At 31.1% G+C, this 72089-nt stretch overlaps 2 protein-coding genes, 2 long non-coding RNA genes and 2 other non-coding genes across 7 annotated transcripts; 3 read left to right on the forward strand and 3 right to left on the reverse strand.

The window, feature by feature from the left end:
• Positions 1-20265: 20265 nt before the first annotated feature.
• Positions 20266-20372, forward strand: LOC131172263 (small nucleolar RNA R71). The gene has a single exon (XR_009142746.1). It is a non-coding gene; the product is annotated as a small nucleolar RNA R71 (small nucleolar RNA).
• Positions 20373-25597: 5225 nt separating this feature from the next.
• On the reverse strand, positions 25598-25704 carry LOC131172364 (small nucleolar RNA R71). The gene has a single exon (XR_009142844.1). It is a non-coding gene; the product is annotated as a small nucleolar RNA R71 (small nucleolar RNA).
• An 865-nt stretch (positions 25705-26569) lies between these two features.
• Positions 26570-27451, forward strand: LOC131171997 (uncharacterized). Its single transcript, XM_058132941.1, has 2 exons — positions 26570-26814; positions 26902-27451. The coding sequence occupies exons 1-2, from the start codon at positions 26570-26572 to the stop codon at positions 27449-27451; spliced, it is 795 nt and encodes a 264-aa protein (XP_057988924.1).
• Positions 27452-28962: 1511 nt separating this feature from the next.
• Positions 28963-30784, forward strand: LOC131171998 (proline-rich receptor-like protein kinase PERK2). The gene is made up of 2 exons (XM_058132942.1): positions 28963-29457; positions 30734-30784. Exons 1-2 carry the CDS (start codon positions 28963-28965, stop codon positions 30782-30784), a joined length of 546 nt encoding a protein of 181 aa, XP_057988925.1.
• A 6934-nt stretch (positions 30785-37718) lies between these two features.
• LOC110649959 (uncharacterized) lies at positions 37719-44205 on the reverse strand. The gene is made up of 4 exons (XR_009142700.1): positions 44109-44205; positions 43249-43316; positions 42841-42924; positions 37719-38585 (listed from the first exon to the last, which is right to left on the reverse strand). It is a non-coding gene; the product is annotated as an uncharacterized LOC110649959 (long non-coding RNA).
• Positions 44206-53358: 9153 nt separating this feature from the next.
• On the reverse strand, positions 53359-55627 carry LOC131171760 (uncharacterized). 2 transcript variants are annotated; one of them, XR_009142401.1, is made up of 3 exons: positions 55473-55627; positions 55185-55343; positions 53359-54712 (listed from the first exon to the last, which is right to left on the reverse strand). It is a non-coding gene; the product is annotated as an uncharacterized LOC131171760 (long non-coding RNA). The 2 variants fall into 2 exon arrangements; XR_009142400.1 differs by having other exon boundaries at positions 55185-55627.
• Positions 55628-72089: the final 16462 nt, after the last annotated feature.

Consider the following 72089-nt stretch of genomic DNA (forward strand, 5'->3'; position numbering starts at 1 on the left):
ATTTCAGCTACTTAATTTTAATTTGTTAAAATAAAATCATTCAACTTTAATTTTATTTAAAAAAAGTCTTACTTGTAATAGTAGATTTCCAAGTAAAAAATCACAATTTTACTCTCTTTTTGAAAATAAATAAATAAATAAATATTTTACTCCTTTAATTCCTTTTTTTTCTCCCTTTCTCTCACATTTTTATTTTTTATGGTCAAATTAATTGATACATATTTATTAATATTTTTTTATTTTTAATAATTTTAATATTTTAAAATTTATTAATAAATTTTTTATTAATTTATATTTTCTATTTATTATTAATTTAAATTTAATTAAATTAAACTTTAATTGAGTTCATCAGTAGCTAATTCTATTTGCACCTTTAATTTTAAAAACACTATTTTCTAAAATTTTATTCCAATCAAATAATTTGATTCATGTACCAATTAATTTACTTAGCCCATTCAATTTTAAAAAATAATTTTTTAAAAGATAATTTAATTAAATAATTAAATTCAAGTTTCAATTTAATTAGGACTATGAATTGCAAATTTAATTTGTTTCAAAAATTAAAAAAAAAGGTTTTAAACATTATTTATGGATTTTATTTTATGATTTAATTACATAAATGCCATTAATTTTTGAAAATTAATTTATTTTGTTTAAAATAAACTAAAATTGTAATTATAAACCTAGTCATATTAGTATTTAAATTTAATTGTTTAATTATAATTTTTATTTTAAAAATTTATTTTTAATTTTTTAAAATTAAAAAGGTAATAAATTAATTTACGCTTGAATTAAATTATTTAATTGAAATAAAATCTTAAAAAATAGTGTTTTAAAATTCAAGGGGCAAATAAATTTATTTATTAATGAATTCAATTAAAGTGTAATAAAATTTAAATTAATAATAAATAAGTAATAAACAGAAAAATATAAATTATTAGATAATTTTATTAATAAATTTAATAAATAACAATTTTATGAAAAATAAAATAATTTTATTGATAAATAAGTATCAATTAATTTGACAAGGAGGAATTAAGAATATGAAAGAGAATCTTTTTACGAAATAGAGATAACATAGTAATTAAAGTTGATAAATTTTATTTTAATATTTTGAAATTAAATGAATAAAATAAATGATTTTGAGCTACTTAGTTTTCATATAGTAATTTTTCTCTTTTTTGAATTCATTGACTAATAAAAAATTTTATTTAAACAGAAAAAAAAGGTTTAAAGAGTAGATGAGGCAAAAGCTTGGCTAAAATATAATGATTAATTAATATATTTATAAAAAAAACATTTTTATTAAGAGAAAAAAAATTAAACAACAATTTTCTTAATATTTTTTTAATCAGCCCATCTATTACAAGCCAAAGCCTAGCAAGGATTCGGTAAGGCTATAACTCCGGCCCAATTCCAATATTTTCAAGATAATTTCTGATGGCAACCCTTTTTTTTTTTTTAAGCTAGACCCAGTCCATTGAAAGAGCTCAAGTAACTTTGATCCCAGTTTGATATGCAAGCCCTATATTATAAAAAATATATTATTAAGTCTTTTTATTTATTTTTTAAAATTATTTAATCTCTTCATTAAATTTTTTATTTTTTATTATATTCAAATTACTATTTAGTCATTCTACTTTAAAGAAATTAATTAATTAATCTCTTAAAAATACTACTATTTAATTATTTTATATTAATAAAATTAATTAGTTGATCTATGTATTTTAAAAAATATAATACTTTAAAAAATATATATATTTTTCAATAAAAATATAAATTTTGCTAGATAAAATTTTAATTTCTTTTAAAAACTATGAATTCCTTGGACATCATTTTTGTATTTCCTCCATCAGAAAATAATTTTTCTTGATTACTTAGAAATTTAAAGAAAATGATTAGCTTTTTTGTATAGACAACTTGTAATTTTTATTAAAAATTAAATATAAATATATATAATTTATTTTTAAATATAAATATATATAATTATTAAAAATTAAATTCTAAATTTTTTTTATCTTTTTAAATTCTAAATATTTTATATTTTTAAATAAAATTATTATTTAAACATTATCTAATAGTATTAATTATAATTATAATTATAATTAGAAAAAAATGAATTAAAGTAAAATTTAAAATTATTATTAAAATTGAATAAAAAATTAAAAAATATCTATATAAATACATTAAAAAAGAGTCTAGGATATAGTTTTTATTTATTAAATAAGAGACTTTTTTTTATTTATAATTCTGTTCTTAATTATCTGATGCCATATATTTTTATAATTGCTGTCTCTTTTTAGCTTTTCCAAACAGCATAAAATTAAAAAAAAAAAAAAAAAAAGTAAAATGTAAAACATGTCCCAATCTTTCTTCTTCCTTTTCCAAACAACTATAGCTCTAAAACTTGCAATCCAATTAAGTATGTAATACGTGTTCTCCATAAGTAACTGTTGGGTTTCCTGATTTTTTATCTGGATGGTGAAATGTCACTTATTTAAAAGTTCACTCATCTAAAGTGAGTGATTTTGGTATTAATTAATATAATTAATATAATTATTTAAATTATTTTAAAACCATTTTAAATTTTTTAAACTTAATTTAATTATTTAATTATTAGATTTATGATAATAATTATTTTTTTAAAAATAATTTATGATGACTTTATTATGTAACAATGTAAACATTTTTATTAAAAATGTAAACTACAATTAACAATAAAAACTTGTTGACTACAAATATATTTGGTCATTTAAAGTGAAAAAACTTTCAAATTACTTAAAATAGAGAATTTATTTGATTAGTTGTTAAATTTTTACCTTGTTATTTTAAATTTAGTTCTTTAATTTTTTTTTTCTTTTTGAAAAAATTATATTACTGTTAAATATGCCAAATGATTTAAAAATTATATGAGAATATATTATACAATTTTTTTTTTTTAAAAGTAAGTTTAGATTGAATTATGAAATTAAGGAAAGATTATATAGATTTCATATGCATGGAATTTATTTGAAAATAAATACACATACATTATATTTTATTTCCCAATATAAAATTATAAAATTATTAAAATATTTTTTATGAATAATTTTTCATACAAGCGATATATTTGATTCAAATTTAATTAAATTAAACTTTAATTGAGTTCATCAGTAGCTAATTCTATTTGCACCTTTAATTTTAAAAACACTATTTTCTAAAATTTTATTCCAATCAAATAATTTGATTCATGTACCAATTAATTTACTTAGCCCATTCAATTTTAAAAAATAATTTTTTAAAAGATAATTTAATGAAATAATGAAATTCAAGTTTCAATTTAATTAGGACAGTGAATTGCAATTTTAATTTGTTTCAAAAATTAAAAAAAAAAGGTTTTAAACATTAATGGCAGATATTTAGTTAAACATTATTTATGGATTTTCTTTTATGATTTAATTACATAAATGCCATTAATTTTTAAAAATTAATTTATTTTGTTTAAAATAAACTAAAATTGTAATTATAAACCCAGTCATATTAGTATATAAATTTAATTGTTTAATTATAATTTTTATTTTAAAAATTTATTTTTAAAATTAAAAAGATAATAAATTAATTTACGCTTGAATTAAATTATTTAATTGAAATAAAATCTTAAAAAATAGTGTTTAACATTCAAGGGGCAAATAAATTTATTTATTAAAGAATTCAATTAAAGTGTAATAAAATTTAAATTAATAATAAATAAGTAACAAATAGAAAAATATAAATTATTAGATAATCTTATTAATAAATTTAATAAATAACAATTTTATGAAAAATAAAATAATTTTATTGATAAATAAGTATCAATTAATTTGACAATGAGGAGTTAAGAATATGAAAGAGAATCTTTTTAGGAAATAGAGATAACATAGTCATTAAAGTTGATAAATTTTATTTTAATATTTTGAAATTAAATGAATAAAATAAAACAATCACTTAAATTATGAGATGATTTTGAGCTACTTAGTTCCCATATAATAATTTTTCTCTTTTTTGAATTCATTGGCTAATAAAAAATTTTATTTAAACTGAAAAAAAGGTTTAAAGAGTAGGTGAGACAAAAGCTTGACTAAAATATAATGATTAACTAATATATTTAAAAAAAAACACTTTTATTAAGATAGAAAAATTAAACAATAATTTTCCTAATATTTTTTAATCAGCCCATCTATTATAAGCCAAAGCCCAACAAGGATTCAGTAAGGCTATAACTCCGGCCCCAATTCCCATATTTTCAAGACAATTTCTGATGGCAACCTTTTTTTTATTAAGCTAGACCCAGTCCATTGAAAGAGCTCAAGTAACTTTGATCCTGATTAGATATGCAAGTCCTATATTTTAAAAAATACATTATTAAATCTTTATATTTATTTTTTAAAATTATTTAATTTTTTATTAAATTTTTTATTTTTCATAATATTTAAATTACTATTTAGTCTTATTTTAAAGAAATTAATTAGTTGATATCTTAAAAAATACTACTATTTAATCTTTTTATATTAGTAAAATTAATTAGCTGGTCTATGTATTTTAAAAAATATAATATTTTAAAAAATATATATATTTTTCAATAAAAATATAAATTTTGCTAGATAAAATTTTAATTTTTTTTAAAACTATGAATTCCTTGGACATCATTTTTGTATTTCCTTCATCAGAAAATAATTTTTCTTGATTACTTAGAAATTTAAAGAAAATGATTAGTTTTTTTGTATTGACAACTTGTAATTTTTATTAAAAATTAAATATAAAAATATATAATTATTAAAAATTAAATTCTAAATTTTTTTATCTTTGTAAATTCTAAATATTTTATATTTTTAAATAAAATTATTATTTAAACATTAGCTAATAGTATTAATTATAATTAGAAAAAAATGAATTAAAGTAAAATTTAAAATTAGTATTAAAATTGAATAAAAAATTAAAAAATATCTATATAAATACATTAAAAAAGAGTCTAGGATATAGTACCCAATTAAAATAAGAGACTTTTTTTTATTATTTATAATTCTGTTCTTAATTATCTGATGCCATATATTTTTATAATTGCTGTCTCTTTTTAGCTTTTCCAAACAGCATAAAATAAAAAAAGTAAAATGTAAAACATGTCCCAATCTTTCTTCTTCCTTTTCCAAACAACTATGTCTTTATAATAAATTTTTAAAAGTAAAATATATTTGGTCTTTTAAAGTGAAAAAACTTTCAAATTACTTAAAATAGAGAATTTATTTGATTAGTTGTTAAAATTTTACCTTGTTATTTTAAATTTAGTTCTTTAATTTTTTTTTCTTTTTGAAAAAATTATATTACTGTTAAATATGCCAAATGATTTAAAAATTATATGAGAATATATTATACAAATTTTTTTTTTTAAAAGTAAGTTTAGATTGAATTATGAAATTAAAGAAAGATTATATAGATTTCATATGCATGTAAATAAATATACATACAAGATATTTTATTTCTCAATATAAAATTATAAAATTATTAAAATATTTGTTATGAATAATTATTCATACAACCGATATATTTAATTCAAAATTATTATTTCATTCAAATGAATAGTTTATAATATTTTGATATTTTACTATTACACATAAATAGATAATATGTTTGTCTCTAATATTGAATTACTTATTTAAACCATTAGGAATGCTAAACTATTTCATTTCAAATAATATACATGTAATTTATAATGAAATGTGCAATTAGTAAATATATTTATTTATCAGAAATTTAAATTCATACTTTATGTCTTTATAATATTAATTACTTTATTTCTATAATTAATTAGTTAAATTTGAAAAATTAAATAATAGTAATAATAATAAAAATTCGATTTCACTATTATAGTGAATAATGCTTTTTTTTTTGCTAATTATTTATTTCATTTATAATATATTAAAAAAGATAGTTATATTTGCCGTCTTTTTCTTTATTTTTATTTATAAAAATTATTTTTTTAATAGATTTTTTTATACTTTTGCAAGAATTATCCAATACTCCATCGCCTTCATGACTCTACCATGCACTTAAACACTCTTTTTTTTAAGTGCTATTCTTTTTCAAAATTTTGAAAATTTTTTATTTTTAATTTATTTATTTTTTTATATATATTTCATTCTTCCTATGAATAGTATTCTTTTACCTTTTAAATTTTTTTAAATTATTTACTATTTTTATACAATGTATTAAAAAAATATTTGTATTCATAGTTCACATAAACAATCTTTTTTTAGTGTTTTATCTTTTAAAGTTGATTTTTTTTTTTACTATTTTAGCTGAAACCATATTAATTATTTAGCAAAGTTAGATTCAAGTCTTTACGCTAATTTCTCTAATAAAAAAAAAGTTATATTACCTATTTAAAAAGATTTTATTATATAAGTATGGCGATATTGCAAATTTTAGCTACACCTAATCTGATTAAATAATCAACACAAAATTAAGGATGGTAAAACTCAATTACATCTAACAGGGAATTTGTAGTGTGATGGGATTAAGCCTCCAGCCTTATTTTCAACTCAATTTTTGTTTTGATATAAAAATATTTATATATTATACTTTTAAGTTATATAAATATAAAAAAATATTATTTTTTTTAAAAACACACCATTTATTTATTTTTTATAACTTAATAATAAATAAAATTTGATATAAATGTAAATATTATTTTATGATAATATATAAAAAAATATATTTTTTAATTATTATAAAATAAAAATTTAAAATGCAAAACAAGTCCCGATGATTATTATTATTATTATTATTATTATTATTATTATTATTATTATTATTATTATTATTATTATTTGTAATAATTATTTTATAATAATTTGAATTAACTTGTAACTTAAAATGATTTGATTTAAACATACCTACTTGAATAAGGTGGACTCAAAATGATTCATAATTCAAAATAGTCTGACCAGACTTATTTACTAAATATGAGTGGTTACACGGAAAGTATTTGAAAAAATTACTAGTTAGTCATTGTATTTAACGTAACTAACTACTTTATCTCTATATTTTGAAAAATATAAGATTAAGTCTTTGTATTTATTTTCATTAAACTATTTAGTTCCTTCATCAAATATATTTGCAAAATTATAATAATTAAAATTATATTTTATAATGACTAAAGCTTTTAATTTTTTACTAATTAATTTTTTTTTCATAATTTCAAAATGAAACTATATTTGTATATTTATTATTTATAAACTGTATAGAATCACTTGTGTTGCATATGAAAAATAACATATTTAAATAAATAGTAATTATTTTTTAAATTAAAATTATTATTTTTAAAAAATTTATTTAAAAATAATAAAAACACACCAGTTAAAAAAAATGAACGGATAAAAAAGAAACTAATTTAAATTAAAATTTTAAACTTTGCCCCACATGCTACAAAAGTGCCAAGGGCTCTAGCTTTGACAACAATACTGGGCCTAAGCCTAGAAGATCAACTCATCAAATGCTTGGAGTAGCAAATGGTAAAGATGCTGATATGAGTTCCATTTAAACATGCAGGTCCTAAACCAGGAAGAAACCGTCTGAAGCTTGGGACTAAGATCAACACAAGTAATTTGATTTGCGAGCTTTGAATATGGATTCAATAGCCAATGCTATTCCATAGAAAAACAGGGCAACCACAAACATTAATTGGCATTATGACCCTGTGTTCCTCAAAATGAGAATGCTTCATAATCTTCCACAAAGTATATTTGTTTTTCATTTGCTTATGATTATCAAGCAAATTTTTTATAAGGAAATTTGATAAAATAAATTATGTAGTAGCATTTAAGTCGTCCTTAAATTATGAGACTTCAAGTTTAAATCTCAACTGGGCATAAATTTTGATAATTGTCTGAACTTATCTAGTTGTAATATTACAGTCCTTCAACTTAAAAATATAACATAAAACTCCATCAACTTTCAAATTTTACACAGTAAAATCCCTCTAATCTCCAATTACCAGTTTTTTAGTTAGACGCTAACCTGAACAGTTCTAGCATGGAGTTTTGTCAGTATTTCTCTTTTCTCTCTCAAACTATGTGTAAATTGAATCTTTTTTCTCTCTATAGACAAAATAATTTTTCATGCGTAAAGAGAATAATTTTATACTTTACATAATAAAAGAGAGAGAAATGTTAACTAAGTGTCATATAGGAGCTATTCACATAAGTTTCTAACTGAAAAATCAATAATTTAAAGTCAAAAGAATTTTACTGTGTAAAATTTAAAAGTTTAGGGAGTTTTATATTACATTTTAAAGTTAAAGGATTATAGTGTTATAACTATATAAGTTCAGGAACAGTTGTTAAATTTTATCCCTCAACTGGAGCATATTGTATTAAAAAAAAAAATTTGTGTCAATGTTTCTTGCGAATTTAACAAGGTGGCTTTTGCTCCCAAAATGGCATACATCTACTTATTGAATTTCCATAATTTTATCGATTGCATTCTCTCCAAATTTTTATTATTTTTTTTATTTTTACTTTGAATATATATAATTTTTCAAATCAAATTCTTTTTTTCATTGAAATTAACAAAATGTTTTAAAACTAGACACAATGCCGTTAAAAAATTTTAAAAAAATAAATTCTCTTCAACTCTTCCTCAGAGATCTCTCTTTGCATCAAAAATTGCAAATGAAAGAGGGAGATTTAACCATGCAATAAACAAATTTTCTAACATGTTCAATCATGAATTGCATAAATAAATTTCAAAATTTCAATCAACACCCTTTCAAAATTCTACAACTCAAATACATTAATATGGTCTAAATTATCACATTTAAACATTTCACCTTATTGCGAAAGTCATTAGACATTTTATAGAAACATCTAAAATTGTAAAGATGAACGTGATTTACTTAAATGATATACTTAATTAGACAATTGATTTGGCGATTCACTCCTGTCATATCTAACTACTGTAGCTAGACATAAGTAATTATACAATGGGTAATCCATGGGTAATCCATAAGTAATTATCTTTTTCTCTTTTGGCACCAATGGGTAATCCATGAACTAACAACACAATATAAGTAATTATAAAACATATTTGTGAACGTAAAATATTTACATAATTAACCAAAGAATGCATTTATATCTAATAAAATAGGTCATGATGCATGAATGCACGTGTATGCATAAAGGAGCATTTATTTTAAAAGAGTCTAGCACATTCTACTCACTCTATGGTGTCAACTCTTACACTTTCACCTATTACCAGATGACTCTTAGATTCCTTGATTTTTGGCCCTTCATGTCCTTACTCTTGTTTACAAGAAAATGTTTGATTTGATAAGACATTTAGTTTTAGATTTAAACAATTTTAATTAAAAACACATTTTCATTGGCAAAGCAAGTTTGGGAGCCAAAATTTGAACGTGTGGCGACTGAACTTTCTATGCACTATTTACATTACTGTTTACATGCTTCGGCAGCCAAACTTCCATGTTTTAACCACTGAACCTGGGATTTTCCAAAATTCATCCAGAATCTAAAACTTATGGTTTAAATACCCAAATATCAACATTTGCTCCTAAAGTTCTCTTCCTAGGTCCATTATCCCATTCTAGGAAATGGACAATCTATACTACTGTCATTAAAGAGAATATATATATATATATACGTGCTGCAAAATATAAGTATTTTTGCTCTTTAAACTAATGTACTGCAGTTTACATAATCATGTATAATATAAATCAAACATAAATAAGATAATAATTCTGATTTTTTTTTCTCTTTCGATCTTTTTCTTGTGTCAATTTCATTTCCATAAGTAAATTAGTCATCATATGAAAGCATAAAAACAATAAATAAGTTAATTCCATTCCATGCCGTGCCTTTTAATGTATTGTAATAGATAATCGAATTGATCCATGGAGCAGAATTGAACAAAAGCAAAATTGAATGCCACAGTAGCTCCAATGTTTACAAATTCTGGTCTTTTATTAGCCCCACTTACACCAACTCCATTACTTAAAATCATCAACACCAGAGTCCAAAATACTCTCATGGTGACTTTGCCCGATGAACACACTCTTTCTTAAACTTGCTCTTAGAAGAAACACAAAAACGAAAAGTGAACACCTACTTATCATAATAAAAAGGGGAACTAATTGGTGGGAAATTTTATATTTAAACACCGAAAGAATCTAGAGAATGTGCTAGAATTCATTGTTTGGACACAGTGGATTAAATTTTAGCAATAAACGAAAGCAATAAACAAATAATCAGTGTAAAATAACAAAAGGCCGTGAGTGATAAACAATATTCTAACAGACAGATAAATTAAACAATAGATATGAAGTATGAAGTGAAGGTATAATTGTGAGCATTTAGATCTATACTAAATAAATCCAGGCAAAAAACAGAAACGACCATATGTCAGCCTTGGCTCAAAACCTCACACACACACACACACACACACACACACACACACATATATATGCACCTGGTGCTTTGTGCCCAGAAAATTGAACTTTTTGAGACCCATAAAAGATAAAGGATGAACAGAACTGTTAAGCACAAAAAAAGGCAATTGACTGAAAAATGTAGTATGTCCATTTAAAGCATGTTGCAGGTGGTTGAGAGAGCTAGAAGTGGCTATATTTGGCGCCATTCTAAGATGTCCTAACAAAGAATGGGAACTGAAGTGAAGAAGAAATTGGGTCTATAGCTGAATATTATAATAGAGGTAGTCAAAGCTCAATTTCAATAAATTTTAGCACGTGTTGTCACGGAGGACTGAGGGCCAACTATGAGCACAGTATCAGTTTCCATAAACCTTAATGTTGCAATCAGCAATAAAATGGAAGGATAACAATGATTGGTTGAAATTTTTGGCACTTGAAATCAGACTTTATGTGAATCCTAAAATGTTATTATTCTGAGTAAGTATTAAGAAAAGGAAATATAGGAATCATTTAAATATCATATCAAAAACAACATGGATCATTCAGTTTCCAAAGTGCAATAGAATATTACATGAAAGCAAGTATAAAAGATGCAGTTTGGACTTTTAAAGCAGGTACAAATTCCTATTTCTTATTCAGCGAAAGATCATCCCAAATGTCTTAATTAAATAACTGATGCCAACACTGACTAAGTCCAAAAGATCAAAAGTTTGAGAGAGAGAGAGAGAGAGAGAGGAAAGGGGGAGGGGGCATTCTACTTAGTTGTTAGTTCTTTATCCACCACGCTCTATTCACCTAACATTGATAAAACTCAAAGAGAGGAGCACAGGATATGAATGATTAGCAGCACAAGTCACTAATATATCAGACATGAAGAAAGCAATAGTAAAGTAATGTTACCTTGATCCATTATCACCTAAACCATGTAGCCATACAACAGTAGCTTGGCATTTACCTTTGCATAGGTCCTTACAAATTCAAATGCCCTTCTAGCATTTTTACCACTTGAAATGATGTTAAAGTAGAATTTAATGAGGGAGGAGGAGTGTGAGCACATGTGTATATATATGCACAAATTATTTTGGAATGCATTATACTTGTAAATTTGCGTAACTTTTGCATAGCTGCACTTACAAACCAAGAAGCTTCTTTTATTAAGCAACGGTAAATGATGCAAGAGGAAATAAACTAATCAGAACCCATGGAAGGACCAGTGGAACTCATATTGGCTCCACAAAAATAACCCAGCAAAACTGCTAATTCAATGACAGAAATAACACAGAACGTGCAACAAAAGAATAAATTTAACTTCCACAATCTAGTTGAATCCCACGGATTACTAAATTTATTCTCAGATGCAAAACACAGCCTCTCCAGTTTCCACCATTAAATTCCTACACTGGACCTGATCTTATGGTTGAGACAACAAACCCAAAAGTCTATAGCAGTCTCCATGGCTGCCCTATTAATTTGAATATAAGATCAAATTAAGCATAGAAGCGCTATAATTAGAAAAGAAAATTATAGAAACTGGAGTAAGAGAAGCACCATCGAAAATGAACAATACAACTCAACTAATACTTTATTCCAAAAATTTGGGGTCGGCTATATGGATTCTCTTTCTCTACTCTAAACGATTTTGCTAGGTCATGTTGTACTAAAGTCAGTTTAGGTCTACCCCTTCTTTTCTTTCTATCATCTAACCTAATGTGCTCTACTTGTCTAACTGGAGTCTCCGTATGTCTACGCTTCACATGACCAAACTATCTCAATCTCCCCTCTCTCAACTTATCCTCAATTGACACTACTCCTACCTTTTCTCTAATACTCTCATTACGAACTTTATCTAGTCTAGTATGGCTACTCATCCACCTTAACATTCTTATCTCCGCAACTCTTATCTTAGACACATACGACTCCTTCAGTGCCCAATACTCACTCAATACTCACTAACATATAACATGGCCGGTCGTATAGTCAGACAAGAAAATTTTTCTTTCAACTTTTTGGGAATCTTGCGATCACATGAAAATGAACAATAAAATAGAGAACTTAGAGGAAGAGAAGGAAGGGAAGCAACTCACTTTTCAAGAATTTACCATGATAAGGAATTGCACATAAAACTGAGGAACTTCAAAAACTTGTTCTCCTGCATAAACAATAATATATACCCATTAATATGCTAATAAATTTCACCCTCCCAAATCTAACTGCTCATTTTTATTGTTTCTAAATGGTTAGCTTTTTATCAAGATTAGTCCATGATGGTTGTCGATTCCATCAAAAATTAACTGAAATTACTAGTAATGAAATATTTTCTGAATGAATGCAATAAGTGTTAATTCAAGTTGAACCCTAGAGACTTAATTACTAAATTTCATACACTTGTGTAATAGAAAAAGAACAAAGGTTGGGTGGGGGGGAGTTGTAACACTAAATAAGAAGAAATCAAGTTCAGAAATTAAAGAACTAAATTTAGATATGAAACTCTCAATTTAAACAAACTTCAGTCCAAGGTAATTCGTATTCCAATGCATGACTCGATCATTGACAAAAGAAATACAATTATCTCTTATTGAATACTTAACATAGATTTACCAAACAGCGAGGTAAAACTCCTAACTTCCCTATACTCATCAATTTGAGCCCAGCACTCTTGTTGACTCTAATTATTAACTAAATTGGCATTCAGCAATCCTCATCAAATTAATAACTACTTTAAGAACAGGAAGTAGTTAAGCTTGAACAACAATTTATAAAGCATAAATCATTTAATTCACCCTATTGTTTTCTTAGGTTATTATCGAAAACTTGAATCATAATCAATAAAACCTAATTGCTACTCACATTCAATCTTACACAACAATTACGGATTATGAAAATAAACTAGCAATTGATCACATCAAACAATTAACTAATAGGCCTTTTTAGCAAATCATTCAATAGATCAAAAATAATGAAATCAAGAAATAATAGATATTCAAAAAGGCATAATTTAAATTAAGAACTGAGTCTCACAAATCATGCATAAGAACTAAAATCCCTTGAACTGAATTTAGAAACTTAGTAGCTCATGTTCATGGCTTACAAAAGAAAATAAAATGGAAAAAATCTAAAACTATGAACGTAAATGGAGAATGAAGGTGTTGAAGGCGTGTTGAAGGTCTGAATGAATGTCTATCTCTGCTGCTACCAAAGATGTCTTTATAATCAAAAACCTAATCCCAAAGATAAGAACCAAACTTGGAAAATTTTTAAAATTCAAAAAGACAGATTCTTTGCTCTGCAATCATGGCCAATTTTCAGCCACTTACCTTGCGATTCTGTCTCTGACTTCTTCAGGAAAGTTGTAGCCCTACTTCTTAGCTTTCCAACGAGTACTCATTTGCCAAATCGGGGGTCTACAGCCCAAGTTATGGGCCAAAAATCAAAATTGGTTCTAACAGAGTATCCAGCCCATAAATTTGACTTCATTGCCATTTTTAACTACCAAAACGATGTAGTCTTGTCTTCAGCTCTTCATAAAAATTGAAGAGGTGGTTCTTAAGGTTCAATTGGGCCTGGGTTTGCTTCATTTGGATATCTGGAGCTCCAGATATAAAATAATTCCCAAAACTGGTCGTGACACATCAAGTGTGGGCTTTTGTAATAGATCCATAGCTAATTTTTACAACCTTAGAGACTGATTTGGGCTTTAGTCCCTCTTTGTCATTTGTAGTGCTCTGACTTAGCTTTTCAATAAATTAAACAGCATTAGATTTGGAGATCTACAACTTTAGAAATATTTGAAAAATACAGCAAATGTCACATTAATACAAATGCTAAAAATTTCTCCATTTAACACTATTATTCCAACTGAATTATACTTTAATCAACAATTATTCTAAAAATATGTCTGATTGATAATTATACTTTAATCAACTGAATTAGGCATAAAAATACACTAGAAACACTAAATGTGATGGGAGTAAAATTAATAAATTATGCACTTATCAAATTCCCCCACACTTATTCCATGCTTGTCCTCAAGCATGATTAAACTCTCAATCAACTCCAGTTAGAAGTTCACTTAACTTTACCCTATCACAATATTCTCTAACAAAAAATTAAAAGTTTGAAAGAAGAGGTAAGTAAGGTAATAACCATCATAACAAATTCCATCAACACCATACCACTATATCAACAATTCTCCAACACAAAATAAAAGGCTTAAAATCAATTAAGCTCACACAATTAAAGTTCCACAAAATTTTAAATCAATCCACACCAAAACACTAGGCTAATTTATCAAGGCACAACAATTATAGCTCTTTGCAAATCTTAGGGGAGATAGAAATGGCCTTTTTTTAAAAAAAAAAAAAATTTGAAATTGGTACTTCTCTCTTGTCACAGTTGCTTTTTTTTATTATTTTTTTATTTTAACCTTCACCTTTAGAAAAGTACCTTGCTCATATCCTAACTAGCTTTTGGCTTGAGAATCGACATGGGGTTCATGAAGACCCCTGGTTACTTTGCTTAACTAAAATAGCAGAGCAATTTTCAAGTTCAGCCTTTTATTTCCCCTAATTTATGCATCTACATATTATAAAGTGTCCTGATAGATTAAACAAAGTTCTGAAATATGCATGACACTAGTTTAAAGCACACATAACTAATCATTTCACCATTAAATTAAGCCTAAATGATTTATGCAGAAAAAAAATTGCTCTATGATATGGAGAAGAGGGAAAATCCATCATTAAAGTTACTATTACCTTGCATAAAATCTCAAACATTCAACCTAAAATAGAAAAGTCATTTCAAGGATAAAGTACTTTTCTTCGAGAGTTAATATAGAATCATAAATCAAGCTTATGAGAATGATTTTTTTTTAGATGTTAATTAAAAAAAATTGCAGCAACAAATTTCAAACTCCTCCCCCACACTTACTCCTCACATTGTCCCCAATGTAAAGCCCAAATGCAAAAGAAAAGGTAAAAAATGCTAGAAAATAAAATAAGATAAGGGAAAGAAAACAAATCTGATTGTGGCTAACAAGCCACTCATGGGTTGCCTTCTAAGAAGCGCTTTTGTTTATCGTCGTTAGCTCGACATGGCAAAGCTCCTTAATCCACATAAATTGGGTTACTCAATTTGAGCTCCTCCACTGAATGCTCCTGAAACCCCTCATAAAATGGCTTGAGTCTATGACCGTTAACCTTGAATACTTTGTTAGTTCCTAAACTTTGAATTTCAATTGCACCATAAGGAAACACATTAGCAACAACAAAGGGTCCAATCCAACGAGAACGCAACTTACCAGGCATCAGTTTCAATATGGAATTATACAATAAAACTTTTTGCCCAACCACAAACTGCTTCCTTAGAATTAGTTTGTCAAGAAATGCCTTAGTCTTTTCTTTATAGATCCTAGAATTCTCATAAGCTTCAAGTTGAATTTCCTCTAATTCATGCAATTGTAATTTTCTTTCCACACCAGCAGTGTCCAAATCCAAATTACAATGTCTAATAGCCCAATAAGCCTTATGTTCTAACTCCACAGGAAGGTGACATAACTTACCAAATACCAATCTGTAGGGGGATATACCTATGGGTGTCTTATAGGCAGTCCTATATTCCCACAAAGCATCATCTAATCTAAGGCCCCAATCCTTCCTATTCGGCTTCACTGTCTTCTCTAGAATGGACTTTACCTCTCTATTAGACATCTCAACCTGCCCACTTGTTTGAGGATGATAAGCTATAGATACTCTATGGAAAATACCATATCTCCTCAATAATGCTTCAACAGTTCTATTACAAAAATGCGTGCCCTGGCCACTGATTAAAGCTCTAGGAACTCCAAACTTGCTAAAAATGTTTGACTTGATAAAACCTACAACAGCTTTAGAATCATTAGTCCTGGTGACTTTGGCTTCCACCCATTTCAAAACATAATCAATAGCAAGTAATATATAAACAAAGCCAAAAGAAGAAGAAAATGGACCCATAAAATCAATACCCCATAAATCAAAAATCTCACAAATAAGTATTGGATTCTGAATCATCTCATTCCTACGAGATATACTTCCTGTTCTTTGACATTACTCACATTTCTTACAAAAAATATAAGCATCACGAAATATGGTGGGCCAATAAAAACCACTGTCCAATACCTTCCTACCCGTTCTCTTAGGTCCAAAATGACCTCCACAAGCATAGGCATGATAAAAAGCAAGAATAGATTGAATATCATTATCAGGAACACATCTCCTAATAATTTGATCTGAACAAAATTTCCACAAATACGGGTCATCCCACACATAATACTTAGCCTCACTTTTCAATTTCTCTTTCTTAGCTCTACTCAAATTAAAAGGCACAATCTTAGTAACCAAATAATTCACCAAATCAGCATACCAAGGGATCATACATTGCAATTTAAATAACTGCTCATCAGGAAAAAGTTCCCATAAAGGAACTGGCTCTTTTTGTGTCACTAACCTGCTCAAATGATCTGCTACCAGGTTCTCAGCTCCTTTCTTATCTTTGATTTGAAGATCAAATTCTTGCAGCAGAATGATCCATCTAATCAACCTTAGTTTGCTTCCTTCTTTGCCAAGAGATACTTCAATGCTGCATGATCAGAAAAGACAATTACGTTAGAACCAAGCAAATATGACCGAAATTTATCTAAAGTAAAAACTATAGCCAAAAACTCTTTTTCGATCATAGAATAATTGCGCTGAGCTGAATTGAGTGTTCTGGATGCATAATAAATCACATGAAAGAGCTTCTCAACACACTGCCCTAAAACTACTCCCACTGCATAATTACTCGCATCACACATAATTTCAAATGGTATAGTCCAATCAGAAGCCTGGATAATAGGGGGTGATGTCAATGCAGATTTCAACTTGTCAAAAGCCTCTTTGCACTCTTCACTAAATTCAAAAGAAATATCTTTTTGCAAGAGTCTAGACAAAGGCAATGCTATCTTAGAGAAGTCCTGAATGAACCTACGATAGAAACCTGCATGACCAAGAAAAGAGCGTACTTCCCTCACAGTTGTGGGGTAGGGTAAGTTCACAACTAAATCAATTTTAGACTTATCCACCTCAATACCCCTATTAGAGACAACATGACCCAAAACAATCCCCTGTTCCACCATAAAATGACACTTTTCGTAATTCAAAACAAGATTTTTCTCAATGCATCACTTAAGAACAGAAGTCAAATGATGTAAACATGTATCAAATGAATCACCATACACAGTAAAATCATCCATGAACACCTCAATGCAATTATCAATGTAATATGAAAATATGCTCATCATGCATCTCTGAAATGTGGCAGGTGCATTACAAAGCCCGAAGGTCATCCTTCTAAAAGCAAAAATTCCAAAAGGGCAAGTGAAAGTAGTATTCTCTTGATCCTCTGGTGCAATCACAATTTGATTATATCCAAAAAAGCCATCAAGAAAGCAGAAATAAGACTTACCTGCTAACCACTCAAGCATCTGATCAATGAATGGCAGTGGGAAGTGGTCCTTCCTTGTTATTGAATTCAGCATGCGGTAGTCTATGCACATTCACCATCCACTCTGAATCCTTGTTGGAACAAGCTCATTATCTTGATTTGCTACCACAATGACTCCTGATTTTTTTGGCACTACTTGGACTGGACTTATCCATTTACTGTCTGAAATTAGGTAAATAACTCCTGCATCCAGTAGCTTTAAAATCTCCTTCTTCACAACCTCCATCATCTGTGGGTTCAACCTCCTTTGAGCTTCTCTACTTGGTTTAGCATCATCTTCCAGTAAAATCCTATGCATGCACACTGATGGACTTATACCTTTGATGTCAGTTGTTGTCCATCCAATTGCTTCCTTGTGTATTCTCATAACTCTAATCAATCTTTCTTCTTGAAGCTTTGTTAAATTACTTGAGATGATAACTGGAAGTGTTTCATTATCTCCCAAGTAAACATACTTCAAATGCTAAGGTAAAGACTTGAGTTCAAGAAATGTTGCTTACACAATAGAAGGTAATAATTTTGTGTGAGATACAGGTAAGTCAATCTTTGATACTCCATACCTTTTTGGAACAGGAGGTAATGACTGCAATGCCATCACTGCATCTTGAACCTCTACACTTAATGGCTGATTGGTACTGACTTCTTGAATTCCTTGATTAATCACCACTTCTAACTCATCCTCCATGCTTAACTCAAAAACATCCTGCACAAATGTATCAACAACATCAATAGAAAAGACATAATGATCATCAGCAGGATACTTCATGGCATCAAAGATATTAAATTTGACAGTCTCTCCATCAAACTCCATAGTTAAGGTACCATCATCTACATCAATTTTTGTCTTGGTAGTTTTCATGAAAGGTCTTCCAAACAAAATCAAAGCTGACTTTGATGTGGGAGCACTATCCTCCATATCCAGAATGTAAAAAATTGGAGGAAAAATCAATTCTCCAACATGCAACAACACATCCTCAACTACTCCCAATCGGTAAGCATTAGAACAATCAGCTAACTGAATAATGATACTGGTTTCTTTCAAAGGAGCCAAATTCAAAGTCTGGAAAACTGAATATGACATAACATTAATAGATGCTTCTAAATCTGCCATTGCACGTTCAAATCTAGAATCACCTATTTTGTAGGGAATAGAAAACCAACCTGGATCCTTACACTTAGGGGGTATTTTCCTCTGAATTAATGCTGACACATTTTCCCCCACACTGATCTTCTCATTATTCCTCAACTTACACTTTGTAGTGCATAATTCCTTAAAGAATTTAGCATACCTGGGGACTTGTTTGATCGTATAAAGTAAAGGTATATTAACCTCTACCTTTCTGAAAGTCTCCAAAATTTCTTTCTCTTGTTCTTCTTTCTTAGTCTTAGCCAACCTGCAGGGGAATGGAGGAAGAACAGAATTATTAATCTTATTCAGTTTAGGTTCAGTATTTACCTCAACTTCAGGAACTTCAGACTATTTTGCTCCTTGCTTCTTCTTTTTCATTGACTCATGTGGAGTCTAGTTATCAACTTCTTTCCCACTCCGCAATACTATAGCACTTGCATTTTCTCTGGGATTCACAACGGTTTGTGATGGAAGCTTTCCAGAACCTTGAGCTTTAAGCTTACCCACAGATGAAGCTAACTGACCAATCTGCCTCTCTATATTTTGAATGCTATTTCTGGTCTCCTGTTGAAACTATTGTGTATTGCTAGCCAAAGCCTTAACAATTTCATCAAGTGACATACCTTGATTTGAGGGGGCCGAAGGTGATTGATTCACTTGTGATCTCTGCTGTTGATATCAATTTTGTACTGGTTGATTCCCATAACTCTAATTGGGATGATCTCGCCATCCCGGATTATAAGTATTAGAAAAGGGATCATACCTGCATTGTGGTTGTCCATAATTTGCTACTGCATTAGCATGTTGCATTGATTCATCCTCTTGTAATGCAGGACACATGTCAGTAGCATGACTGGAACCCGAACAAATTCCACATACCTTAACTGTTTGTATGTTCCCTACAGCCAATTGCCTCACCAAAGAAGTTAAATCAGAAATCTGTTTCTCAAGGTTAGATGTACTTACCTCTTTAACCTTCTTAGGTGTGTGATCCATTCTCATTCCAAACTGCTGAGAGTTTGCTGCCATGTTAGCAATCAGCCTCCTTGCTTCTTCTGGTGTCTTATCAACCAAAGCTCCTCCACTAGCAGCATCTATCATACTGCAGTCCATTGGTAGAAGTCCCTCTTAGAAATACTAAATTAAAAGTTGCTCACTTATTTGATGATGGGGACAACTTGCACACAGCTTCTTAAATCGCTCCCAATACTCATACAAACTATCTCCATTGTACTGTCGGATGCCACAAATTTCTTTTCTTATGTTAGCGGAAGACGGAAAATAGAAAATACAAAAAAAAATATCCGCTTCATCTTATTCCGTGAGTTGATAGATCCAGAAGGAAGGTAATACAACCAATCCTTAGCTGTGCCTTCCAGTGAGAAAGGGAAAGCTCGAAGCTTAATCTGGTACTTTGAAACTCCTTGAGGTTTCATGCTAGAACACACAACATGAAATTCCTTTAAATGCTTATGTAGATCCTCACCTGAAAGACCATGAAACTTAGGCAACAAATGGATTAGTCCAGACTTTAACTCAAAAGCAACATTTAAAGCAGGGAATTGAATACACAAAGGTTGTTGGTTTAGATCAGGAGTAACCAACTCTTTCAAAGTCCTAGCAGCCATGGTTTCATTTTCGGAATCTGAATCTGAATTTGAACTTAATTCCCTTGGAGATTGGACTCCTTCAGATGTACTCGGAATCTGCCAAGCTTGCTTAGCCAATTTTCTTAACTGTTTAGCTGTTTTTTCTATTTTTGGATCGAAGAGCAACTCACCAGATTGAGAAGTTCTTGTCATAAACAAAAAAAAAGTCAAACTAAAAACAGAAAAATGCCTCAAAACCCTAGAAAATGATGGAATTTGGCCTCAAGAGGGTGGGGCCAAACAATCTTATGAATTGATTGGTCTTGATCAAAACGTCGTTTCCTTCAAAACAAGTATAGAGCCCCCTCTTAATTTAACAAAAAATCTGTCGATGAATAGTAACACCGTAATTTTCACCAAAACCTAAAAACAGCAACACTTCACAAACAGAGTTAATAACAAAATATCCTAACGCTAAAAACACGAAATCTAATGAACTTTCAGTCCCCGGTAACGGCGTCAAAATTTCTAATGGTTATCGATTCCACCAAAAATTAACTGAAATTACCAGTAATGAAATATTTTCAGAATGAATGCAATAAGTGGTAATCCAGGTCGAACCCTGGAGACTGAACTAGTAAATTTCGTGCACTTGTGTAATAGAAAAAGAACAAAGGTTGGGGGGGAGGGGGGGTTGTGACACTAAATCAGAAGAAATCAAGTTCAGAAATTAAAGAGCTAATTTAGATATGAAACTCTCAATTTAAACAAACTTCAGTCCAAGGTAATTCGCATTCCAATGCATGACTCGATCATTAACAAAAGAAATACAATTATCTCTTATTGAATACTTAACGTAGATTTACCAAACAGTGAGGTAAAACCCCTAACTTCCCTATACTCATCAATTCGAGCCCAGCACTCTTATTGACTCTAATTATTAACTGAATTAGTATTAAGCAATCCTCATCAAATTAATAACTGCTTTAAGAACAGGAAGTAGTTAAGCTTGAACAACGATTTATAAAGCATAAATCATTTAATTCACCCTATTATTTCCTTAGGTTATTATCGAAAACTTGGATCATAATCAATAAAACCTAATTGCTACTCACATTCAATCTTACACAATAATTACGGATTATGAAGATGAACTAGCAATTGATCACATCAAACAATTAACTAATAGGCCTTTTTAGCAAGTCATTCAATAGATCAAAAATAATAAAATCAAGAAACAATAGATATTCAGAAAGGCATAATTTAAAATAAGAACTTGGTCTCACAAATCATGCATAAGAACTAGAATCCCTTGAATTGAATTTAGAAACTTAGCTGCTCATGTTCATGGCTTACAAAAGAAAATAAAATGAAAAAATCTAAAACTATGAATGTAAATGGAGAATGAAGGTGTTGAAGGAGTGTTGAAGGTCTGAATTAATGTCTGTCTCCACTGCTGCCAAAGATGTCTTTATAATAAAAAACCTAATCCCAAAGATAAGAACCAAACTTGAAAAATTTTTGAAATTTAAAAAGATAGATTCTTTGCTCTGTAATCATGGCCAATTTTCAGCCACTTTCGTTGCTATTCTGTCTCTAACTTCTTTAGGGAAGTTGTAGCCCTACTTCTTAGCTTTCCAACGAGTACTCATTTGCCCAAATCAGAGGTCTACAACCCAAGTTATGGGCCAAAAACCGAAACTGGTTCTGACATAGTATCCAGCCCATAAATTTGACTTCATTGCTATTTTTAACCACCAAAACGATGTAGTCTTATCTTTAGCCCTTCATAGAAATTGTAGAGGTGGTTCTTAAGATTCAATTGGGCTTAGGTTTGCTTCATTTGGACATCTGGAGCTCCAGATATTAAATAATTTCCAAAACTGGTCGTGACACATCAAGTGTGGGCTTTTGTAATAGATCCATAGCTAATTTTTACAACCTTGGAGACTTATTTGGGCTTTGGTCTCTCTTTGTCATTTGTAGTGCTCTGACTTAACTTTTCAATGAATTAAACAGCTTTGGATTTGGAGACCCACAACTTTAGAAATACCTGAAAAATACAGCAAATGTCACATTAATGCAAATGCTGAAAATTTCTCTATTTAACACAATTATTCCAATAACTCTCTAAAAATATGCCTAATTGATAATTATACTTTAATCAACTAAATTAGGCATAAAAATACACTAGAAACACTAAATGTGATGAGAGTAAAATTAATAAATTATGCACTTATCAGTCTATATAGAAAATGTTTCTCTAATTTATCAAGAACTAACAGAAAGCTCACAGTATAAGATATTAAAAAATTATAGTACTTACCAGCTTCTCTTCAAGTTTGTTCAGGCCAAAAATCTTTAGTCGAACTTCAGCATCTTCAGTTGAAAGTCAGTTCTTACTTCTTAGTTGTTCAAAAACTTCGTCTAGTGGCAAGCGTTCCTGTAAAATGAAGTTGTTGTGACAAAAAATAGGAAGAACAGATACAGAGAATGAAACTCAACAATCAGTCAGATTTCATTAAGAATCAAGAATGAATCCGTATATAGTTGGTTACAACTTTATATCTGATCATATCTAATAACCTCAAAACAACTTCTTCCATTTCCCTCTCTTATAACAAACTACCCTTGCAACTTGTGTTACACTCATTTCATATAGGCATTTTAGGGTAGTTTTGCATCCATTTTGCCCTCATATTTTAGTGTATTTTATGTTTTTAGCTTTATTTTATCTTATTTGTTAATTTTAGATACTTTATATTTGATTTTCGTAATTTTGTTGTTTTTGATAGGATTTTGTGGCAAATCGAAGATCAATGAGTGCAATAGGAAGTGATTTGAAGAGATTTGGAGTTCTTTAAGCATGGAGGAAAGTTGAAGAAATCAAGCCTTGAAAGAGCAAACCAGCCGAAATTTGCTTGAGACTTTGCTTAAGATCATGCTTAGGGTAAAGCGGCAGTGCTTAAGGTGCAGCACAAGTCAAGCATGAGCAGAAAAGTCCATTTTACTCTAAGTCTGCTGAGATTTGCTGAAGGTCTGCTTAACCTTAAGCGACGGTCGACCAGCTGAAATCGCTAAAAGTCGCTTAGGGTTAAGCCAAACCCTAAGCGGCACTTGAAACGTGAAAAATGCTGCTGACTTGGATAATTTTACACCTCATTTCCTATCCACTACTTGGCTCTTATTTACTTTTAGGGCAGCTTTTTGAGACGATATAAATTCATCATTTCCTAAATTTTGCCACAAGAGGAAAGGGAGAAAAAACAAAAAGGAAAGAAAATTTAATAGAAAGAGAGAGAGGAGACGCCAAATTTCTCTTGGGGAGGAGCTGCTGCACCAATTTTGGAGCTCCAGAAACCAGAGACTTTGGTTCTTCTATCTGGGTTTTTCTATTTTAGTCCTCTTATCATGTTTTTCTTTACTTTTCCATCAATCTTTCTTGTAAATACCATTATGAGTGAGTAAACTCTTTAGATTTCAGAGTTGGGAAACATGTTTTAGATTAATTTGTGGATTTGGACTGGGTATTTCCTTATTTTACATAAATATGAGTTTAGATTCCTTCCTTGTGTGCTTGATTTACTTGCCTAATGTTGGTACCCATTGGGTATTGTGTTAATCTTTGATTGAAGGACCGAAAGGTGAAAGTCATTGATAGATAATGAAGGATTGGAACTTAAAATCACCTAGATTTAGAAATAAACTAGGATTTTAAGAGGAATTAATTATTGGTTACAAAACTTAATGGGTTTTAAAGTAATCAAATAACATACGAAAGTAGGTTTGGTTATTTTAGAACACACTTTGGTTTGCTTGAAAAAGATATCAAAGGAATTTAGAATCAATTTCCTTCAAACTCTATTTTTCCCTAAAAATTGGAATGCCCAAGACAAATCCCAATTAATTTATGCATAAACCCCCAACTCTGGAATCACTTTTAGCATAATTAGACTTTGATTTGAATTACCCATTGTTAATTTAGTTTAATTGCAAACTAGATCTAGAATTTATTTGTTTGCCCTTTTACCCATTTCAATTAGATTAATCAATTTACCTTGCTTATTTACATTTACCATTTATTCATTAATCATTAGCCCAAATAATCGCTTCATTCATAGTTTGGTACTTAAACAGCAAATCCTCGTGGGAACGATACTTGATTCATCACTTTATTACTTGAGACGACCCGTATACTTGCGGATAAGTCACATCAAGTTTTTGGCGCCGTTGCCGGGGATTTGATTTTTGTTTGATATTGAACAATTGTTTGTTTGGTTAATTTGGGCATTTAATTTTATTTTTTTTCTACCATTTTACTTTGAGAATTTGTTTTTTTTTTTTCAGGTGCTTTATTTTATGAGAAGGACAAAAAGTGAAGTAATCAATTTATTCTTTGATCCAGAAATAGAAAAGACAGCAAGAGCTTTGAGAGCAGAATCTAAAAGGAGAAAAGCTGAAATTAAAGCTCAACAACAAGAAGAAAGAGCACAAGAGCAAGGGCAATTACAAGAAGAAATGGCAAACAACAACAACAACCGCTCTGTGAAGGATCATGCCTATCCTAACATTGGAGATTTCATGCCAAGTATCACAAGACCAAGGGTAGAAGCTAATAATTTTGAACTGAAGCCTGCACTCTGTCAGATGGTACAACAGTCACAATTTGGAGGAAATCCAAGTGAAAGTCCACATGTGCATCTAGCACACTTTCTTGAGATCAGTGATATGTTGAAGATAAATGGAGTTTCTGATGATGCAATTCGACTCAGATTATTTCCTTTTTCTCTAAAGGACCGAGTTAGAGAGTGGTTACATTCTTTGCCACCAGGTTCTATCACAACATGGGATGAACTTTCTCAAGCATTTTTAGCTCAATATTTTCCACCAAGCAAGACAGCTAAGCTAAGAAATGAGCTGACTTCTTTCAAACCTAGAGATGATGAGAGCTTGTATGAAGCATGGGAGAGGTACAAGGATTTGCAAAGGAGATGTCCACATCATGGGATTCCTAAGTGGATGCTTGTTCAACACTTTTACAATGGAGTTTCACCAGCTATTAGAAGTACAATTGATGCATCTTCTGGAGGTGATCTTATGGAAAAATCTGAAGATGAAGCTTTTTCTGCTCTTGATAAAATTGCTTATAACAACTACCAATGGAGTTGTGAGAGGAATGAGATCAAGAAACTAGCTGGTATGTTTGAGCTTGATGCCATGAATATGATTAATGCTAAGTTTGATGCTTTGACAAGGAAGATGGACAAGCTAAGCATGAAAGTAGATTCTTCAGCTGGAGGTTCTAGTAATTCAGTAGAAGTTGGGGCTGCAAATGTCAATTGTGCAGCAGATTTTTCTGCACTTAATCAAGATTTTTCAAGTGAACAAGTGGATTATGTGGGGAACTACAATCAAAGACCAGGTGGTAACCCATTTTCTGCAACTTATGATCCAGCATGGAGAAACCACCCCAATTTCTCTTGGGGAGGTAGACAAGGGCAAAATCAGAATTTTCAGCAACCTTCTGGGTATCAACAAAATCAGAATTTTCAGCAGAATAGAGGTCCTCCTCCTGGGATTTCTAAACCTCAAAATGCACCTGCTCCACCTCTACCACAACAAGCACAACCAGACAAGACAGCTAGATTGGAAGCTATGATTGAAACTCTACTTGTGAGCCACCAAAGTCAACAAGAGATGATTTCTCAATTAGCATCTAAAGTGGATCAAATGGCAACACACAACAAGATGTTAGAGAATCAAATAGCTCAACAGGCTAGCTCTTCAAATAGTAAAGCTTTTGGGAAGCTTCCTAGCCAACCTGAGAATCCAAGAGAGCAGTGCAATGCTGTTACTTTAAGAAGTGGAAAGGTAATGGGGGAAGAAAACGAAATTGGAGTAAAGTTGAAAGAAAAGAAAGATGAGTGTGAGAGTGAATCCACTTCAACTAAAGCTAAAGCTAGTAAGGAAGCAAATGAAGAGAAAGAAGATAAAAAGAAAATAGAAGAGAAATATGTGCCTCCTGCACCGTACAAGCCACCATTGCCCTTTCCTCAGAGGTTTCATAAAGCACAATTAGATAAGCAGTTTGGGAAATTCCTTGAAGTTTTGAAGAAGTTGTATATCAACATTCCATTCACCGATGTCATTTCTCAAATGCCTTCTTATGCTAAGTTTTTGAGGGAGATTTTATCAAATAAAAGAAGGTTGGAAGATTATGAAATTGTTGCACTTACTGAGAAGTGCAGTGCTTTATTGCAGAACAAGCTCCCACCTAAGCTGAAAGATCCTGGAAGTTTTTCCATACCATGTCACATTAGAGAAACAAGTATTGAGAGAGCATTATGTGACTTGGGGGCTAGTGTTAGCTTGATGCCACTTTCCATATGTGAGAAGTTAAAGGTTGGAGATCTAAAGCCCACAACTATTTCTTTGCGATTGGTAGTGAGATCTATAAAGTATCCAGTTGGGATTTTAGAGAATGTACCATTAAAAGTTGGGAAGTTTTTCATTCTAGTGGATTTTATTGTACTAGAGATGGAGGAGGATGTAAGAACGCCCATCATACTTGGAAGGCCATTTTTAGCCACTGCAGGAGCTAATATAGATGTAAAGAATGGGAAATTGAAGTTGACAGTGGGGGAGGAGGAAATAGAGTTTAATTTATTCCAACATTCCAAGGAACCAGCTGTGATGAATTCTTGTTATAGGGTAGATGTTATAGAGCATGATCTTTGGCTGAAGTTACTAAACTAGAGGAAAATCAAGCTATTCCAATGCAATGCAATCAGCATAAAGTGCGAAAGAAAAAGTCAGCTTCACCATCTCATTTGATTAACAATGAAGCTTCAAAAGTTAAGCTCAAGCCTCCATCAAAATCACTCAAAAGAGGATATTCATCTAAAGTTTGTAAGAATATTCTTCAAGATATAGTTGGGATTCTGAACAGAGCAATAGGTATTTTCACATATAATGGGAAAAAGTTGAAGTATAAATTCATTTCAACACCTGTTGTGAAGGGAGGTAATATTTTCCAATTCCAACCACCATGAGCTTTGAAAAGAAGGTCAAGCTTAAGACCTTAAACAAGCGCTTCTTGGGAGGCAACCCAAGCGTATCCTTTATAGTTTATTAATTTTCCATTTCTTTTTATTTTCAGTTTCAGTTTTTACCCTCATTAAACTCAAAAGTGACATTTGTTTATCTTTTGTAGGTCATTCATGAAGATTGGGCAAATTAACACTTGTAGCAAAAAGAAAGAATTGAAAGGAAGCAAGTATAAGCAAAATTCTGCACTTTATCCAGTGCCTGTGAACAGTAACACCTTTAAACTTGTGCTAAATTGCTGATATTGCAATCTACTTGATAGCACATGTTTGATTTTGTGTCTTGTGTAAATTTTGTGAAATGCAACTTGCATAAGGATCAATTTTGATATTTAGGACTGATGTGAGCTTCATTAAAGTGCAAAAATGGTGTTTGTTAAGTTTTACCTTTTAGTGTATATATAATTTTGTAGTCTGTCAGGAATTTACATGTTTTTGTTTGAATTGCTGCTAGTTTTTTGATTGCTGATTTTATTCTTGTTCATGCTGCTTAAAAGGTCAATTTCTATGTCTTTTCTGCAATTTTTGAATGTTTGGAACTTGTCTCAAATGCTGCTGAAAATGTGCTTTTGGTATAAGTTTAGAAAGGAGACCATTTCATTAAGTTTGCAAAAAGGTAGTCACAATTGGTGCCTCAATTGAACCATGCTTGTAAAAAGCTAAAAGAACATGTGCTATGCTTACTAAGTTTATGAGAGATGATGAGCTTAAAATTTTCAATTTTATGGTGTTTGTGTGTATTTGGTAATTGCTGAGGGTCATGATAGCATTCCATAGCATTTGGACTGTTTTTGGTAAGTAAAACCACAATTTTTCCCAAAACCTGCCGAAACTTGCTGATGATGTTGCTTACTAAGCAAAGTCCTATGCAAATTCTGCTGAACCTTATGCTTAACCCCAAGCATGGCCCAAATTACCAGATGTCTGCCCCACATTTTAAAAAGCCCAAAACTTCCACCATTTTTATAAAACCCTCACCCACACTCACGATAAGCCACAACTCTCATTCTGCCAACTCCCTTCCCGCACCATTTTTTCCGGCAATTTTTACGGGAAGCTGAAAAGTTTCTTTCTTTTCATTAAATGGTGAGAACTAAAATGTGGTCCACCCACAAACCCAAACCCAAACCCAGCAGATTTCGACACTCTGTCAAATCGAAAATGGGTATTCCATCCTCCCTACCCACAAACCCTAACCCCAGCCCCAATCCGCTGCTCCCTCAGTCGCCACCACCGCAAACGCCGCCGCTACCTGAATCACCACCGCCTCAGTCACCACCACTACCCCCAAGCCAAACACCAACTCTCATTCCGCCGACCCCCCTCTCGCCACAAACTGAACCGCAAAATGAAACACCCATTTTCGACACTCAGTTCCCAGAACCAATGCCTGAACCTGCTCCTACTCAAACGAAGTCTAAAGGTAAAACTAAAAAGGCTGCAGGTAGACTCAAGAAAACCCCTGTCGGAAAACGAAAAAGAGTACCCTCTGTTCCTTTCGACCTAAACTCTCCACCTCAACCTTCCTCTGAACCGGTCAGCAAAAGGACTAGGTCCTCCTCGCAAATTCCACCACCAGCAGTCCAAACCCCTGTATCTCAGTCGCCCTTAAACTCCCCAGCAGCACCTGTGTCATCTGCCGATAATATAGAGGAGGTACTCTCTCCATTACCTTGGGCTTTTAAGGATATGGATATGAAAAATGCTTATGAGAGATTAGTCTCTAAACCTATTTTGGCAAACAAATATATGGATGAGCAGATTTTAAAAGAATTAGGCATTTATGACTCTGTATTTGCCTATTTAGATGCTATCAGCTGGATTAAATTTGCTAGGATTAGGGAACCAGTGTACAAGGATTTGACCCTGGAATTTTTGAGTTCTTTAAGGTTGAATTTCAAACCAACAGTACCTGAGCATAAGGATGTGATATATTTTCGATGTGCTGGAATTGATAGGGAGTTAGACATGGATGCTATGAATGCAATTTTTGGTTTTCAGGATTCGGGCTATAAAAATATTGAGTGGCAGCAAACTGTTTATGATCCTGTTCAATTCTGGAAAGATATTGCACCTTTTGGGGGTTATTATAGACAGAGGACTGCAAAAGCCTCTAGGATAGTTGATCATGTGTTGAAATACCTCCATAGGTTCATTTCTTACACTGTTTTAGGAAGGGGACACAGTAACAGTATTATGGGTGCTGGAGACTTATTTTTCTTGTGGTGCATGAAGGAGAGAAAACAAGTAAGCACAGCCCATTTCATAGCTACTCATTGGCACCAAATTGTCACAAAGCATACCAAAGGTAGTATAGTTTTTGGGGGGTATATAACTGCTATAGCAAACTCATTTAGCTTTGATGCTAGTCTATATAAGCTGCTGCCAGTTTCTGGTGAATCATATATAGACAGCACAATGTTGCTACACATGGATGTTTGTGAGAAAGTAGGCCATACCTATACTCTGTTACAGCAGCATCCTGAAGCCAGTGGTACTGCAGACCCCACTACCTTTGCACCAGCAGAACCCCAACCAACCACTACCCCACAGTTTTCAGCAAACATTTTGTCCCTCTTAAGATCCTTGGAATCCAAAATAGCAAGTTTCACTGTCCAACCATCTGTTCCCTCACCTGACACCACAGATATCCTTGCTACCTTGAAGAGCTTAGAAGTCAAAATTGATACCATGGGTCAGCAGCAGGTCAACCAAAAGAAGAAGCTAGAAAAGAAACTTAAAAAGAGATTTTTATCTCTTAAAAAGAAACAGAAGCAGCATCAACTTCAAATGTTGGAACTCTACAACAAATTGGCCCAATCTTATAACAATTTATATCATTGGGGCCAAGACATGTTCCAAGAAATGAAAGACCTCACAGAAAATTTGGAAACTGCTTCTGAAGCTTCAGATCACAATGAACCTACTGCAGGACCTGAAGCAGACCCTGGTGCAGCAACAAAGCCTTGACAGCAGAGCTTGATCAGTAGCAATAGTTTTAATTTCTGTTCTAGGTTTATTTTGTAATCTGTTTATTTTAATTTTCAAACTTCAGTAATAGTTGTAATACTTTGGTAATTAGTTTTTATGATTATACTTGCACTTCTTTCCTTTAGTTTACTTTATTTTATTTTATTTTCTGCTATGGACATAGTTACTCTGTGAATGCTTTTTGGTTTAATTCTTGATTTAACTGTTAGATCTTATTTCTTTACACTTTTTCATCTTCTTGCTCATTATTTTTGCACTTTATCTTTTCTTCAATCCTAATTTTGTTGACATTGAGGAGTTGCACAATTTTCTTTGAACCGCATCTGTTTCACATCATTTGGAGGTAACAGCTTACTCTTTTACTATTTATGCTTATGGTATGTTGCCAATGCTTATGCTTTCGTTTTACCCTACGCAGCAGGTTAAGCAACATCTTAAGCAGTATAAATTTATACATTTGGGATACTTTTTCACATTTTTCTCTCTAAAGCTTCATTGTTAATATCATTTTGAGCTAATTTTGGAATTCTTGAGCTTATATTGATTTAATCCCCAATTGTATATATTTCATTAATTGATTAGTTCAAACAATTTTGCCCATCTTTGCATTCATTTTAAACATTGAGGACAATGTTTCATTTGAGTTTGAGGGTGAGGGCAAAATTTTTGCAAAATTTTTAAATTTTTCTTTAAAATTTTCATTCGTTCATTTATTGCATTTCATTCATTCATATATAGATAATTCATACACTTATACATATACCACACACATGTCTGTACTTATACACATACATTTGCATATAGTTTTCATATAGATTACACTTAGTTTTAATTTGATTTATGCATTCATTTTAGGATCATGCATATCATAAAAATAATTTTTACCTTGTCCTTAGAGGATTGAGAATTGCTTTGAAGAGCAATTAAGCTTACTTTTAGAAGGGTTTGATGGATTGAAAGTTCTAGATAGGTGCAAAGTTATTAGATTATTGCTTTAGTTTATATCTTCTTAGCCAAGGGCCACCCAATCAATTGCATTGACTTTGAGTGCCTAGAGAAAACTCTAAGGTGAGAAGTAGCTAATTGATGTCTCACCAATCCTAGAACAATCTTTCTAAACCTTTCAAGGCGAAATCATAGCATACGCTTGAAAAAGAAATGATCTAGGCATTCTTTGAATTTTAAACCCATTATTTTAGCCTTAGCCAATCTCACCTTAAAATTTCCCTTTGGAACCAATTTGAGCTTACATTTATCCCTCTTATTTCTTTGGAACCTACATTAATGCCTAGCCATAAACCCAAACACTTACCTACCCTCCATGAGAATAATTCTTTGAGTGATAGATACACTTAAAAATAATAATAATAATAATAATAATAATAATAATAATGATAATAATTAGTTGGGAGAAGTGACTAAAGTAAAAAAAAAAAAAAAAAAAGCTAGCAAATTCAATTATGGTATGTAAAGTAATTCACCACCCAAGTACACAAATAAATGAGTTTGGGGGTGAATTGAAAGGGACAATTATAATTCAAAGTCAATGTTATTTATGTAGTCCCTTTAAAAGCTTCAAAATTATATGCTAGCATTGGTGAATGGTTGTAATGTTCTTTCTCCCAACTCCTTCAGAAAAAAAAAAAAAATTGTGTGTCTTAATCTTTTAATAATTTGATTATTCTCATATTTTGTTACCTTTATCCTTTCTTGTTAACCACATTATCACCCCCTTAGCCACATTACAACCCTTGAAAGTCCTTTTGATCTTTTGATAGTGTTTTGCTACATTAGTGGAGATTGGAATAGGAGAATTGCCTATGGGATTGTGATATCATTAATCCATTCATTTACTTCCATCATTATTTGAGACACTTTAGTTTATGGATTACCCTATAGTCTATTTAGGAATGATTATTCTTTGTAATTGATTGGTTTGGGCTTGATGATATGGATAATTGACCCAAGGCTAAGCGGTGATAACTTTGGTTAGGATTGAATTCTTTGCAGCTTGAAAGTGGGTATACGGTGTGTTGGTGGCTAAAGGTAAGCTTGAGAATTTGGATAAGTAATTCTCATAAATTTAAGGTAAGGTACCCCAAATTGCATTAATTGGTTTTAATTTGCTTGAGGACAAGCAAAGGTTTGAGTTTGGGGGAATTTGTTACACTCATTTCATATAGGCATTTTAGGGTAGTTTTGCATCCATTTTGCCCTCATATTTTAGTGTATTTTATGTTTTTAGCTTTATTTTATCATATTTGTTAATTTTAGATACTTTATATTTGATTTTCGTAATTTTGTTGTTTTTGATAGGATTTTGTGGCAAATCGAAGATCAATGAGTGCAATAGGAAGTGATTTGAAGAGATTTGGAGTTCTTTAAGCATGGAGGAAAGTTGAAGAAATCAAGCCTTGAAAGAGCAAACCAGCCGAAATTTGCTTGAGACTTTGCTTAAGATCATGCTTAGGGTAAAGCGGCAGTGCTTAAGGTGCAGCACAAGTCAAGCATGAGCAGAAAAGTCCATTTTACTCTAAATCTGCCGAGATTTGCTGAAGGTCTGCTTAACCTTAAGCAGACAGTCTGACTGTGAAATTTGCTAAAAGTCGCTTAGGGTTAAGCGAATCCTAAGCATCGCCCAACGTGAAAAATGCTGCTGACTTGGATAATTTTACACCTCATTTCCTATCCACTCCTTGGCTCTTATTTACTTTTAGGGCAGCTTTTTTAGACGATATAAATTCATCATTTCCTAAATTTTGCCACAAGAGGAAAGGGAGGAAAAACAAAAAGGAAAGAAAATTTAATAGAAAGAGAGAGAGGAGACGCCAAATTTCTCTTGGGGAGGAGCTGCTGCACTAGTTTTGGAGCTCCAGAAACCTGAGACTTTGGTTCTTCTACCTGGGTTTTTCTATTTTAGTCCTCTTATCATGTTTTTCTTTACTTTTCCATCAATCTTTCTTGTAAATACCATTATGAGTGAGTAAACTCTTTAGATTTCAAAGTTGGGAAACATGTTTTAGATTAATTTGTGGATTTGGACTGGGTATTTCCTTATTTTACATAAATATGAGTTTAGATTCCTTCCTTGTGTGCTTGATTTACTTGCCTAATGTTGGTACCCATTGGGTATTGTGTTAATCTTTGATTGAAGGACCGAAAGGTGAAAGTCATTGATAGATAATGAAGGATTGGAACTTAAAATCACCTAGATTTAGAAATAAACTAGGATTTTAAGAGGAATTAATTATTGGTTACAAAACTTAATGGGTTTTAAAGTAATCAAATAACATACGAAAGTAGGTTTGGTTATTTTAGAACACACTTTGGTTTGCTTGAAAAAGATATCAAAGGAATTTAGAATCAATTTCCTTCAAACTCTACTTGTCCTAAAAATTGGAATGCCCAAGACAAATCCCAATTAATTTATGCATAAACCCCCAACTCTGGAATCACTTTTAGCATAATTAGACTTTGATTTGAATTACCCATTGTTAATTTAGTTTAATTGCAAACTAGATCTAGAATTTATTTGTTTGCCCTTTTACCCATTTCAATTAGATTAATCAATTTACCTTGCTTATTTACATTTACCATTTATTCATTAATCATTAGCCCAAATAATCGCTTCATTCATAGTTTGGTACTTAAACAGCAAATCCTCGTGGGAACGATACTTGATTCATCACTTTATTACTTGAGACGACCCGTATACTTGCGGATAAGTCACATCAACTTGCTACTGAACTAACAGAATACCCGACACCCATAGCAACTCTTCAACAGCTATTGGATATTCGTTTTATTTGACAAACGCACCGTTTCACATATTGTATCACAATAAAACCCACCCCTCGAAAGACTCCTTATCCTCAAGGAGAAAAGTCTGGAAATCTAATTTGAATTTCATGAGCAAAGACCCAAGTTCAATCTGCTAGAGAAGCTCTCCATTGAATCAACTTTGCTGCCTTATTATTTTTTCTTTTAACAATCCTCTTATCCAAAACAAAAAAAATAGCTTAAACACCAACAAAAGCAAAAGCAACTAACACCAACTTAAATGACAGCAAAAGCAAGCTCCCATTAGAACACCAACAACAATCTCCTGCAATTTTCATTTTACATTGAATTCTTCTCAAATGTCCTTGTCCCTTACCAGTTACACCTACCCTCTTGTCCTTTTGTTTCTTCATTTTACCCTGAATCCTTCCCAAATAATACTTGTCCAATTCCAAGCTAAAATGGGACCATGTGTCTGCACCATGAAAAATGAATTGAGAAGCTAATTCATGTAGGAAGATCTTTTCTTTAATTACAGGACCCAATCTTTCATCTTTAATAACAACAATAATTTGCGTTCTTGAAAGATTTTTCTCAATTACAAGAACCAGAGTATCTGTAATATCATTGCCTTCTTGAAAAGCTTCATCTTCCATAATCTTGCACTTATCCAAGATTTTAGTGCATTCTTTAAGTCTCTTTCTATTAGACCATGGCAGCCCTATAACATCTGCACTACCTTCTTTCCATTTGAAAGGTTCTAAAAACTGGCAGAACACTTGTTGAACCTCTTCTTCAATGGCAGAAACATTTTCTTAAATTGTGTTATCAAATCTTTGAAATCTTACATTTATCTATTGATTAAACTCTTTTATTCCTTGTTGGTCTTCTTTTAAAACTGTCTCAAACTTCTTTTGATTCTCTTTAGCATCAATAACTTCTTCATCATCTGTATCTTGAATCTGTTTATCCTCTTCAACATAATTCCCAAAGCTAGCCTCCAATACACTAACATATTCATCCAAATTCACATTTACTTTGTTACCCTTCACAAACTCTTGGTGTCATTTAATAGCTCGCCCTTCTAGATGTAAAGCAACAACCTTAACTCTCTTCTCATACTCAATACTACCCACTTTAAAGAAATATTCTGCTCTTAATAACCAACCCTCCAAACCCTCTCCACTAAAATGGGGAAATTCTAATTTAGCATAACTATTCGAAGAATTAGCACTTACAGTATTATTTGTAATTAGCACTTGTTCATCTCAATGCCTTCTTTCCAACGTCTCCACATCCTAACAATTCAACCCAGCGATTAAAGACTTCAATTCATCCATTATTCCCTGAAACTTGGTTTTTTGGCCTGCCAACATCTCTTGTAATCTTGCCTCTTGCCTATGCTCAACCTTTATCACCATAGAAGCTAGCTCCTTTCGCCACTCTTGGGATTGTGTCTCCACCCCTGCCATGGCTGTGGATCACCGCTCTGACACCAATGTTGTGACAGAAAATGGGAAGAACAGAATTCAGAGAATGAAACTTAACAATCAGTCAGATTTCATTAAGAATCAAGAATGAATCTCTATATAGTTGGTTACAACTTTATATATGATCATATCTAACAACCTCAAAACAACTTCTTCCCTTTCCCTCTCCTATAACAAACTACCCTTCAACTTGCTACTGAACTAATAGAATACTGGACACCCATAACAACTCTTCAACAACTGTTGGACATTCGTTTTACTTGACAAACGCATTGTTTCACATATTGTATCACAACAGAAGTTTCCAAAGAAGAATCGAAAGTAAAAGAGAAGCCTAGAGCCAATAATCTTGACATTAAGCAAACAGAGAAGCTTTAGGTTTGATATGAAATCTCACTCCTCTCACCCTCTCTCTTGCCTTCACTCTCTCATCATAATTCAAACCTCCTCTATCAAGAAAAATATCTACCAAATCTTATCGTATCCATATATGTCTCTCACCCTTCAATCGAATGTAACTATATATCTACAGTGAAAACAGAAAAGCAAGCACATGCACAAACCACAATAGCAAAATAAAGCATGGAAACTGATTTGAAAAAACAAAATGTGACGGTAATTTGAGAAAGTAACCAAAACCAAGTAAGTCATCAACAATAATGAATTACCCTTCAATTGAGCCATAACCACATAATTGCCTAAAATTTCCCGAGTGGAAATTTCATCACCGAAAGCAATGTATTTTTATGTATTTCTAAGACAACCACCAATATCTTAAGAAATTTGATCCTTGCAAAATTAGGTAAGGAACAAGGCATGATTAACTCCAGCAACAAAATCATACAAACCAAGAACCAAGGACACGAAGTAGAAGCAAAATCCAAGAGCACCCATCTCTCTAAAGTTTATACACAATCATGGCAAAAACCCATAAATCAACCAAAAATTCAGCTCCTTTCAAACAAATCAAAACCCTAAACTTACCTCAACATTTCCATGTGATAGGTTTTGAAACCAATTGATATTCAATATCTATAGCTCACTTTTAAAGCTGATGCTTGATACTACACTAGCTTTCAGCCCGATGCCTGAGCTCCAATACCTCAGCAGCAAGGTATCGAGGACAGCAGAGAGATATATAGGAGCTTCAGCACCAAAATGCTCGGCATACTTTCCAGCCTTGAGAAATCCGGGTGTCACACCTTACCCCTCCGCAAGGCACGACATGATCCCGTAGTATACTTAATGAATCACCGAACTTTGTCTACTGATAATGCATTAAATATACTACAAGAGATTTTAAACCAATTTTCATTCCTTTTTAAGGTGGTGAGCAATTTTGGTACGTATTAAAAACCTTTAATTGGACTTTAACCACATATCAAATATTTAAGCAATTTTAAGTTTCCGCAAATTTTATAAAAATTTCGGCAGAGTGCCGTCTATAATTGGAAAAAATTAGTTCTTCAAAACCTGTGAAAACACTCCTAATAATTTCATATTTCAACCCCAACCTCCAATAAAATCTCAATTCAACACAGTCCAACCAAATTTCAATTCAAAATTCACAACTCAAAATATTTTTAAAATAATTCAGTAAACTCAATAACATTACATTGAATTTAATTTACATACATAAGCCTTAATATACAGAAACAAAATTCAAAAATAATATTATTACAGATTTAAGTGTACAACTGCTCATTTCCTACATAGATACATTTAAACAATATCATATTTACATCAAACTAAATTACATGGGCATAAAATAATACCCATACAAAAACTTCAGTGGAGTCTTTGTCAACTTAGCAGCTCACTTTGCTGCTTTTTCTTTTCCCTTATCTACGACAGCAAATAAAGCTATTGCTGAGTATTGTTTACTCAGTGGTGCACAATAAAAATTTAAAGATGCGAAAAATAAAATATTTATCGATAAACAGTAATTCAAAGCCTTTCATAATCACATTTCACAAATTTCAAATCACATTTATAATACCATTTTGTCAAATAATTTATAAAGCACAGTGTTGCTAATCCATACACAACTTAGGTCATGACACAAAATTTCCAATCAATGCCGTGTTGTACACCACGACAAAGCAATCTCAACGCCACTAATCGAAATCAATGAGGGAGGTGGCTAGCTAGCTATATGAGTACTCATCCGATCGCGACCTCAACTGGCAAGCTAGAGAGGGAGGAATATAGTCGATCTCAACCCCGTAAACGGAGGAGGAATATAATGATACTGTCATGCTAAGTGTGAATCCAATTTAAATCAAGTTATTCAAACATTTCACACAAAACACAAATCAATTTCCAATTCCAATTTCCATTCATAAAATGGCAACACAACATTTCTCGAAACCCATAATTAGTACAATTAATTCACAATGCATAGCTAAATAAGTTTTCAATTAGAAAATGATAAATTAAAGTTTATTGTGCACAAACCTGGAATGAGTCACCTCTAGGCCTTGACTCATTTTTTCTTATCTTCCTTCTCAGTCTCTTTTTCAACTGAAATAAACAATTTACAATGTTTCAATATCAGGTTTCATAATTAATCCAACAGTTAATTTCATGCATACTTGGATGTACACCTAAACTTGCTTAAAATGGAATTCTTTGAATTTGGTAAATTTGGGGTCACTATTCATTGTACTATTCAAGTTAAAATATTAACTTTTTCATTCTTAATAGGTATGTGAATCCCAATTACGCTCACATACTACATTTTGAGTGTCAAATTTGTTGGCATTAATTGTCATTTCAATTTCTAAGCCTCCTAAGAGAAATTTTAAATTTTCAGTTTTGGATCACTATTTTCTACTATTCTATTGGTCTGGTTACAGTGGAAATTTGGTCAACTTTCCTTCATCAAAGTTGTTCCTTATTGTCTTAGCTTTAATTCCCTTTTTGAATCACTCAATTTGGAGTTTTTTAGCTCAAGTTATGTTAATTTCAAGGTGGCTGGCCAGATTGGTTTTAACCCAAAATTTTGGGTACCAATTCTGTTCTTGCAGTTTTGGTATGCCGACTGCAGCTCACTTTTCGGATGTGTTATGGTCAGAATTTGGGTTTCTGTTCTTCATAAAAGTTGTAGTGCTATGTCTCAGATTGCCATCGGTATAAAATTCAGGTCATTTGGACCTTCCTACACTAAGTTATGGCCAAAAGAATAAATACTGTTTATTTCGTCATTTTTGTACAGTGGCAGTGTGCTTAATCCGAGTTTGACCTAATTTTTCGCTAACTTAAAGTCATTTTTAGGGCAGGGTTTCTGCAAAAAAATTGTGACATTATGTGTCTAATTTCATCTCCAATTGGCTTCACACCAATTAGAGTAGCAGAATTGCAGTTTTAGTCCTCTAAGTGGACTAAGGTCTGGCTGTACAGAATTGGACCCTTACCAATCCGAATTCAATTTCACTTCTCACCATTCAAACACACTTTAATTGGCCCCAATTGACCAAATTGAGTCTCAATTAGGTCAATTTGTCTCAATTTCAAAAACCCCCAAAATTTCCCCTAATTTCCCTAAGTCAAGAACCCTAATTTCTCTACTTGGTTTACTTGATGAAATTAAAGTGCATAATCATTATCTACACACTAAATTAAGCTTACATACAATTTTAATTGCATCAAAATCAATCAAACCCTAATTCACCTCATGTTGGCCGAATTTCCCCAAGTGTCCCCATATGTTTGATTTTGTTTAATTTTTCTTCAATTTCTAAGTTAACTCAAGTTTATGTGCATAAATATAAAGAGTTAAATTGAAAATTTCATACTAACCTCTTTGGTAGAATTCTCAAGCTTCAAATCTCTATTTTCCTCTTCTTTTTCTTGATCAATAGTTGAAGCAAGGTTCTAGGGTAAGGTTTACTTAAGTGAATTGAGGAAATTATGACCAAATTTAGGGTTTTGAAAAGCTTAAATCAAGCTTTCATGGAGGTTTTTAAGAGAGAGAATTGGGAGAGGAGAGGTGCCGGCTTGAAGAAGGAGAAGAAGTGAAAAATTTTACTTTTAAATTTTTGTTTTTATCACCTAATTTGACTTTGTCAAATAAATAAATTAAATGGTAATTTATTTATGAGGTCATGCTCATGTTATGGGGTGATGTCATTAATCTTATTTTCATTTCTTTTCTTTTTCCTTTGTTTTCTCCATAATTCTTCAATTTAAATCTATACTTCAAAATTTTAATTTCTCACATTTTATTGGACAGTTAGGCCATGAGTCACCTCTAGGGGTAAATTGACCAATTTACCCCTTTCCGGTTTGATCCTGTTTACCAATAATTTAGTATTTCTTTCAGAACCCTGATCTAATTATTTAACCTATTTCTCAACTTTTTTCTGTGATTTTCTCATTTTCACTAGCTTCGCAATAATTCTTAGGACTGCGATGTCACAATGTCCTGTACGAAATTAGGGTTACAATTGACCTCACAGTCACTTCCCGGTACGATCACCCATCGTTGTGACTCCCGGCTCATTTAACCTTTTATGCTCTGTTTTTCTTATTTGTCTTTTACCTTCTGGTAATCACTATTAATTTTTTATTCAGGGCTTTTCTAGGTGACTTAAATATGGTTCTAAGCCTCTTAATTATCCGGACCGACAACAATCACCGGAACAGTGAAATATACAGAACTATGCATGTAGGGGTGTTACACTGGGAATCCTCCCGACGGGAAACTGTAACCCACCCTTCTGCGCAAGTTGCTTCTCACCCAATTGATAATCCTCATCCACCCAAATCTCACCGAATTCATGCAAATCTCTGACCCTTTGTTTGGATTTACGGAGATGGAGAGAAGAGAAATGTCCTTATTTGGACATCAAAATAGAAGATAGAATTAAAGAGAAAGGAAGAAGAAGGTGGAGAAATATTAACTAAAATATTTCCCTATAAATCAGTGGAAATTTGAGAGATACGTAAGTATAATTCTACAATGCTGTTAGAAGAAAGAGAATTATTATTATATTTCTTTTTTATTATATTTTAAAGCGGCAAGGAAAAAAAAAGGGATAAAATAAGACGAACACCGTAAGGCGAAGAGGAAAAAGAGCTTGCTTAGTAGCACAGAGGCAAAGAGCATGACATCGTTTGAATATGTGCTACGAGCAAGGATGTAAAGGAAACAGGAGCTAAAATGTCAAAGTATAAAATAGAAAAGACAAAGGAGGAGCCCATATGAAAAGACAAAAAAAGCCTTAAAAAAGAGACTTAAAGCACCCAGGTTGAGGACATAAATGTTATTTTGAAATAATTGCGATTTACTGTTCATTGCAAATGCGAAACATAGATGTTGTTGTTCATAATACCACTACAGTTGATATTTATAATATTATATAATAGATATGCTAACTATGCTATAGGCTTGATGTTGTGCTTGTTTCTTCAACCATCTATATAAAAGTTCATCTAGCCCTATTGTTTTCTTGTTTTATGTGTCTAAGGTTTCTAGCCAATTTGACAAAGTGGCTTTCTATGGGCTTTGCTCCTCAAAATGACAAGGCTTCTGCCCTTGGAGTGAAAAACACACACAGATTTGTATGGATTAAAATGCGAAGTATACCATTATCGCTTTGCTTCACAATTTTTTTTTTGTGGATTTCCTCCTTTCTTGATGATTTTATTTCATTTGACAAAAGCACGTGTCACGCCTTACCCCTCTCTTAGACATAACATGCCTCCCGTAATATATTCAACGGATGTCGAGATCAAATCCTTAGAACCCGGTTAACACATTACAAGGGATTGAGTAGATTTAAAATCATTTTAATTCAAAACATAACAGAGTAAAAAACATTTTACTACAGAATTTCATACTACCAAAAAGATTATCAAAATAACTGTTAATTAGAAATTCGTTGTAACTCATTTTAATCTATTTTCAAAGTACTTTGCAACTATATATTTTGTTTTAAAATTAGATGCAGTACACCTTCTTAAGAAAATGATATAGTTTCTAAATATAAGTTTCCCTATAGAAAAGCTTTAAATCAGATAATTTAGAGTTTTAAAATTGCTGTATTTTAATTAAAACAGTTCAAATAATACTTTGATTAATACCTGTGGAAACCTGTGGCAATCTATAACTCAACAATCTCATGGGTATCAGAATTGCATATTAATTTTCTTTAATCAATTAACTAATAAATTATTTCATACAGTTATATTTATATACAGACAATAAAATTTTATCTTGTTATGCTCAGATATTAAAACAAAATATCCTGTTGCAAATGGATAACATCATATATACACAAAATCAAGGAACCAAGTCACCTACGTCAAGTTAGCTCCTGATCTTGGTGACAACGAATCGCCTCCTACTTGCCTGTAATCCTTTATCTGCGTTAGTTAGGAAAACAACTAATGCTGAATACAAATGTATCAGTGGTGCACAACAAATATTGAACCATAAACAATTAAATCATCAAATAATAAGTCATGAAAACAATATTCAAAACAAGTCATGAAAATGAATATTCAAATATACTCACAAGGTATGGGTCACATATAGAAAACAGTTTCTTATATATCATTTACTCATATGGTATCATCTTTAAAACACATTTGCACAATTTAAATATCATTCTTAATCTCACTAGCCTAATGGAAGATTAATCCGCAAGAGCCATATTCAAATCTCATTTTACCTCTTTCCTGAGGGAGACCATATCATATCATTGTGCACATATCATTCATAACACCATATATATAAATAATCCGCAAGGGCCATCTTCAAATCTCATCTCACCTCTTACATGAGAGAGACCATATCATATCAATGCGCACATATCATGGTATCCAGATCACATCCATCCAAACACCAGTGTATCATCTCAACAAATGAGGGATGAGTAATAACCATGTCAAGTATTAGCTATGAGATATGAAAACAATATCATAAATTCATTTCCTTTTATATGGGTATAAAATCTCAATATGAATCCATTTACTGCAAATCTCAGCAACATATACTCTTCATACAAAACACAATATAAATCATAATTTTAATTAAAATTCATCATAACAATAATGAAATTCAATCAATTGTTGTGGTAAAATCATCTTTTGGAGAACATAAAATATGTATCAATAAAGTCATTTTATCAACATAAATATGTAGAAACATTTAATAGTTTAATACTAGTTGTGCACAAACCTGTTTATTTCCAATTTATGTGGATTTGGTTCCTAAGTCAACACTTCCACCTTGCTCCTTTGGAACTACTGTCAAATAGAAAAATACAGACAGTTCAGAATAAATTCCTCGATTATTCTTAATAAGAACACTCGTTGAGCAAATTTGTTTGTTTACTTAAGAATTTTCCTACCCGATAAGCCATATAACAATTTTCTTTAACCAATTGATCATACCTCCCACTTTATGTCAAGTTCATTTAGGGATTTTATCAAACACTTGGTGTGCAAGATTTACATGCTAAAAAGAACTAACGTCCTTTATTTTTCATATCCCCAAAAAATACCTTGATATTCTCCGTAAAAAACATTTTAATCCTGCAATTCTCAATCAACCAACCAACATCCACACAATTCCAAATAAATTTATCAAAGTGGCTGCCAAATATGACAATTTCACCATGTTTCAACTACTTCCTACGTACTTTACATTATGAAAAATTTGATTCAACACCAAATAAATTAATCTAATTCTAAAATTCATGTCTAAGTTGCTTAATTAATTAAATTAACTAGTTAATTGGACCAAAAATAAATTTTCCCCAATTCCTCTAATGTTGGCTGAACCATATCACAAGGAACCCTAGGTGGATTTTGTTGATTCATGCAAAATTCTTGCTGGTTTTGTGTTTAGAATGTTAAAATCATGTTAAAAATCAAATTAAACTTAATTAAATCAAGTTACTTTCATGAGTTCCCAATTTTCCATCAACTTCCATAATCCAATCCACATGAACCCTAACTTTCCTTTCTCCCAAATCATGAAATAAAATAAAGAAAATTAGAAATAAGTTGCTTAGAAATGATTGGGAAACAAAATACCTTGATTTGGAGTGAAAATTTAAGTTGAAAAATGGTGGTTCTCCTTCCTCCTTTTTCTTCCCTTATTCGGCCACCTCCTCTCTCTCTTCTTTCTTTTTATTTTATGCATCCTAATATGAATTTTGAGATGTTTTATGGCTGCCATAGTCATGTGCAAGTCACATGACAAGTGTTAGTTTCATCTTTGCCCTTAATCTTCCTTAAAATTATCATATATGCCATTTTCCAATTCTAATGCATTTTATTTGTTTCTTTTTAGCTTCTTTAACTTATTAATTCTCTATTATACCTTATTTAAGTCTTAATTAAGAGTCTTACAAGGTCCTACATGAATTGGAATAGCAAACAAATTCAAAACACCGATTTTTAGCTACTTCCCAAGGGAGTCACTCATCGCCGAGGCTTAAGCACATTTAACTGTTTTCTAATCCATTTATTTTGATTTCTTTTACCCTTAATTGACTAATTTAAAATTAAATTATATCTCTTCACCTAAATTTAAGGATAGTTCCAGACATTCCAGCCATCCGAACAAACATTAGTAGCCGGAACAGTGGAATATACAGGACTACCTAAAGTGAGGGCATTACAGCACATCTAGAATAGACTAAATATTGCAAGAGTGCTTATATCAACCTCATCTCTGAATTTCATTCGCAAAATTATAGCAACTAATGTGGAAAACTCTAAATTTCATATGACGTCTATTGAAGAGGATTGCGGTGAAGTTCTCATCACCTCTAAAATTCTGCCTATGCCACCAGTGGTGAGTTCCTTGAGTGAGAGTTCATTCACTAAAACAGATTTCATCAATGGCAATACTCAAGAAGATTCCAAGTCACCAAGTGAGTGAGGCCGAGTCATCTGATTCCTTATTAACTTGAGATAATTTTGAGGCTTCCAAGAGTGGAGAGCTGCTGCATAGACTTCATCCTATCTGTAACCAGTATGATAATGTCCCTGCTGATATCTTACTTGAGCTTCTGGAGAACCATAACAATTATGAGGCTATCTCTCTTCCAGCTATCCTTAATTTGAAAGATTGTGAGCTGCAGAGAAATGGTTGGGCTACTAATAAGGAGCCCATGGCTATTGAGCTTTCACAATATAATGAGCTTCTACAAGATAATCAAAACTTCACTCTCATCCCTTATATCAGCCCAAATCATGAAGAATATCTAGACAAGAAATTTCAGGTGAGTCTCTCTTACCAACATCCTTTTCAGCTGATGCAAACTAAGGTCCTTTTCATTTTAAAACTGAAGTCTCGCAGCGGGGCAAGAGTGAGCTTCTCTTTTATTTGCTAGATTTCTAACCCAAATTGAACAAGGGAGGCAAAAAGGGAAAGAAACAAATTAAAGTGGGCAGGACCAATCGAAAGGGTGGAAGTAATAGTACTGATGTCTCCTTCAAACTGAATGTGGAAATTATGTGACTGAACAACCAGACGAGAGTGACATCTGTCCGGTTATTCTTAGACATGCAAAGAACCAAACTTCTCGAGATGATGCGGGTTTGCATGTAAATTCTAAAGCAGCTACGTTGGCGATTGGGAAGCAACTAGGTTTGACGAATTCTAAATCAGATGAGGCAATATTATTATTTTTCTTAAATCAGATTAAATCTGATTAGGTTTGTCTCTCTAATAACACAATTTGATTTGCTCTTTCAGTCATTAGGTACTACTGGTGGGGTTAAGGATGTGCTTGAATTTTTGTAATGCATTTCCATGCATGTTCTCTGGTTTTTAGAGCCTTAAGGAGTTCTTGGTTGATTGTCCTATTGCTTTGTGGGTTTCGGTTCTCTTTGGGAAGTGCTCTTGCTTCTTGCTGGTTCAATTGTTCATGGACCAGTGTAATTTTCTTTAAGGAGAAGCACATCTTGGCTATAGTTTTTATAGGCTAAACCAAAATGTTTTCTTGAGGAAGTCATTTGTTAAGGAAATACATCTACTGTGTCTTTCGGTTTTGGCATTGAGTTTTGTTACCTTTGTTGTTATCTTGTCATTGGTTACTTGATCTTCTCTTGGTGCCAGTGTGTGCTTTGTTTTGACTCTATATCTCATTTGGTTTTACTGCTGGCTCAACGTTGCTAGGTGTAATGTTTTCTTGTTCTATTGTTCTTCGTTGCCAGGTTTTTCCTAACTTATCTTTCTCATTAATAAAATTATTCTTCCCTATAAAAAATTAAAAATAAAAAAGATAGAACTCTACAGCCTTGTGATCACAGGAAAAATGAGAATGCTGTAGATTCTTATCCTTTGTTTGGATTGAGGGAAGAGAAAAAAAAAAAAAAAAGGCATTTGATTTTTCTAAATTTCCCTTTTTGGATATTAAATAGAAAAGAGAATTGAAGGGAAAGGCAGAGAAAGGAGGAATTGAAGAGAAAGGCAGAGAAAGGAGGAGAAATTCTCCAAATTGATGAAAAGGGAAAGAAATGAAAAAAAAAATGATTGTTAAAATATTTAAATATCCTTCTACGGTATATAAACATAAGAAAGAAAGTGAAAATATGATAATAAATTGTTTTTTCTCCCATTCCAACAATCTATCCCAATAAATTTATTTCTCTTCATTTTCTCTCTTTAATTTCTCTCCATTTTCTTGCCAAGTTAAGATCCATACAAAGGGTCAAAAGAAAAAGTATATTTGTTTTTCATTCATTAACATTTGCAAATTTGACAAAAATAGGTTATGTAGTAGTATTATCGATTACATTCTTCTAAATTGTTATTATTTTTTACATTGACTCTGAATATATATAATTTTTGAAATTGAATTCCTTTTTCCATTGAAATAGATAAAATATTTTAAAACTAGACATAATGCTATTAAAAAAATTCTCTCCTCAACTCTTCCTCTTCATGCAAAACATAAATCAAAATCTCTCTTTGCATCAAAAATTGCAAATGAGAGAGGGATATTTCTAATATTTTCCAAAATTTCAATTATGACATAGACAAATAAATTTTAAAAATTTTAATAAATACTCTTTCAAAAATCTACAACTCAAATATATTAATATGGTCTAAACTATCACATTTAAACCTTGAAAATTATTGCTAAATTCATTATACATTTTATAAAGATATCTAAAACTATAAAGATAAATCTCATTTGTAATCACTTATATTAAGTTATAAATCGGATTTACAAGAATGATGTACTTAACTAGATAATTGATCTAGTGGTTCACTCCTACCTTTAGCTAGCCTTTCCAATCCGTGGATTACATCTTAAACTAGGTTCTTTAAGTGTTGCAAATCTTCACCTAGTGCTAGACATAAGTCTTGATAAGTAGACTAATAAACTCAGAAGTAACAAACCATAGATAAGAATATGAATCAAAGCAAGTTGTACAATTGTCAGATAACCCACTAAGAGAAGAGTAATACTAACAAATATTTTGTAATTTGAGTTAGGATGAATTTGGAGTTATCTTCAATTGCCATTACTGCTGCATATATGATTAGAGCGATCATGGACATCTTCATGTCCTAAGATAATTGTTTTTCTAAGTTGAGGAAACTTAATATTTGAAAGATAGATAATATTTCATTCCGTCCTATTTTATATATATATGTATAGGTTATCTAAAAATAGTTGAGTTCAAAGAGTAAATATGTTATGTTACTGCCTAGCCTGGCTTGGCTAATGGTGTATTACTCATCTGACAAAGCTAGACTTGAGTCTCCACTCTCCCATTCTCACTGCTAAAAAAAAAAAATGTGATGTTACCTAATTAAAAAAAAATTATTATATAAGCATGGTGATATGGTAAATTTCGACCTTATTTGAATCTCATTCAAATTAACTTGTAGTTTCTTTTAACATTAATAAGTTCTAAATTAAGAGTTAATTTAATAACTTATATGTCTCAACGTGAAGATAATTTATTTGGATTGATCCGATTAACTCCATTTTAATTTAGAAATTAAATGAATATATATATATATAAAATGAATCAATAACTCTCAAATTGATTATAGATTCATTATGTATAGCAATCTTATAATAATTTGAATAAACTTGTAACTCAAAATGATTTTATTTGAACAATCTACTTGAGCAAGGTAGAATCAAAATGATTCGTACTCAAAATGGTATGACCATACGTATATACTAGGTCTAGTATGAGTAGTTACATGAAAAGCATTTTTAAATAAAATATGTAGAGTTTTCAAACTAGTTGGGTGGAAGTAGTTGAGTTTATTTTGACTTTATCTGATATTTTTTGAACGAAATTAATCATTTTGAGTCATAGATAGATTTAAATTACTCATTAAATTTATATTATTTATAAAAAATTTTCATATTAATATACAATTTACGGGTCATTTGGATTAAAATAATAATTTTTTTCTTCAAACAAGTCATATTTATTTATTTGTTAAAATTCATGTTGATTGAATAACTCATTCATTTCATTTGTCAATTATTTGAAACAATAAAATTCAAGTGAATTTTATCATTTTAAAATGTATTCCAAATACATAAATTTTCTTATAAATTCATTTGAATTAAATTCTTTTTATAGAATGGAATTGAATTCTTTCAGAAGAATTATTTTATGGAGTGCTAATGTTTGTTATATCTATATTAGTGGGATTGATTTTATTCCAATCAACAAAGATATAGGTTTCATATTACATTGAAGTTTATTATATAAGATTTAAATTTATTATGCTTGGTAAAATTTTTTCTTTGTTTTTCAAATTTTTTTAAATTTAAAATACAAATGATAAATAAAAAATTTCGTTTGTCTTAAGTGGCTAGTGATCTTTTATTTTATTTTTAGGAAAAATTATTTTTTTTTATCTCTGAGATATAGCATAATTAACACTTTTGTCCTATTTTTGAAATCTAACGGTTATATCCCCGAATTTTGTTTCCATTGTACATTTAAGTTCTTCTATCCAAATTTAAATCACGTTTCCGTTAAATCAAATGTGTATCAGGGGTCAGATGGTAGAGAAACATTTTTAGTTCCCAAAATACTCTCATTTACTGTCTCTTCCTTCTCATCTGTATGACCATCTCTCCCTTCGGTCTTCTACTCTGCCCAAAACTAGGATGCCATCACATTCACAAACCCATTTCCCCCCATCTCTCTCACAGGCCTATTCCCTTTACTTCTCCAAACTCAAACGACCTAAATTCAATGTGCCTTCATGTAAAGCCTCAAAAACAATAGCATAATCAAAGCAATTGCATTCCAAAAGCATAACCCGATAGTTCACAACCTGAATTCAATCGTGAAACAAAATCAATCCTTCTCTTAACCCCTGATAAATTTTTACGCTTCTTCTTTCCATTTCATTTCTTTGTCTCTCTCGCTTCTGTACTACTAAACTAGACCACTAAAATCATAACTGCGTAAGTGACACCAAGGGCACAGAAGGGAGCCATTTGAACTTTCAAACAAACAAGAATAACTGCATTTGCACATTGAGCAGTACGAACCAAAACCTGCCGAATTACAAGGTATAGATCCAATCCCCATTTATCACTGCAGAAAAATCCCAAAGTGCCAAATCAGCTTGGGAAACGAAGGAGCCATTGGAAGCCAGTGGTGGTTTGGCTGTGGCATTAGAACCATCGCATGCACCCACTGCCCAGACTTCTTCCTTGTCCTTCACTCCATGAGTAACTACCGCCTTAGGTGCTCTGCTTCAGACACTAGAGCTACGATAATAAATCAATTCCATAAATACAAGTGATGAGGCTGGATCTTAAGGAGTAGCTTGCAGGTTAAAGGTGGTTGGCAAACAAAGCAAGTGGTGGAGGCAAACAAGAGTGCATGAGGAAAAGCTGGAGACGGGAGGAGGATGTGGAGGTAGCGAGGAACTGTATATGGAGGGGGACCAATTTGTTTGTTATTGATCCTTGGGTTGTATTGAGATTTTTAATTGGATTCTTCTTCATACTTATTTATGTGCAATGCCTGTCTCTTGTTTGATGATATGTCTAACAGAATACTGTGTGATGCATCCTTATGTTGGTTGAGAGAGTGGCAGTTTAATTATGAATTTTTCAAGTTAATCAATCGTACTATGTTCATTTCATGCACGCACGGCAATTTTGACTCAAGGACCTTTATTTTGATGAATTTAAAATACAGAACAAAACTATTGACATTTTTAAAATGAAGAGACAAAAGTATTAATTATATTATCTACAAAAAGTAATTCTTTATATATATATATATATATATATATATATATATATATATATATATATATATATATATTTATTGTAGATAAACATACAATCTTTTTTTTTTAAATTTATAATATATATTGTAGATAAAATTTATAATTATATGGATTGACTCACATATAAACGAAGATCTCTATGAGAAGCTGTATCTAATGGTTTTCATCTCTAGTGTTTATACTTTGTCCACCACCACACAACTGCAATTCTAATTTAATCACACCACAGCACACCATTTAATAATCTTTATAATTAATATAATAAAGTTGATCTTATCATATAAGTAGCACTCTATTTTTTTTTTTTTTTCATTTGTCCATTTTGTGTTTATTTTCTAATAATTTTACAACATCAATTAATAATATGTAATGACATGTAAATAATGATAGACCTATAAGATATTTAATAAAAAAATAATAAAAATAGTTGCAATTTAATTAATATTAGGAGACCTAAAGGTTGTAGTTATAAATTATATAAACTAAAGTAATATTTTTATTTTCCACTATGATTAAAAAATTATGTACTTAATTCTTTATAATAAAAGAAAATTATAACAATATTACAATTTAATTAATATTAAAAAAACTAAAAGTCACAATTATAAACTATATAAATCAATACTATATATGAAAAATTAAATTAGTCACCTCCAAAGGGAAATAGAAGATATAATGTCTAATCAAAGTTTTCTCTGATCCTACCAAATGATGTTTTAGTAATCAAAACACTTGAAAAAGATGATGAATAATTTATACAAATATCACAAAAGAATTTCTATCTTATAGGAATTTATTTATATTGGTATTTTATTATTTATTTTTTATATTCATTTTCTTTTTAAATTTATTCTTCACATTTATTTTCTTTATATTGTCACAAATTTTCTACGAGCTACTCTTAAAATATTTTAAATAAATTAAGCATAAATATATAAAGAAAAGCTATATATTCATATTCTTATTCCATTAAATAAAATATTTCTTTTGACCTTATTTATCCCATAGGTTGGGTGATGATAGGACAGACAACGACAATTTAATCTTAAGATCTCACAAAATGGGAATTAATTTAAATTTTATTAAACTTGAAACCATCAATAAATATATCCCCTTTACTTTTAGAACATTAGAATATTATTTTCTAAAATTTTATTTCAATCAAATAATTTAATTCAAGTACCAATTAATTTACATACTCTCTTAAATTTTAAAAAATAATTTTTGGAAGTATAATTTAATTAAATAATTAAATTCAAATATCAATTTAATTAAGACTATAACTGCAATTTTAATTTAATTTAAAATAAAATAATTTAATTTTTAAACCATAATAGCAAACCCTAAACCTAACTCAGATTATTTATGGATTTTCTATTATGATTTAATAACATAACTGTCATTGATATTTAAAAATTAATTTATTTTGTTTAAAACAAATTAAAATTGTAATTATAATCTTATTTATATTGAGATTTGAATTTAATTATTTAATTCAAATTATACTTTAAAAATTATTTGTTAAATTAAAAAGGGCCAGTAATCTAATTTACACTTGAATTAACTTATTTAATTGAAATAAATTTTTAGAAAATAGTGCTTTAGAAAATAATTTCATTGATAAATAAATGTCAATTAATTTGATTAAGAAAATAAGATTGAGAGAGAGAAGAGAAACAGGGTAAAATAGTAATTTAACTTTATTTTTAACTTGAAAACTAGCCGTTAGGTAAGAGAGATTTTTTTTAAATGAAATTAAAGTTGAGTAACTATATTTTAACTGATTGAAATTGAATTACTGAAATAAAATTAATATTTAAATTAAGAGATTATTGATGCAATTAACTTTAAAAAGTCTTTAGAATTAGTAAAAGAAGCATAGAATTTTCAATAAACTTCTTTTTACCAAAAAAGTTTTATATGATAATTTTTCAGGTTAGCTCTTATATTTTTGTTTTGTTTACTTTTTAGTCCTTTTTGTTATTTTAATCATTAGTGTAAATTTCATTCAACCATTGTAATTTGAAAAAATATAACTACATAGTAATGATAATTTCTCTTTATTTTAAATACATTCACTAACAGAAAATTTAATTTAAACTGTACGATATGATTAAAAAGTAAACACATAACAAAAATGTAATGACTAACTAATATATTTTTAAAATAAGAAAAAAAATAATTTTATTAAAATAAAAAAAATTAAATAATAATTTTTTAAATATTTTTTAATTATCAAAGCCCAACAAAGATTCGAGAAATGCCATAATTGTAACCCTAATTCCCAGATTTTCAAGACAACTTTAGATGGCAACCGTTATTTTTTGTCGACTAGACCCGGTACATGGCCAGCAGCTCAAGTGATAATCATCATTTGAAATACAAGCTCTGTGAAGAGTTACATGACCCCAAGAAAATAAATTAGGCTCTAATACCATATGAAAAGTCGAGCAACCTCAAACCATAATTATAAATAAATAATAACTAAGTCTTAATTTTAAACAGTTTTTCATTATTCAACTCTGTTAAATATCAAATCTTCACTAATAATTAAAACTTGTAAATTCTTTCATACCACAAATTATTGAGATTAGAAAATCTAAAAGGTTATGATGAAATTTTAAGAGGTTATTCTAACAATCACATTGCTCACTAGTTGTTGCTGCCAGCAGATTCAATATCAGTCTTTGTATTTTGTAATTTTCTATTGATGCAAAACTGAAACAAAATCTATTTGAGAATTATTAAAAAGAGAAAGCTGCCCATGTTATATAATCCATCAATTACTGCTAACTCCATTGAATTTTTAAAAAAATAACTAAAAATAACCAAACCAAACCAAAATATAAATAGTAGCAGAAGCTCCCACTCAAGCTGCATAACCAAAGACCCAAAAAAACCTACTGCACAACACAACCATGATTCTGAATAGATCCAAACCTAAGATTCAAGAGGAAATAACTATGAACCAGCAGTTTTGCTAATTACCCTGGTACAATCGAAGACCCAAGATATCTGAACTGATAGCAAGCAAGCTTTAAGTTACAACAAGAAGCTTAACTTTGTTGAATCCATGGACAGTGCTGGGCAAGAAATACAAAGAAATTAATCACCAATTTGGTCAGAGTAGCAATAAGCAATAAAGATATTAATCACCAATTTGGTCAGAGTAGCAGTAAGGAATATGAACAAGGTCATTTACATAATATTAATGAATAAGCAATAATTAAGACTAAACAATATTTAACAGATGAAGAAGATTGATGATTCAGTTCCTGCATTACGTTGTTTCCCCACCTCAAATTGGCCTCCCTCCTCAGTGCTTCAAATGCATTTCTTGAGAGCCTCTTCAACTCATTAAATGCTTGGAGTAGCAAATGGTAAAGATCTTGATATGAGTTCCAAGCTACCCATTTAAATATGCAGGTCAAGAAACCATCTGAAGCTTGGGACTAAGATCAACACAATTTGATTTACAAGTTTTGAGTATGGATTCAATAGCAAATGCTATTCTCAAACATATTCTGGGAATGAGATGGGTATTTTGTTGTGCTGAAGGAGATGAGCATCGGAATTATTTCTACAACTCGGATATTGTAATAAAATATTTCAAAATTGTACTTAATGCTGATAAAAAAAATTATTAATAAAAAATTCTCTCCCTCTCCCTATCTTTTCCTCTACAAACAACACATAAATCAAAATCTCTCTTTGCATCGAAAATTACAAATGAGAGAAGGAGATTTAACAATGCAATAAACAAATATTCTAACATGTTCAATCATGAAATACATAAATAAATCTCAAAATTTCAATGAAAACCCTTTCAAAATCCTACAACTAAGTATTATTTCTACAACTCAGTTACATTAATATAGACTAAACTATCACAATTAAACCATTAAAATTACTGCTAAAATCATACATTTTATATAGAGATCTAAAATTGTAAAGACAACTCAGATTTACTAGAATGATATACCTAACTAAACGATTGATTCCGTGGCTCACTCCAGCCTGCCAAATAGCCTTTGGATTGCATCTTCAGCTAGCTCCTTTGAGTGCTGCAAATCTTCACCTACTAATAGATATAAGTCTTGATATGGATTGCGTGCTACTCGTATAACCATGTATACCCATAAACTCAGAAGTAACAGACCACAGATGAGAACTTGAATCAAAACAAGTATCACAATTGCCATATAACCCAATAGGAGACGAATATTTCTAGCACATGTTTTGTAATTTGAGTTGGGATGGGTTTCTAGTGCATGTTCAATTGTCATTGCTATGCAATAGTTGATTAGAGCAACTACTAACATCTTCATTTCCCAGCTGTTTTCCGAGGGAAGCCTATATTTGAAGGATAGATAATATTTCATCGCGCGTCCTGTTATATATATATATATATATATATATATATATATATACACACACACAAATGAAAAGGGAGGAGGAGGTTATTTAAAAATAGTTAGTTCAAAAAGTAAATATGTGGGCTGAAACAAAAGCGACAAAGAAAGTCTGTATCTTCCTAAGGAATAATGCAGAAGCAAGCAACAGCAAGGCTCACGTGACATTTATCACATCCAACATCAAGGTTCAAGCATCACAAGGCATAGATTTACAGCAAACGCATAAAAAAGGTAACAAAATTCCATGTATTTACAGCAAAAGGCCTAAAAAATAAAAGAGAACAAATCTAATGTACTTAGCTAAATGCCAAAATACAATATCATCAATTACAAACCTAAGAAATTAATAAAACCCATTAAATAGCATAGATTTAAAAGTAAAAGATTCTTCCATCTGGGTTAGTAAGAGAAAATAACTCCCAAAAATCACAGAGGAGAATTGCTGACCTCTCTGCTACCTGTGACTTGCTTATGCGAAAGGAGAATTGTTGCTGATACTGATACCACAAGAACTCCCAAAATCACAGAGAAGAGCGCTGGCCAATTAGGCGAGAAAGTACAAGCAGATGAGAGGAGAGTGGTGGTCGATGGAAAGGATGTAGAAAGCTACATAAATAAACAAAAAAAAAATTAAAGAGGCTTTAAATCAAAGAAATCTAGAGATGGGGAAGAAATCGAAAGGGACTACAAGGGCTTGCTGGAGAAAAAAAATGGAAAGGAGGAAGCAGAGAAGACCTCCACAATCGGCAGAAAGGAGGAGGAGGAAATGAGCACGAAGAGGGTAGGGTTAGGCTTAATCGTAAGACTTAAATGGCTGAGATTGTCTGAAGTGAAGTGGAAGGGACGGCTAGGATTAGTTAAGTTAATAAAAGGAGAAAAATGATGTTGGAGTTGAGAATCCCACTCAAGAAATGTGGCTTAAAACATTTAGCCACTGGGCCGCATAAAATATTACGGGTCATTTAGATTAAAGAGATTTTTTTTTTTTCTAAACAAGTCATATTTATTTATTTGTTAAAATTCATATTGAGATCATACAAATTGTAAGATTGATGCTTAATTGAAATTTTAATTTTATAAGTCTTTTTAAAATTTAAGTGAATTAAAATGAATTACTGTATTTAGTGGGATTATGTCAAATCGAAAATTTTTATGTGTTATAGTATTAATTTGAGAGTTTTAATATCTGTTTTTTTTTATAATTTTAGTTATAATTGATAATAGTTTAAAAGATTATTATGTACATAATTAATAAAATGAAAGTAAAAATTAGATCGAAAAAATAAAACAGAGGGTGAAATTTTAAGAAGGGCCTAACTTATTAAAAAAGAAAATAAAATTGCATGATAAATTAAATAAAAGAAAGAGATTAGTATACACATTTGGGTTGCCAAGGAAGCTGATGAACTAACAATTTAGAAGTTGTGAATAGCGGATGATATATCACAAAATCCAAAGCCAAAGAGCATCAAATTTTTTGCAGAGACAGACCCAAGAGTTGGATGGATGCCTTTTTTTTCATGCTTGAGTGATGCATTATCGTATAATATATCGTATAAAGTGGGTTTAAGAAATAAATAAAGTGGGTTTAACGAATGAAAAGTGGGAAAAGGACAGAATCCAAAACCCACTACAATGTATCCTCGAGGGAACAAGTGGCTGTTAGTCAGTGAAGAAAGATCAAAATATTTTCTCACCTCTCTTATTTGAGAATGCGCAAAATTTGAGAATGATGATAATAAGAGCGGATTATAATAAATAAATGCCATTATTCTTTTTTTTTTCTATTTTGAAGAGAAAATAGATAATAAATAAATAAAATTATTTTTTTATCTTTATAATTATTTACTTTAATTTCAAATAAAAAGAACAAAATAAATATTTTACTATTTTAAAAAAATTCTCCTTATTTTTCTTCCTGATATTCACATAAAGAGAAAAAAAATTTTAAATTATTTTTATTTTCCATCTTTATTTTTTCTCTTTTATTTTCTCTCCTCACTAATAAAGTTAACAAACATAGTAAGCCTCTAGGGCTTTTTAATGCATTTGAGACAAATGAAAAAAAAAAAAAAAAACCACTACAATGTTTTTTCATTAACATTTGTATTCATTTACACTATATTTGGGAAGGGAGGAAAGTAAGAGAGGAAAGAAAATATAAGGGGAAAATAATTTTATTTTTCATTATTTTTATTTGAATTGAGTAGAAAATAAGGAATGAAGGAAAATTTATAGGGAAAATAAAAATATTTTGTCATTTTCTATTTTCTCTCCAAAATGGAGAGAAAGTGGAAGGAAAACATTCAAAATTTTAAATATAATCCTATTTTTATAGTTTTTTTTTTAAATTTAGGGGTAAAGTTGTAATTTTATTATCCATAAAACAACTTTCCTTCCAATATTTTCCTCTCTTAATCCAAACAAACAAGAAGAAGGAAAATAAATTTTATTTTCATTCCTTATTTTCCCTCCTTTATTTTTCTTCCCCTCTAAAAAGTTAAGTGCGGATATACTAGTCGTCTGGCTCCTTTTAGAACGAATTATATTTTTCATTTTTTCTAAAAATATAGTGAATTATATTAATCATTTTCATTTTTAGCATTTAGACAATATGGTATATCTAAATCTCTTTAAATTAAATCAAATTTGCTTAACTATAAAATTATAACTCTAAAAATGATCTAATATATATATATATATATATTTAAATGATAAATACCATATTAATTCTTTTTTATATATTAATTTTTTAAGCAAATACATCAAAAATTAAATATTAAATTTAATTAATTAAATAAAATTAATATTAATTAATATTATAAAAATTTATTGAATATATCATAAAGATTAAAAAAAATTCAAATATTTCACATTAGTTACATCATGATAAAAATTATTTGATGCAATAATTATAATACTTAAAAAAAAAAGATGATAGTATTCTTTCAATGTTGAAGAATAAAAAAAAAAAGACTTTAAGGAAAACTAATTTTTTAAAGAAAATTGTAAAATATTTATTTGTAAAGATGAGATAAAAAAAATTAAACAAAAAAAGGGTGAAAATTAAACAAAAAAAAGGGTGTTATGAGCCTCTAAAAACCAGTTCAAGTGCCATATAAGCTTATAAAGCAAAAAAGTAGTGAGGTTGGTAGTCTTTTAACCAGCCACGTTATTGCTAAAGTTATAAATTGTTGATTAAGAGTGAAAGAGAAAAGTAGAGTGTTCTATAGTAATTTTGACAGAATACACATATTTAATTAATGTTTATTTCTCGTATTTACAGATCAAAGGACTAAGTGATTATTGTAGCTATCTTTATAAATCTCGGAATATTGAGTTAAACTTTTCTTCTGCTTGATCTGGGTGCCCAAACATTCTTTTGCTCACCTTTGGCTACCGAATACTCTTCTATTTGGTCAAGTTGACTGAGCAATCTCTACCTGTCTTGTCTGGTTCAAGAATAGGCTCTTCTTTCTTTCTTTGACTAAGCACCGGCACTTTGATTGCCACATTTGATTCTTTATCTAAGTATTGATAATTTAATTCGATTTTAGGCGAGTAATCTCTGTATTTCTATATAATATATGTAAAATTTAAAGATTAACGTCAATGCACATGATTTGTAATGAAAGCAAAATTTTAGTTATCTTTTCAAATAAATAAAAATAATAATTAAAAATTTTTTTAAAAAAGTAACATCAATTATTATGAAATAAAATGAGCTTTATTTGATTTTAAAAGAATGAAATAATTATTATAATAAATTTATACAGAAAAAAATTTATATTAATAATTTTTTTTTCTTTTTTAATAGTGAAATGACGTGAATTTTTAGTATTTTTTTATTATATATATTTTTATGATATAAATTGATAAAATAGAGAGTAATTTTATAATTTTCATGTAATTTGAATGTCAACTCATATTGGAGGAACCACCATTCAACTTCCAGGAGATTTCGTGTCCAAAGCCACATTGCCTACGGATGACCATATTGCCAAGGAAAAACGCAGTCAACGGAGACTAGTGAGTTTTTTATTTTATTTTATTTCATTTTATTTTTTTTATATATATAGTTTTTATTAAAACTTAAAGATTTCATAAATTTAAAAATAATTTAATGTTATATTTGAATTGAGAGATTTGATCTATATATTTAAATTCATATTAAATATATTTTTTGAATATTATAAATGAAAATAGATTTAAATTTAATCTAAATTTTATATGTTCATGGCAAGTTTAAAAATAAAGATTTAAAATAATTATTTTAGTCATTATTTCAAATTTATCTCACTATAATTAAATGTATTAATTCTACATGATGTCATAATTTATAGGCATTTTAATAAAAATTCTTTTTATTAGCCAAATAAAAAAAAATTAAATTTAAGAATTTCAAATTCAAGGGGCAAAATGCACTTTTGCATTCATTTTTTTGTATATGTAGATTAAACATATATAATTAGGGTATGCATTCAATTAGTTTTATTTTAAATCAAATCAAAATCAAATAAAAAATTTAAAAATTAATAAATCAATTCGATAAATACAAGTGATGAGGCTGGTTCTTAAGGAATAGTTTGCAGGTTAAAGATGGTTGGGAAACAAAGCAACTGGTGGAGGCAAACAAGAGCAGACTAGGAAGAGATGGAGAGGGGAGGAGGAAGTGGAGGTAGCGAGGAACTATAGATGGAGGGGGACCAATTTGTTTGTTGTTGATCCTTGGGTTGTATTGAGATTTTTAATTGGATTCTTCTTCATACTTATTTATATGCAATGCATATCTCATTTTTTATGAAATGTCTGACAGAATACTGTGCGATGCATGCCTATATTGGGTGAGAGAGTGGCAGTTTTTTCTATGAATTTTTAAAGTTAATCAAGAATACTATGGTCATTTCATGCTGGTAATTTTAACGCAAAGACTTTTATTTTGATGGATTGAAAATACATTATAAAACTGTTGGCTTTTTAAAATAAAGAGACAAAGTATTAATTATATTATACTTCAAACACGAAAGTGTAATTTTTATAAAAAATATATAATTTATAATTATATATATTGTAGATAAATATATAACTTTTTTTTTTGTGAAATTTATAATACATATTGTAGATGAAATTCATAATAATATCGACTAACTTACACGTAAGTAGAGATCCTAAGAGAAGTTGTACCTAATGATTTTCACCTCTGAAGTTTATACTTTGTCCATCACCACACAATTACAATTCTAATTTAATCACATCACACCACACCATTTAATAATCTTTATAATATATATAATAAAATTGGTCTCAAAATGAACTTATCACAATGTGACAAATAACACTCTATTATATTTTTTCCCATTTGTCCATTTTGCGTCTATTTTCTAATAATTTTACAACATCAATTAATGACTTATAGTGACATATAAATACTAATAGACCTATAAGGTATTTAATGAAAAAAAGTAATAAAAATAGTTATAATTTAATTAATATTAGGAAAATTAAGGGTCATAATTATAAATTATATAAACTAAAGCAATCTTTTTATTTTTCACTATAATTAAAAAAATCATGTACTTAATTCTTTATAATAAAAGAAAATTATAGCAGCAGTTACAATTTAATTAATACTAAAAAAATTAAAGGTCAAGATTATAAACTATATAAACTAATACAATACATGAAAAATTAAATTAGTCACCCCCAAATGCAAATAGAAAATAGAATGTCTAATTAAAGTTTTCTTTTAACTTTACTAAATTATATTTTAGTAATCAACAACAATTTATACAAATATCACAAAAGTAATTTCCATTTATAAGAATTTATTTATGTTGGTATTTTATTATTTATTTTTTTATATTCATTTTCCATTTATATTTATTCTTCTCATTTATTTTCTTTTATTTCATAAATTTTTTTACAAGCTATTCTTAAAATATTTTAAATAAATTAAGCATAAATATATAAGAAAAGCTATATAGTAATATTTTTATTCCATTAAATAAAAATATTTCTCATGACTTTATTTATCCCATGGATTGGGTGGGGATGGGACAGACAATGATAATTTAATCTTAAGAACTCACAAAATTGGAATTAATTTAAATTTTATTAAACTTTAATTGAAACCATCAATAAATATATGTCCTTTAATTTTAGAACATTATTTTCTAAAATTTTATTTCAATCAAATAATTTAATTCAAGTATCAATTAATTTACATGCTCTCTTTAATTTTAAAAAATAATTTTTGAAAATATAATTTTAATTAAATAATTAAATTCAAGTCTCAATTTAATTAGGACTATAAGTGCAATTTTAATTTAATTTAAAATAAAATAAATTAGTTTTTAAACCATAATGGCAAACCCTAAAGATATTATTTTTAATTATTTATTTAATTTATATTAAATATTATTTTTTAAATTAATTTAAAATTTACTTTATTTTATGATAAAATATTTTAATTCATACATTAGTATTATATAATAGAATATCAAACTTCCATTTCATTACAACAAAAATATAATAAAAATAAATTATTATTTTGGTTGACATTATTATTATTATTATTATTATTATTATTATTATTATTATTATTATTATTATTATTATTATTATTATTATCTAAAAATGTTAAAAAATTATTTATAGACTTTTTTTATAATATCGATTTAGAGTGTTTTGTTTTAAGCGATATCAACCCACCCAGGATTGTTAATATATTAGATGTGTAAATTTGATTTATAAGTAACAAATAATTAAATTTCTTTGCTTTTAATTTTTGATGAAATTTATAATATATTTAATTTTTTTAATCAATTTTAAATATTTTAAAATAATGTGCATATACATTATTTATAAATACTAAACTTATTAATATAAGAATAATGTTAAGCTATTTTCAGATGGATAATCATTTATTTTTCTTAATAGATATTACTATTATCTTCTTTCATAATTAGATTTGAAATTAAATATTTTTTATTATTAAATTATATTTTATTTAATATATTATAATAAGTAATTAATAAATATTGTATTATTAACATTATTTTGTCTTAAAGTAGGCATATATGCATAACTGATATGTAATATAGTGAATGAATATAATTTTATTTTAATTGAATTGACTAAATATTTTAATAATTATTGATAAATAATAATTTTATTTATAATATGTAAGTATAATATTTATATTATTTTAGATTAAAATTGAATATATTTTTTATATAAATATTTTTTATTAAATATATTAATAAAATAAATATAAAAAATTCTTAAGCTTGCTTTGTATCTATTTCCTAATAATTTTATAACATCAATTACTGATATGTAGTGACATGTAAATTCTAATGGACCTATAAGATATTTAATAAAAAAAGTAATAAAAATAGTTACAATTTAATTAATATTGTGAAAATTAAGAGTCATAGTTATAAATTATATAAATTAAAGTAATTTTTTATTTTCCAATATAATTAAAAAATCATGTACTTAATTCTTTGTAATAAAAGAAAATAATAACAAAAGTTACAATTGAATTAATATTAAGAAAATTAAAAGTCATAATTATAAACTATATAAACTAATACTACACATGAAAAATTAAATTAGTCACCTCCAAATGCAAATAGAAAGATATAATGTCTAATTAAAGTTTTCTCTTAAACTTACCAAATGATATTTTAGTAATCAACACATTTGAAAAAGATGATAAACAATTTCTACAAATATCACAAAAATAATTTCTATCGGATAAGAATTTATTTATATTGGTATTTTATTATTTATTTTTTATATTCATTTTCAATTTATATTTATTCTTCTCATTTTTTTCTTTACACTTTCACAAATTTTTTTACAAATTACTCTTAAAACATTTTAAATAAATTAAGCATAAATATATGAGAAAAATTATATAGTCATATTTTTATTCCATTAAATAAAATATTTCTCATGGCTTTATTCATCCCATGGGTTGGGTGGTGATAGGATAGACAACGGCAATTTAATCTTAAGGCCTCACAAAATGGGAATTAATTTAAATTTTATTAAACTTTAATTGAAACCATCAATAAATATATGTCCTTTAATTTTAGAATGTTAGAACATTATTTCCTAAAATTTTATTTCAATCAAATAATAAATTCAAGTACAAATTAATTTAAATACTCTCTTTAATTTTTTAAAATAATTTTTGAAAGCATAATTTTAATCAAAAAATTAAATTCAAATCTCAATTTAATTAGAATTATAAGTGCAATTTTAATTTAATTTAAAATAAAATAATTTAATTTTTAAACCATAATGGCCAACCTTAAACCTAATTCAGATTATTTATGAATTTTCTATTATGATTTAATTACATAACTGTCATTAATATTTAAAAATTAATTTATTTTGTTTAAAACTAATTAAAATCTTATTTATATTGAGATTTGAATTTAATTATTTAATTCAAATTATACTTTAAAAAATTATTTTTTAAAATTAAAAAGGGCAAGTAAACTAATTTAATCTTGAATTAAATTATTTAATTGAAATAAATTTTTAGAAAATAGTGTTTTAGAAAATAGTTTCATTGATAAATAAATATCAATTAATTTGATTAAGAAAATAAGATTGAGAGAGAGAAGAGAAATAGGGTAAAATGGTAATTTTATTTTTAGAAAAGAGGGATAAAATAATTATTTTTCTTTTTTTACTTGAAAATTAGCTATTAGTTGAGAGAGATTTTTTCTAAAACAGAAATAGAGTTGAGTAATTATATTTTAACTAATTGAAATTGAATGACTAATTAAAACAAATATTTAAATTGAGAGACTATTAGTGCAATTAATCCCAAAAAGTCTTTAGAGTTAATAAAAGAGGCCACATTGCACATAGAGAATATGATTTTCAATGAGCTTCTTTCTACGGAAAAGATTTTATACAATAGTCTTTAAGGTTCGATTTTATATTTTTGTTTCGTTTACTCTTTAGTCCTCTTTGTCATTTTAAAAATTAGTTTGAATTTCCTTCAATTCCTATAAATATGTTTTGAACTATTTAGTCCATGTAATGATAATTTCTCTTTATTTTGAATACATTCGCTAATAAAAAATTTAATTTAAACTGAATGAAAGGATTAAAGAATAGACATAACAAAAATATAGAGACTAACTAATATAATTTTTAAAATAAAAGAATAAAATAGTTAATTTTATTAAAATAAAAGAACTCAATAATAATTTTTCAAATATTTTTCAATCAACCACTTTGTTATAAGCTAACAACCAACAAGGATTTGGTAAAGGCTATAACCATAACCCTCATTCCCAAATTTTCAAGACGACTTTAGATGACAACCCTTATTTTTTGTAGGCTGGACCCAGTCCATACCCAGTAGCTCAAGTAACTTTCATCACCGCTTGAAATGCAAGCCCTACAAAGAGTTCCAATGCTTAAGAGATTTTGAAGAGTTCCATGACTCCAAGAAAATAAATTAGACTCTAATACCGTGTGACAAACTCAAGATCAACCTCAAACTATAAATACAAGTAAATAATAACTAGACTTTAATTTTAAATAAAAAAAAGACAAATGATAAAATTTTAAATTAGTTTCTTTCTTAAATAAGTGATCTGATTTTGTGAGTTTATTTATATACTAACTTTAAAATATATATATATTTCAATTATAATTAATTCTTAAAATTAAAATTTTTAAAATAAATATAAAAAATAAATAATTTAATTGAATTTCACAAAAATTTAATATTTTAAAATTAAACAAAACAAGGAGTAAGTTTTCATTGTGACGTGAGGGGGCTAATCTCATTTAACTCTTGGATTGAAATTTTCAAATGGCACATGAGACAGGCTTGTGGGATTAGCTTTTCAAATGGTCTAATCATTTTATTTCCCTTCTTTAAAAAAAATTATAAAAAAAAAACAATAATTTTTTTTTCATAAAAATTTTATTTTTCTTATAATTTTAATTATTCTTCTTTTATTAGCTTTTCTCTCTATAAGACTCAGACTTTAATACTTCATTTGGACAACTTATGGAAGGAGAAAGAAAATTATATAAGAATTTTTTTTTATTTTCTCCTTTTATATTTATATTTAGATGAAAGAAAAATAAATTTATTTTCCTTTATTGAAAATAAAAATAAGCGAAAGAACATGATGTTCAAAATGACATTATAAATGCTTCTACTATTGAAACTTTGAATACTATTATTAATGATTTGGGTGATGATCTCTTTGCAATTTTAGTTGACGAGTCTCTAAATGTGTCTGTGAAAAAACAAATGATTGTTATCTTACGTTATATTGACAAAAATGATTGTGTTATTGAGAGATTTTTTGGAATTGTGCATATTTTTTATACAAGTGCTTTGTCTCTTGTCACGACCCAACCTATGGGCCGGACCGGCACTAGGACCTGGGCCGGACCGGAGGCCCGCTGTAAGCCTAACTGTTCATTTACCCAATTCTAAGGCCCATTGGGCCCAAATTCAAGAAAACAAACGGACAAAGTCCGGCCATAAAATGGACTTTCCAACGGGGAGTTTTCGACTCACCCGACCTGTAAACACAATAAACAATCCATTGGGGAGCTCAGCTCACCCTCCACATACTCATCAACATAATAATAAATGGGAGCTCAGCTCCCTCATCCAATCCATCAAAACAGACTTAAAATATTAAGTTTACAGGTCCAACATGAATATAATATTACAGACCAAATTCAAATAATTACTGCTAACACATGCGGAAATTCTAGGAGTAATTAAAATTACACAAATATTAATAAACAACCTGCGAAGTAGGAAAGCAGGTTAACCCAGAACAAAATATCCTCCTGTGGCTCAGAAAATTTTTGAACAGAGTGAGCGTCGACTCAGATAGTAAAATATCAATTTTAACCATAATCTCTATAACTATCTAAAACTCATGCAACCTGTGGAATGAAATGCAACATCAGCAATAAATTCACATCATAGCATCAAAAAGGTAATTTGGAGCACTCACACACCCTGTAACATCATTCATAATATATGGGAGCTGATCCCCTATACAGCTCTCTTAATTCCAACCTGGTGCCAGCGAAGAACTCAGCTCGGACTTCCACTTAATAACCAAATCGAGGGTCCCAAAAGAACTCAAGCCGTGACTACCCTCGAAGGATCGGGTCCCAGCGAAGAACTCAAGTCGTGACTACCCGTCCTATCCATAGTCCACACCACATCACACGCACGCCAACGCACGCACACTGCTCCAAATTACCACAACAACATCCATGGCACATCAACAGTTATGAATGCAACATAAATCGTGCCTAGAGTTTAACTACATATATATATATATATATATATATATATATGCATATAAGTGATGCATGGGCATGCTGAACATATAATAATATTGAAATTACAATTAAAATTAATATTTTACTCACAGACTTGACGACAATCACTGTGGCGGCTGGGTGGAGGAAGAAGGTCATCCAGCTCACTGACAATCATATTACATTTATTTAATACAATCGACTCAATACAAACAAAGAAAAGACCAATTACGCCCTAAGTCGTGCGAAAATCCGCAGAGTCTCCCTATACATAGGACCTACACAACCTGCAAAAAGGATCAAATCACACTTCTATACTCACAATCCATATATCCACAGTTCAATCATATCACACAGCCCTCCCGGGCCCATCAAATCGATCATCCATCACAATACGCAAAAATTTCAATTTAGTCCTTATTATTGATCATTTTTGCAAAAGCGCCCAAACAATCTCTAAAAATTATAAAACTTTGCCCCGCGGTCCTTAGCAATATTACTAAACTATTGCAAAAAGAATCGTAATTTTCTAAGCTACCACAAATATTTTATGGATTTTTAATCCTATTTAAGCACTAGAAAATTACGAAAAAGCGAGGTTCGGGTTTACCTTTGACGATTCCGACTTCGGGAACGCGCTCGGGACATCTGACAATGGGGGGCTAGCCAAAACCTCGGTCCAGTTCGGAGACTTTTTCCAGAACGGGTCTCGCCCAAAATTTGCGAACTTGGCCAATCGTCCGAATTTCGTGAATCGAGGATACCTACACGAAGCCCATAACACGGGGTTAGTACATAAATTTTTCAGAATTTTCTAAGCTCATTAAATGCTCGGAAAAACACCGCGGTTCCGTGGGACCCACCGAAAAAGCGTCGAAAAATTCGAAATTTATGTCGTTGCGAAGCTCTCGGCGAATGGAGCGTCCGGTGGCCTCGGTTTTCTCGTGGATTCACGATTTTCGAGAAATCTAGCCCAAAAGTCGAAATGGGCTAAAATCTTCATGAGCAAAAATCAGACAAACCGCTCGATGGATTTCGGCGTTCTTGGTGTCTATGGAAAGCTCGCCGAGTAGATGATTTTAGACACAAGACCGGTCCAATTGGTGGCGGATCGGCGGATTGGGGGGCGCGCGGCGGCAAGCCGCGCGGGAAGCCGCTTCGGCCACGTGTGGCGTGGCCGGCGCGGTGGCTCGCTGGCCGGCTGGGCTGCGGTGGCCGGGGTGGAGAGGAGAGAGAAACGAGAGAAAAAGGGAGAGGGACGACACGCGAGGAAGGGAAAAAGAAAAGGAAAAGGCCGGTCCGATTCGACGGATTCGATCCTGGTCGATTCGATTCGGCGGTTCGAAATACAAAATTTTTTGAATTTTTTACTCTACCTCGGGACCGAAAACGAGGTCCAAAAATTCCGAAAAAATTCCAGAAAACTCAAAAAAATACGTAGACTCCAAATATATTTTTAGTTTTGCCACGTGGTCTTTAAATTAATTTTTAAAAATCATCAAAGTTTATATTTTCGGAAAATCGAACCCGATTTTTAAAATCCGAAAAATCTCAAAAAAAATTCCTAAAATTTAAATAAAATTAAAATACCAAAATACTCATAAAAATTAAAATTTTGGGTGTTACATTCTTCCCCTTACGAAAAATTCGTCCTCGAATTTTTACACAAGGCAGAATAAAGCACATGATTATACATTGAATGATAGGGTACTTGCTACGCATGTCCCGCTCGACTCCAGTGCACTCTTCCACCGATCGACTCTCCACAAAACCTTAACCATAGGGATCTGCTTGGATCTTAGTTGCCTTACTTGGTAGTCCACTATGGCTACAAAGTTGCTCCTCAAATGTCAAGTTCTCTTTTAGCTCTATCACATCCATTGCGATACATGAGAAGGATCGGGAATGTATTTCTGAGCATGGAGATGTGAAACACGGATGAACGTGAGAAAGGTTGGGTGGTAGCTCCAACCTAGGCAATCGCTCCAACTCTATCAAGAACCTCAAAAGGTCCGATATACCGAGGTGCCAACTTGCCCTTCTTTCCGAATCTCATGACTCCTTCATTGGAGATACCTTCAGAATACATAGTTGCCCATCGCAAACTCCACATCCTCCGTCTGGGTCCGCATAACTCTTCTCTCATCGAAAGCCGCCTCGATCGTTCCTCGATTAAAGGAACTACCTCAAGTGTCTCGCACTAGGTCTACATCATGCACCCTTGCTTCCCCCATTTCTGTCCAACACAGAGGAGACCTACACTTTCTTCCATAAAGTGCCTCATAGGGTGCCATCCCTATGCTGGAGTGATAACTGTTGTTATAGGCAAACTCCACCAAAGCTAGCTCCTCATCCCACTCACCTCCAAAATCAAAGACACTCATGCGAAGCATGTCTTCCATGTTTGGATTGTCCTTTCGATCGTCCGTCTGTCTCGAGGGTGGAAGGTCAGATCAAGTTCAACTGTGTGCCAAGTGCCTCCTGCAACTTTCTCCAAAACCGAGAAGTGAACTAGGGCCCTCTGTCAGATATTATGGAAGCCGGAACTCCATGCAATCTGACTATTTCTCGAATGTAGAGCCGGGCATACTGTGCCATAGAATATGTAGTCTTCACAGGTAAGAAGTGAGCTGATTTGGTCAAGCGGTCTACAATTACCCATATCGAATCATATCCTCGCGTGGTACGAGGCAACCCAGTCACAAAATCCATAGTGATCATTTCCCACTTCCATTCTGGGATAGGGAGCTCTTGCAGCTTCCCTGACGGTCTCTGGTGTTCAAACTTCACCTTCTGACAAGTCAAGCACTTGGACACAAAGTCTGCTATGTCTCTCTTCATGCCATTCCACCAATAGCTATCTTTCACATCATGGTACATCTTGGTGGAACCTGGGTGGACATCATGCTGTGTAGTGTGCCTCTCGCATGATTTCATTCCTGAGGTTGTCTACATCGGGCACACATATCCTAGAACCTTGTACTAGGGCACCATCATTGGCAAATCCAAACTCACCACCTTCACCTTGCTGTACTCTTTTTATGATCTTCATCAATTGTTGGTCTCTGTGCTGGGAAACTCTAACTCTGTCCCTCAAGTCTGGCCTCACTGAAAAGTGAGCCAACAATACCCCTTCATCTGAAAGATCTAGGATTAAACCTTGATCCATCAACTCATGTACCTCCTGAATCAATGGTCTCTTCTCTACTGAAATGTGCGCCAAACTGCCAGAAGATTTTCTGCTCAAGGCATCTGCTACAACATTGGCCTTTCCAGGGTGGTACTGGATGGTGCAATCATAGTCTTTCAGAAGCTCCATCCATCTCCTCTGTCTCAAGTTCAAGTCCCTCTGTTGGAAGATGTACTTCAAACTCTTATGGTCGGTGTATATCTCGCACACTTCACCATACAGGTAGTGTCTCCAGATTTTTAGTGCAAAGACTACAGCCGCCATTTCCAAATCATGGGTGGGGTAGTTCTGCTCATGCCTCTTCAGCTGCCTTGAAGCATAAGCCACTACCTTTCCATTCTGCATCAAAACACACCCTAGGCCAACTCTGGAGGCGTCACAATACACGGTGTATCCTTCACCACTCACAGTAGTGTCAACACAGGCGGTGGTTAGACACTCCTTAAGCTTCGAAACTCACCTCACATATCTGTCCAAATGAATGGAACATTCTTCCTGGTCAACTTAGTTAGGGGAGCCGCTATTCTGGAGAAATCTTGTACAAAACGCCTATAGTAGCCAGCTAAACCCAGAAAACTTCGCACCTCAGTGACTGTTGTAGGCCTAAGCCAATCAGTTACAGCTTCAATTTTCTTGGGATCCACTTGAATGCCGTCACTAGAAACCACATGTCCCAAGAATGAGATGCTTTCTAGCCAAAATTCACATTTTGAAAATTTGGCATATAGCTGGTGCTCCCTCAACGTCTGCAACACCATCCTCAAGTGCCACACGTGTTCTTCCTCTGTCCGAGAGTATACCAGAATGTCATCTATGAATACGATGACAAAACGGTCCAAAAATGGCTTGAACACCCTGTTCATCAAGTCCATGAAGGTTGCTGGTGCATTAGTGAGTCCAAAAGACATCACCAAGAACTCATAATGACCATATCTTGTCCTGAAAGCCGTTTTGGACACATCCTCATTCCTGATTCTCAACTGATGGTAGCCTGATCGCAGGTCTATCTTGGAAAAGAATCTAGCTCCTTGGAGCTGATCAAACAGATCATCGATCCGAGGAAGTGGATACTTGTTCTTCACTGTCACCTTGTTCAGCTGTCTGTAGTCAATGCACAACCTCAATGACCCATCCTTCTTTCTCACAAATAAAACAGGAGCACCCCAGGGTGAAGTGCTCGGACGTATGAAACCCTTGTCCAAAAGCTCCTGTAGTTGCTCCTTCAGCTCTTTCAATTCTGCTGGTGCCATCCTGTAAGGTGGCATGGATATGGGGTTTGTACCCGGCACAACATCAATACAAAACTCTATTTCCCTTCCTGGTGGCAACCCTGGAAGCTCCTCTGGGAAGACATCCATAAATTCTCTGACAACAGGAACATTTTCCATGCTGACACCTTCTACAGATGTATCTCTCACCAATGCCAAATACCCTTGGCATCCACGCCTCAACATTTTTCTGGCACTAATTGCTGACACCAAATTATATGGAGCTACGCTCCTGTCACCATCAAAGCTAAACTCTTCCACACCAGGTATGTGGAAATACACCTTTTTGTTCCTGCAGTCTAAAGTGGCATAGTGAGTTGCCAACCAATCCATCCCCAAAATTACATCGAAGTCCATTACTGGTAGAGGGACCAAGTCTGCTGGGAGGATCTTTCCATCCACTACCACTGGGCTACCCGGAAATACCATGTCTACATCTATGTTGTCACTAAGTGGGGTAGCTACTGACAAAGGGCACTCTAAAGTTGTAGGGTTTCTACCCAACCTCATGGCAAACACAGGGGAGACAAATGAGTGCGTAGCACCCGGATCTATCAAAACACGAGCCTCATAAGAATGCACTGAAGAATACCGCCACAACCGCATTTGAAGCTTGAGCATCCCGTGGGTCGTGTGAAAACTCGAGCTTGACCCCTACCCTGAGTGGCGTAACTCGACATCGACTTCTACCTCTGACCGCCTCCAAATCCACGTCCCCCTTGTCCTCGGCCACTGGCCATCGACCGCCGCCATGTTGGAAGCACCGGATACAATTGGCGAGGAACATTTGCAATGTAACCACGTGACCCCATCGTAGCTCATTGAACACGGGCATTCCCTAGCAAAGTGACTGGTTGGCCACACAGAAGCATACTCGACCCCATCAAACAAGGTCTGAATGTCCTCTTCCACACTTGTGCACACGGTGCCAAAGAGGATCTGAACCAGAGCTGTAATCGCCGTGCTCGAATCTACCACCGCTTTGGATCCGCACTCAGTGCGAACCCTCGTGATTTGTGTCTAAAACCACTCCTCTTATTTCTCGCTTCTTCCTCTGTAAGTAGTTTGGCCACCACTATCCGTAGTACCCATGTGGGAACACCAAGAACCCTCTCGCTCTGTTTTCTTTGCTCTTCATTGTCATCCACAAAGATAGCTTATCTCAATCGCTGGCTCGATCAACCACCACATCCAAAGATCGATCGGACATCATGGCCGGTTCGCATACCTCTGTCAAGCCCCTTTAGGAATCTTTTCACCTTCATAGTCTCTCAGAGATACTGCCAGAGGGGCATATCTCGCTCAATTCGAAATTGCAGAGCATATTCATCTACTGCACTGCCATTCTGTCTTAAGGCCTCAAAGGCCCACCGCTTCGATCTCTCAAAACTTTCTCGCACAAACCGATTGATAAAAAGTTTCACAACCGAGCCCATGTCAAACCTTCCATCCGGTAACACGTAGTCATTCATCCATTGTCAGGCATGGGCCCCATGACATGCCGCATACACTCTATTAGTCTTCTATCACCAATCGCAATTCTGCTCTCGTCTG

The sequence above is a fragment of the Hevea brasiliensis genome, chromosome 13 (assembly GCF_030052815.1).
Source record: "Hevea brasiliensis isolate MT/VB/25A 57/8 chromosome 13, ASM3005281v1, whole genome shotgun sequence".
NCBI lineage: Eukaryota > Viridiplantae > Streptophyta > Magnoliopsida > Malpighiales > Euphorbiaceae > Hevea > Hevea brasiliensis.

Bases quoted from the DNA above. Each gene is read 5' to 3' on its own strand.
- LOC131171997 (XM_058132941.1), top strand. From the start codon at position 26,570: ATGGGGGAAGAAAACGAAATTGGAGTAAAGTTGAAAGAAAAGAAAGAT. The intron at 26,815-26,901 runs GTATATCAACAT...AAATAAAAGAAG, and splicing joins CTTGAAGTTTTGAAGAAGTT to GTTGGAAGATTATGAAATTG.
- LOC131171998 (XM_058132942.1), top strand. From the start codon at position 28,963: ATGGGTATTCCATCCTCCCTACCCACAAACCCTAACCCCAGCCCCAAT. The intron at 29,458-30,733 runs GTACTCTCTCCA...AACCTACTGCAG, and splicing joins CTGCCGATAATATAGAGGAG to GACCTGAAGCAGACCCTGGT.